Raw genomic sequence first — 62,165 nt, forward strand, 5'->3', positions numbered from 1 at the left:
CTGGTGGCTTAAGGCAGCAATTGCATCTAGTACTTTTTTCATGTCTCCACCCCCCTCAGCCAGTTCTGTAAAAGTTCTTGTTGATTCTCCTTCCTTTTCTTGATCCTTCTTCCCTCTTAAGGCCATTGTAAGCAGTAGAATGTTCAAGATCTTCAAAGAACAACAATTATAATCCAATAGCAACAGCTTTCTTCCAAGTTCTCTAACAACACAGCAGTTATAATCCCAGCTATAGAAAGCTGACTCTTATTGTTCCCAAATATAGATAATAAAATATATAAACATCTCAGTTCTCAAGCTTTTAAGTTCAACGTAGAGAAAAGGGAAAACTCAGCTATAAAAATCCAACAGCAGTTTCATAATCCAATATATGTTTATGAGCCAAAAAAAAGCAAAAAAGAAAAAAAAGAAATTTTTTTAATCCCATAAAAAAGGCAAACCATTAACAATTTATAAAATCCTCTATTTAAAATCCATAAAACATTTCCATATCATAGCAAAGTCCATTTGTCAATTTCCACCCATTACGTTCCATGACAGAGAATAAAAAGATAACTCACCAGCATCTAGAAGTGTAGTCCAGAGATAGATCTTAGATATTAATAGAACAAAAAAGAAAAGAATTTTTTTTTGTTCTATTAATACCCACCCACCATTTTTGATTTCGGGTCCAACTTTTTTTTGGCCCCCCCAGCCCACGCATCTACTGCCGGCATCACAAATTTTCCTCCCGGGGAACCAAAAACGGCCGTTCCACCAAAGTTTCTGCACATCCGTTCCTAAGCATAAAATTCCACCCTGAATCTCGTCCCACCCTCCGTTTTTGATTTCGGGTGGAACTTTATTTCTGCCCCCTGGCCCTACTGCCGGCATCACGAATTTTCCTCCTGGGGAGCCAATATTGGCCATTCCGGAAAAGTCTCTGCAAAACTGTTCCTAAGCATAAAATTCCACCCCAAACCTCATCCCGCCCTCCATTTTTTATTTCGGGTACAACTTTTTTTCTGCCCCCCAGGCCGCTTGCCTACTGCCGGTGTCACAAATTTTCCTCCCGGGGAACCAAAATCGGCCGTTCCGCAAATGTTTCTGCAAAACCGTTCCTAAGCATAAAATTCCACCCAGAATCTCGTCCTGCCCTGTTTTTGATTTTGGGTGCAACTTTTTTTCTGCCCCCCGGCCCGCGCACCTACTTCCGGCATCATGAATTTTCCTCCTGGATAGCCAAAATCGGCCGTTCCGGAAATCTCTATGCAAAACAGTTTCTATGCATAAAATTCGATCTCAAATCCCATTCCGCCCTCCATTTTTGAATTGGGGTGCAACTTTTTTCCAGCCCCCTTGCCCACAGCCGTACTGGCGGCCTTATGCTCCCTATCAACACTGATTGGGGCCAACCCTGGAGGAAGGAAGTGAACCAACACAAAACTGTGCCACCCACCCCCAACTCTCCAAGCTGATCCAAAGTTTACCATGCTCAGTGGTATTGAAAGATGCTGACAGGTCAAGAAAAGCAAGGATGGATGTACCACCCCCATTCTGCTCCCACCAGACATCATCCAAATGTGTGACCAATGCTGTTTCTATCCCATATCCATGCCTGAAGCCTGACTGAAAAGGGTCCAGATAATCTGTTTCCTCCAGGATCCTCTGGAGCTGCAATGCCATCACCTTCTCAACCACATTTCCTAAAAAGGTGAGGTAGGAGACTGGGTTTAAATTGTCCAGTATGGTAGAATCCAGCGATGGGTTCTTGAGGAGGGCATACACTAGTGTCTCCATAAAGGCAACTGGAAACTTTCCTTCCCTCAAGGATACATTTACCATCACCTGGACCCACCCTCTCATCACCTCATGAGCTGCCTTAACCAGCCAGGAGGGACATGGATCTAATTGACAAGTGGTGGTATTTACAGCCTGGAGGATGATGTCCACTTCCTCAGGTTCAACAGGATCAAACTGTTCCCAGATAACAGGGTAAGTATCTACCCCAAGCATCTCCACAGGCCATGCCAGACGCTTGGTATCCAACTGGGAACAGATTTGAGCGATTTTATCCTCCAGATGCCCCGAAAACTCTTCTGCATGGCTTTGCAGGTGGACTACTGGGCCACCTTTCCCAGAAGAGATCAAGTGATCTTAAACAGGGCCACTGGTTGGCAGATGCAATAAGAGTGGAGAAATATTGATTTTTTGCCTCTCTTACTGCTACGAGGTAGGTTTTAATAGTGGCTCTAGCCTGTGTTCAGTCGGGTTCAGTCCTTGTTTTCCTCCACTCTAGACATCTCTTAATCCTTCTCAGGACCCTCAACTCCTCCGTATACCATAGGGAGTATCAGGGTTGCTGCATCAAGAGAGGTTGCATGGGCACGATCTTGCCCAAGGCCTCAGCCACCTTCCAATTCCAAGTGGCGGCCACGGCGTCTGCTGAACCATGCAGCAAATCCTTGGGTATAATCCCCAGCTCCCTTTGGAACCCCACTGGGTGAACCAATTGAATGGGTTGCACCTTCCTGCAGAGGGGGTTAGTATAAGAGAATCTCAATGCCACCAGGGTGTGATCTGACCATGACAAGGGGGACAGATTTAACTCCCCCTTCAGGTCACATTGCCAGTGCTCTGACAAGAAAACCAAGTCCAGTGTGAGGCCACTGTCCCAAGTCAGGTTGTGAATAATCTGGGAAAGGCCCATGGCCACCATGGTGGCCATGAACTCCCAAGCCACCTCTGAGGCATGCCCCAGGGATAGCAGGTTAAAGTCCCCAGAACCATAAGTCTGGGGAATTCCACTGCCAACCCTGAGACAGCTTCCAGTAGCTCAAGCAGGGAGGTTGCTATGCAGCAGGGAGGCTGGTACAGTAGCAACAATCCCAACTGTTCTTGAGAGCCCAACTTCAGGAATAGGGTCTCACAACTGGCCACTTATGGAGCAGTGCCCCTGAAGGCCAGCAGAGATTCCCGGATGACAACTGCTACCCCTCCTCCCCTGCCCTGGGGTCTCAGATGGTGCCATACCATGAACCTTCAGGGCCCAGTCAGGTCTTGGTTAGAAATACTAGGTCTGCCCAGTCCTCAGTGATCAAATCACATATAAGGGGGGCCTTGTTGTTAACTGACCTGGCGTTACAAAGCATCAGCCAAAAGCCAGAGCCTCCATGGGTCTGCTATCCGGGGCCTGGGTCTGAGTACAGAGGGCTGGAACATGCCACCAGTAATCAACACTGTGGCCACCTTCCCTGAGAATTGCCTGCCCTCTGACTCCCATCGTAACATCCCCTCCCCATCACCATCTGAATAGTGTAATCCACCTTAAACTCCCCAGAGCTTCCATTTCCCCCCAATCCTGGGCCTCTGTTTTCCCTTGTTAGGGGATCCCTCCATCCAACCATATGTCAACAAATACACCTAATCAATTGAAGGGTGGTAGCAGGTTCCCCAGCACATCAGCTCTCATTCTCAGTGGTGACTGGAACACTAACCCCCAGCCCCTTCACCACTGTGCCCGCTTTACTGGCCCCTCTCATTAATCAGCAGGAGGCACCTGACCCCTTCTCTTCTCTTCCCTCCCCAATTCCCACTTGGGAAGCAAGTGTCCTCACCACACTCATGCACTCATACACACACACACACACATCTACCCTCAGACTCCCCTACCTGTCTCTCACACTAGGGAGGGAGTCCCAACTCTCACACACTGGAGGGACCCCCACACACTTCTGTCCTCTCTAGACAGGCTAGAGGGCACCAGTTTGGTCACCACCTAGGCTGTTCCTCATGCTGCACTGCCATTGAATTGGCTCCTCAGGTCACTCAGCTGCTCTACTGCCACCCAGCCAGCGATCCAGCCACCTTCCAGGCCCCCTATGCTTCACTCAGGCTGTTGCATTCAGTACTTTGGCCATTGCTGCTGGTCTTCAGGCCTTCATCACTGCCCGGGAACCAAACAGGCCAGTTTTCAGGCCTTTTGGGCCCACTGAGGCCACCACTGCTGCCCGGGCGCCGGCTTACAAGCCAGATTTCAGGCCGATTTCCAATGGTCCTGGTTCTCTGGCTGTCGCCACTGGTCCTGTTTGAGCTGCCACTATCACTCCAGTGGCAGCCCAGCCAATTTTTGGCCATTTGAGTTGCCCAGGCTGCTGCAGCCCAGGCCTCTCTTTGGGCTGCTCGTTGCTCACTGTGCCACCTGACACAGGTACAGTTTGTAAGTATTCTCACAGGGTTAATAAAACACTTTGGATACATTATTTCAATAACTCTTACAATCACCATCATCATTATCCCTAACTTGTAGGGGTGGCTTGCTAAGATGACCTAACAATACCATGTTTAAAGTGATGCTCTCAGGGTAGACAAAACCCCAGCTTTCTCGGGCATTATATGTGCACAGTCTTGCTCACTGGATTTCCTGCCCTAGTATTATTTTCCTCCCTCTCTCAGTCTACTCATGTTGGGCATCTTGAATTCTAGGATAGCCTCTAAGCCGCCTGATGTAGCACAGAATACGGAAGTCCTCCAAGATTGTATCTTCAACTAAAGTGTCTTTTGGTGGTGCCATAACAGAGAAATGACAACCCAGATAGCCTTGCATCAAAACAGAGCCTTAGTTAGCTTGGGTTTTAAGTGCCAAAAAATAATGAGAAGTGGCTCGTAACTGGGGAAAGGGACATGCTGAACTAATTGCTCTCCCCCTGAATCAGCTATATTAGAATCTTGCTGTTCAAACTTGGCTAAAAACTTTGCTGGTTTCACAAAGAAATAAAGGAAAAAAAGGTGTATATGGAAGATTCAAAGAGAGTTGAAGCAGCACCTTCATTCATTAATGAAGAAGAAAGAATGGAGGACAAGGATCTTCAGAGAGGGCAATTGAATATTGTTCTAGCCAAGACCTAGATGTTGATCTTTGTTATTCCATCCAACAACTGATGGAGTAACTCAAGCAAGAATTAAAGTTAGAATTGTACCTTTATACATCAATTATCCAATAGCAGCATACATTGCATCATCTCTCTTTTCAACTTCCTTTCAGCCATAATGACTCAGCACAATTGCTGACTAAATGACAAAGCACTTTTTCTATTGGCTACTATTCTGGTTTGTAAATTTTGATGTGTATTTTACAAACATCAACAAGAATGGGATAAATCAACCACATCCGCCCAGGGTGTAAGTTCAGCTATTTATTTATTTACCTATCACATTTATATAGTTGCCCATCTCGCAATAAAGTGATTCTAGGTGGCTTACAATAAAAACAATCATAACATCCAAATGTTAAAAACTACAATTAAAAGACATCAACAATATTATTAACAACAAGATAGTGGAGAGAACTGATGTCAAAAACAATGCAGCCATCTATCACATCACCATTTCCTTGAGATTCCCCAGGCCTGCTGACACAGCCATGTTCTAAGGGACTTCTGGAAGGATATCAAGGTTGGGGCCAATCTCACCTTAGAGTGGGTGCCATGGCAGAAAAGGCCCACCTCCTGGGTCTCGCCAGACAGTACCAGCAGCATACCACTTCTGCCAGACCTACTGGATGGGCAGATGTAATCAGGTGGGCAGATGTAATCAACTCAAACAACCCAGCCCCGTGCCATGAAGATCTTTAAAGGTCAAAACCAGCACCTTGAATTGGACCCGGAAGCAAACTGGCAACCAGTGCAGCTTGCGGAGCAGAAGTATAATGTGTGCTGTTCTAGGGGCACACAACTTTCATGCCACTGCATTTTGCACCAGCTGAAGCTTCTGGATACTCTTCAAGGGCAGTCTCATGTAAAGCACATTACAGTAGCCTATCTGGGCGGTGACCAGGGCATGAGCGACTGTGAGCAGAGCTTCCCGGTCGAGGAATGTTGGGCATCTGATGCACAACATGAAGTTGTGCGAAAGCCCTCCTCGCCATGACTGCCACCTGCTCTTTGAGTAGGAGTCACGCATCTAGTAGGACCCCCAAGTTGCATACCTGGCCTGTTTGGGGCAGTGCAACCACATCCAGTACCAAAGGTGGCATAGCCCCTGAGTCAGAGGCCCCAAAACCCAGAGCCACTCAATCTAGCAAGGGTTCAGCTGAAGCCTGTTTTCCCCATTCAGGTCCCCAGAACCTCTAGGCACCAGGATCAACAGCACTGCTTAGGTTGCCAGGAGCAGAAAGGTACAGCTGGGTATCATCAGTATACTGGTGATACCTCACCCCATGGTGACGGATGATCTTACCCAGTGACGACATGTAGATGCTGAATAGGAGAAGAGCCTGAACCCTGCGGAACCCCACAGAGCGGGTGCCGAGGGTGGGGTCTCTCCTCTTCAGTCATCACTGATTGGAATCAACCTCAGAGAAAGGAGGAGAACCAGCACAGTACAGCGCTGCCCACCCCCAGTCTCTGGAGCCAGTCCAGAAGAACACCATGGCCTATGGTATTGCAGGCTGCTGACAGGTCAAGCAGAGCAAGGATGGTTGAACAACCCCCATCCCACTCCTGCGAGAGATCATCTAAAAGTGTGACCAATGCCATTTCTGCCCTATACCCAGCCTTGAATCCCGACTGAAGGACGGGAGGACGCTTCATCTAGAGTCCTCTGAAACTGCTGCATGACCACCTTATCAATCCTCTTCCCTAAAAAGGGAAGGTTAGATACTGGATGAAAATTGTCCAGTATGCTGGGATCCAGCAATGGTTTCTTGAGGAGGAGGCAGACCAATACCTCCTTAAGGGGTGGAGAAACAACCCTCTTGCTCAAGGAAGAATTCAGCACCACTAGACCCCACCCACACAATACTTCCCTGGCAGCTTTAGTTAGTTAGGAGGAGCATGGATCTAGAGAGTAGGTGGCTGAGCTCACAGTCATAAGGATCCTCTCCACTTCTTCAGGTCCAACGGATTCAAACCTTTATACACACAAGAGATTTCAAGCTCATACTGAAGAATTTATAAAATGAGGGATAAGATATGAACAGGAAGTTCCATTTATGTTCAGACTTCAAGGAGATTGAGATTATTTCCACTCTCTTCAAAATAACCAGAACTTTGATAGAGTTAAAGAAAACTCCAGGAAAAATTAACAGAAAAATTCTCTATCTTGTCATATGAATTTCAGCGGTAGCATCGCATAACAAAGAAATTAAGAAGATAGGAAAAGAAAGCTATTGGTTAAACTTATTTGCTGATGATTTCATTCTAACTCTCTCAAATCCTGGGGATTCTGCAAAATATATTAAGATGGAGATGAAGGAATTTGCAAAGGTATCAGGTTTAGTAGTGAATTTTCAGAAGTCTTAGCTAATGTTCCTTCACACACCACATTCAATGCAGAAAGAGATATCTAGTAACTTAAATATACCAGTGGCATGTCAATCTTTCATATACTTAGGAATGAATGCTATTAAAGTAATAATAAATTATTTGAAAATAACCATATTCTTATTTGGAAGAAAATTAAAAAAGAAATAAAAGGTGGCATAAGAAATATTTGAATATAGCAGGATGAATTGCAGCTATTAAAATGATGGTATTTTCAAAACTAACTTTTTATTTCAAGTCTTACTGGTCAAAATTCCAGAAAAATGCTTTAAAAATATGGCAGAGAAAAAAAAACAATACTAAAAGATTGAGGGGTAAGAGGAAATTTTTTTATAGATTGTAGAAACAGGGCAGATGGGGGAATCCCATAATTAAAATTATATTATCAATTAGCACATCTGTTTATATTGTAAGATACAACAAAACAATGGATTCAGATTGATGTACAAGAATTGGATAGTTATATAAATCAACTATTCTTTTTTCCGGAGGATCTTAGAAAAATATACAATATAAAGAAAATATTTACTAAAGCTATGTTTCAAGTATGGATGAGGAGACATGCAGAACTGATAAAGGGCAATTCCCCATTTTTACAATTCATCTAAGACAAATCAATTCAAACCATGGAGAGAATGTAGTTATATAGAATAAGAGATTTTTATAACAATGATTTGTTATGTGGAAAAGATAAGATTGAATTTAAAGTTGGCCGCCAGATACCTTGGTTAACATGGATTCAACTTAAATCTTTTTTTTTTTTAATGATAATGTGGTAAAGGAAATGACAAACTTGACCAGTTTCAACAAATTAATAATGAATTATTATTTACAATTGAAAAAAAAATATTTCTAAAATACGTAAGTTACTAATAGAGATGGAACTAGCCAGGAGGTTTGGGACACACAGATTTGGGTAAGTAAACGCGACAAAAGGACTGGCAAAACCTATGGAAGTCAGAGGGGTATTTACCGACCTCCATACAAGAATGGTAGCTGAAGGTAGTTCATATATGGCATTTAGCCCCAATATGAATAGTGTATATATCTATAACAACATATGTATTATTTAGTGAACTGTTGGAGGGGATGTAACCAGATGGCTACATTTCTACATATGTGGTGGATCTGTGAAAATTTGCACTATATTCTGTTGGAAAAAATCTTCCAGAAAGTAAGATCTATGAAGAGGAATAGGGAATGGCCTTGAAGGACAGGAAGAAGAGCTACTACTAAGGCAACAGTCAGATAAGAGGGCTTGAGCCTGGACCAAGAAAATAATGTGAGAAAACATCTCAGACAAGCCCCTCGTTAGTTCACATGAAGATAAAGGGCGGGAGTGCGAAGCACATTCAGACTTGCAAGATTTTATGACGATAGCTGTTACAATAAAAGTAGGCCTGACTTATATGGCGTTAGTTTCTTAGTCTGGTCTACCTTGTGGGGTTGACAATCTATAGCTAGGGTGACCATATATTCCAGTTTCCCTGGGACAGTCCCAATTTATACCTGTTGTCCTGGCCAGTTTACCATTTGTCCTGGATTTATAGCCCCAGTTACCCTCCCCACTATTACATCCCTTGAGAACCCCCAGGCAGCTGCCCCCTTCTTTCTCCCAGTGATGGCCTGGGTGGTGCCACTGTATTCTCCCCCACAGTGCTCTTTTTGTGTGCTACTTGCACCTTCTTCTCCGCAGCACCAGTTTGTATGGTGCCACTGCCTTTTCTCTCCACAGTGCTGGTTTGTTTGCAGAAAGCATACATCACCATGCAAACCAGAGCTGCAGGGGAGAAGGTAATGGCTCTTTGGAGGTCTTGCAATAGAGGTAATAGCAGGGAAATAAATAAATATATATTTGGGAAAGGCATCTTTCACTCAGATTTATATAACGTTAATAATTTTTAGCATCCCCTTTCACTCAGGAATAATCACCAGAAAATGTTAGGGTGGTGATTAATCTGGATTAGAAAAGGCTGGCTTTTGGAAGGCAACCAAAATTTTCCAGGTTACCCAACACCATATGCTTAGAATATTTCTTACCACACCCTCAGCATCAAACAGATTTCTATAAGATAACAGTTGTTATTTTGTGTTACACTTATCCTTGCCTATTAAAGGCTACAGTATACAGTATTGATCCCTATAGCTAAGTAGCTCAGAAAACCCATGTCATAAGGATCCCCTCCATCACACACTCATACTACTATCCTGATTCATGAAGAAATCCACTCCAGATTTCAAAGGCAACTGAGATGATTTAATTTCTTTATTTGCTCATCCCTCATAATAGGAGGAAGGAAGGAAGGAGGGAGGGAAGAAAGAAATGGCTGCATAGTTGGACATTCACCAGGCTGGTGGCAGCCCCAGGGTTACAGTGGTCTCTAAAATGCCCCAAGAAAGCAGGAGATGATGAAAGAAGGCCAATGAGGGGAAATGCATTTTAAAGAAAAACTAACTGCATCTCAACTTCAGGTAGAGACACTACACTCACCTGTAGAGTTGGAACTCTGGTAACAGCCAAGGTCCCAAGGAAGATCATACAACTCCCTATCCTTGCCTTTGGTGTCATAACTATTGAAACCAGAGAAATCCTGGAGGATGAATTTCCAATGAAGGCAACCTCCTTACTCAGCCAGGCTTCAATGATCCATACTAGGTCTGCTTGTTCTTCCAGGCCCAAATAATGGAGGAACACGGTCTTACTGTAATTTGTCATTTATGATGCATCCCCAGACAAATGTTTCTCTCTGATAAAGTGCATACTATCAAAAAACAATTGATATATTAGAGGTAGTTCTGGAATTAAAAAATGTCTATTAAAAGCACCAGTGTTATGTTGTGTTCTCTCTCTCTCTTTCTCTCTCTCATCTTGCAAAGTAAGTGGATAGAATAGTCAGCAGTGCTTTCATAGGCCAGCTGTGGATTTGTTCAGTACATATCTTTACAGAGATCAGTCTTAACCTCATAGGCCTCAGAGAATTTTTCATATTATTCCACTGACGTTTTGGGTGAGAATCTCAAATTTTTCACTAAGTATGCATGCAATTTATGTTTGAAAGCATAAATATCTTTAATATACAGGAAGGGTGGGATAAAAAATGCAGTAGGGAAGACTACACATGGGAATACCAACAAAATATTTATTAGGGCAAGGGAAGACTGTGTAAATACTCATTATTTACCCCACTAAACATTTCTGTCTTAGCCTAAACAGGTGAATGTTATGTGATTGGAAGAAGAGCCTGGGAAATTACTGTCATACAACAGTAAATCCCATGATGTCAGCTTCAATATCCTTCAAGACACAGGACCTACAAGTGTCTCCACCCTTGGTTATCTGGAGCACCTCAGTACGGCACAGCCTTGGAGTGAGTGATAAGAATTTCTTTTAGACTGTTTCTTATTCATATTAAGGATGTTTGTTTTAAGCTAGTTTTATTCTTTTCATGCAGGGATGAGGGGTTTCTGTTGTGTGCCAAAGTCCCCTTTAAATACTATATAACAAAAAATATTTTGTGCCAGATTTAATTGAATTTTGTATGCTTGACTGTTAAAAAATTGTCTGAGTAATTAATATTCAGATGTTCTTCAGTCCTAAGCAGTAAAGAGGAACGTGTGTATGGCAAGTGTGTTTACAAGACGCTCTTCCCCACATAATATTTATTTCATTTATACAAGCTCAGATAATGGCACACATTGATGCACACAAAAATTCCCCTCCCCTCCAAACTCTTGAGTATTAATCAGAATTGCCTGCCTATCAGGTTTCATGATTCACAGTTCCTTTGAAATAGACACTTTGGGGTTTTTTTCTCCTATGTAGTTTTTGCCTTTTTGTAGCTTTTTATTTAATCCTTTTGTCATCTAATTACAAATGTGCCTTTGTCTTTCAATATATGCTTCTAAATAATGGTTGCACTGTTTTCTTTTGTTATTTTTTAAAGACACTGTTTCCAGTATATTTGTGAGATGGTATGATGTTAAGATATTGCATGTTTTTTTACTGTATACAATAAAGTATCTTGTTATTACAGTGTTATCTTCATTTATACAAACAATAATCATTTCAGGATTATGAGGATTAAATGAACAAATGAATTAAGTACTCTTGTATAATGTTTGACTAAGTGGAAAGGTATAAAGGTATATGTAGAAATGTACCTATGTGTGTATATGTATAAAGGTATAAAGGTATATGTAGGAAACAGAACAAATGTGGGAGATGATACAAACCTTCAAGGTTGCATAGTAACATAAGGAACTCGCTTATTATTGTGAGACTTCTGTTAACTTCAAAAACATACATCAGTTTCAGCATCTTATCTCAACCACTTAAAAGCAGCCTTGAAAAACTGCAATAATACTATTAATTACATTGCTATTTTACAGATGCTTAAGATGTTTTTGTTTCTTATGATATCTCTTTTGGTTCTGGGATTTAATGATTCCAAACACTTGTCAAGAAAAAAGAGAGAAGTGGATCCTGAAACGTTCATGAATGTTGTAAGTTTAATGTCGTTACTATACTTAAGTACAATACTTAATACACTATGGGTGAGAACCACTTGGTTTCTGAATCAAGATGAGTACAATGAAATGCTCTGGGATTCCCTTTTTTCTAAGCACATTCCATAGCTTGATGTGATTGACACAGTCAGAGACCTTTCTATAACCAATGAAACACATATTGACTTCTTTTTGGTATTCTTTGGCTTTCTCAATTATCCAGCATGTATCAGCAACAATGTCTCATGTTCCTTGGCTTTTTTAAAAGCCAGATTGAATATCTGGCATCTCTTTTTCCATGTAGGGCTCTAATCTGCACTGGATGATCCTACGCATTATTTTGCTAGTGTGTGAAATAGTACAATAGTTTGCACACTCTGTTAAGTCTCCTTTCTTTGGTATTGGAATGTAGATTGACTTCTTCCAATCTCTTGGCCACTGTGTCATTCTCCAGATTTGCTGGCATAACTTAGAACCTTTACTGATTCTTCTTCTGTTGCTTGCCATATTTTTGTGGGAATCCCATCAGGTATTCCATCAGCCATCTGATTTGGTAATGATCAGAGTGCTGATGTAACTTTCTCTTCTAGCACTAGAGTTTCTTGTTAGCATGGAATTTCTTGTAAGGTATCTTGGATGTTGATATCTCTACTGTATAGTATGTCAGTGTACTCCTTCCATTTTTCTTTGATCCCCTTTGAATTGATTACTATTTGTCCATTGGCATCCGTTAGAATACGGCTTTGGGGTTGGAATGTTCTTTTGAGTTCAGAGATTTTTGATCTACCTGGTACACCTGACATTAATCTTGCAATGGTGCAACCACTGATTGCACCATTGTGGGTGCCATCTTGACTTCTCTGACCATACCTTGTAGAACCTTTTTTTAGGAATACCCCAAAGAACTTTGGGAACTGACTTATTATAATATTTAGTGACATTGCTGTTATTAATATTTTTAAAGACACCTATCAGCTGAAGGACAAGTTAAAAGTTCCTATCAACTTCACAGGCAAGTCTAGATGGCTCACTAGACTATAACCCTAATAACCTGAAGTTCATGCTTCTATATTAGCTTAGGTAAGATTATGATTTGTAAGGGTCAATCTGTGTTTAAAAGATAAACAAGATTGATCAAAACATTTAAACCATTGTGTGTGTGTGTGTTGGGGGAACTATAGGATTTCTCCCATGGTTAAGAATGTAGTGTTGCCTTAATAACACTCATCTCTGTAAAGGTAAATCTCCAACATGCTGGAGATTTAAGGCAAGTTTTTGATTGAAGCATCTTTTTTATATCTGTTTGCAGAGCGAGATCTTACAATATCACGGCTATCCTAATGAGGAATATGAAATCCTGACAAATGATGGTTATTTTCTTACTATCAACAGAATTCTTTATGGAAAGAAGACCTTGGAGAAAACAGGTGTTTTTTAAAATTTTTGCATTTAAAGTTCACAAAAGAAAAGTTTATTAATACTGATTTGCTCTTATGAAATATCCTATTTATATTATTATCCTCTGTAGACATTCAGCAGTGGGAGGACCCTTTCATTTAAAGGGATCAATCATTTGAAATAATTTACTTTTATTTGTTCATGGATCTGGGAAACAGAAATGACACAGAAAACAATTGACAACAGAAAACAAAACACACACAGCACCAAATTTATTTCATTTTCCATGACATTGTATGATGTGATAGGAATGTTTTGGGATCATTCCAGGTCTAGATATCAATCAAGGAATCTCAGGACTGCCTTGACATCTAAGCTACATGTTAGTCATTTCATTGAAATGAACAACTAGCAGGGGAAATAGGAAAGAACATAATTTGAACATTATGTCAAAGCAAATGTTTCTACTGTTCTTTTGGCTTCTAATGTGATGATGGTTTGTATATTTATAGTCCAGTTGTAACGAGCCCAGATTCCTCATTATAAAACTGTGTTTTTTTTCTCCCATAGGCAATTTGACTGAATTACTTTTCTTTTTTTCTTTTTGAAATGTCTTGCTTTCTTGACCATCTTTTTTTCCTTTCCTCCCCCCCACCCCCCAGCTTCAAAACCTTCTGTGTTAGTGATGCCAGGAATTCTTACGAATGGTGGAATATGGGTAGCTAATGTACCCCAAAGTGGTTTAGGCTTTTTTCTGGCAGATGCTGGCTTTGATGTTTGGTTGGCCAATAACCGAGGTAGCAGATGGTGTAAAAGACACCAGCACTTTTCACAGAATGAAGAAGAATTCTGGAATTTCAGGTAGGTTAAAACATGGGTGTTCTGGGGGGTGGGCAAGTGACAAAATATGCCTTGAAATGCAAACTTCACTTAATATGGGCATGCCATGTGACAGAAGTTCAAAAGCTGGAGCTTGCATCGAGCCATCATGCCATGTCTATGGGTTAAAAGGAAAACCCAAAGCCTTGGAGTATGCCATGGGTCTGTTTGTAGGGAAGCATCCATGTTCATCAAGGGCATCAAGAGGAGAGGTCAGGATGGTAACTGTGACTGTGTAATCAAAGCCCTGTCTTCTTTTTAGCATGTCACAATGCACATAAAAAGAAGGCAGGGCTTTGTCATGACCACCAGTCATGGCCACCACCATGACTCCCCCACTCCATAGACATCCCTCCCCCAGCTGGATATGTGACTGTTTTCTTTTACATATCTATTAGATTATGATTTTCAAAATCTCCTCTTCCTATAGTTCTAGTCAAACCAGCAGTTATACACACAATTAAAGGAAATATAGCCAGGAAAGAGAAGTTGAGTAGCCTACCATATATTGTTGTAGTGATAAAAATTTCATCATCCAGTTCTTTGTTTGCCACTTTGTTTTGTTTCAGTTTTCATGAAATGGCAATGGAAGATCTGCCAGCCATTATACATTTTATCCTAGCTAAAACTGGACAGAAACAAATTTTTTATATTGGCTACTCCCAAGGATCCACCATAGGTATGTTCTTGGTTTCTGCAGGGGTGAAGAAAGAAGCGAGTATCATAATGTCATCATGCAGATGATGCAATGAGATCATGAGGCAGGTAACAACATTGTGGCTTGGTACCAGAACATGTTATTGGATCTTATTGATAACACTGTGTAGAACTGTGGTTATTGCTGGCGGAATGCAAACTGGTCAGTGCTATAGGCTTCTAAACATTATTTCTTACAGCATATCTATGATTACATTTTCCACTTTTTTGTTTAGAATCATAGGAGAAGGGCTTGCTTAACCACGCTTACCATGAAGATGTACAGTGGTGCCTCTAGTTATGAACTTAATCCGTTCCGTGACTCTGGTTGCAACTCGAGTTGGTCGCAACTCGAGGTAAATTTTCCCATAAGGTTCAATGTAAATACGGTTAATCCGTTCCGCCCTCCGAATTTGGTCGCACTACGAGGCAAATTTCCCCATAAGGTTCAATGTAAATATGGCTAATCCGCCCTCCGAATTTGGTCGCACTACGAGGCAAATTTCCCCCATAAGGTTCAATGTAAATACATATGGTTAAACAGTTCTGAAACATATGCATTTTATTTTTAAACCACAAAAACATGAAAATAGTCGAGATGGTCAACTTCGCCATCTTGTACTCCAAGGCCAGATTAGTCACACGAATACCACGATCGTGCTTTTCTATAATGTCCTTCTTCAGTTCGATCGTCACTTTTTTCTTCAAAGCCTTATTCTTGTCAAGCCTGCTCTGCATTTTCTTTGGAGCCATGCTGACAAGCACACCAAACACCTTCCAAACGCCACAAAACACAAGCCTCACCGAACGTCTCCTTGCTACCGCGATCTCGCCCACAGGAAGCCGCGACCGCGTGGCAGCAGGGAAAATGGTTGTGGATCTGGTTTGTAACTCGAGGCAGAGTTCGCAAGTCGAGGTAAATTTTGGGGGCCGGAGCTGGTCGTATCTCAAAAAATTTTGTAAGGAGGGGCGTTCGTAACTTGAGGTACCACTGTAATTGAACAATTTGTTGGAGGAAAAAAAATGGAAAGTGTGAATGAAGTGAACTGAGTGCATAAAACAGAAAAGCCTGCCTTAAACCAAGACGTGCTATTGATTCTTCTAGCTAGTATTGACCAGCAATGACTGTTCCACTCCTGCTTGTAAATGCTAGGACTTGATAAGGGGCCTTCTGTAAGCCAAACATACACAGTCTTTACTGACCCATATCCTCAGATAGATTGTGCTATGTGACATTCCAAATGGGCTTGCTATCACTGAAACAAAGCCAAGCACACATTAAATTTGCATTTAAAATAAATAGCCTTTAATTCAATCCTGGGTATCCTTAAAGTATGGAAGTTGGAATACAGTTATGGAACCTTCCCTATACAAGGAAATCCCCAATAACTGGGTAAAATTCCTACGTGTAATGTGACAATATGCCATTATAATTGAATCAATGAGTAGGATGTGAAAAAGGGGAATGGATAGATAAAATCAAATTTGTCATCCAAATACAACATGTAAGAATATAATAAATTACTTCTAAAAGTAAGTGTAAATAAAATATGATGGATATAAAAAATCCCCACCCAAAAGAACATAACAAGAAAACAGTCAATGTGTAATTAAGGAAGTGGGTGGCAAAATTTTGTATGTATGTATGTATGTATGTATATATGTATGTATGTATGTATGTATGTATGTATCTATTTATTTATTTATTTATTTATTTATATTTAAGATTTGTCACTGCCCATCTCACTGTGAAGTGACTCTGGGTGACTTACAGTAAAAATAGAATAAACATTAATTAAGATGTTTTTAAAATGAAAAAAAAATTAATTAAAACATAAATTAAAATAAAATAAAATAAAAATTGATAGGAAATCAGTGAAAATACATTTTGAATTCCTTTGCAAAATAGTTATAGAAGTTCCTTTAAGATACTTTTTTATTCAGGGATCTATCTTCAGCAGGTTGCATGGATATATTATACGTGTACTGCTTTAGCAATTATAGTGTAATTATCATAAATAGACTGACTAGTAATGGTTCTGACTAATCACTAATTTTCTTTATGCTTAGGATTCATTGCATTTTCAGCTATGCCAGCATTAGCTGAGAAAATAAAAATCTTTTTTGCATTTGGTCCAATATATTTGATAAATCATATCAGACCTTGGTATACGAAGCTAATCAGTATGGATGAGGATTTTATAAGGGTATGTATTACTTACTTTAATAAATATGCTAGTTTCGTTATTGCTAATACCTTCTTAAAAAGGCAAGGACAAATCACATGTCAAATGGAATTGCTTTCAATAGGAATTAATCACACTAAAGTTTGTATTGGATTCTTCCCAACAGGTTTACAATATTGTAAATATTTACAAATATGCTGAGAACTCCTGCCAGGGGAAGCTAGGCTAGATACATTTTTGTTATCCTTCTCTTGACAGGAGAGAGCATTTTAGTTAGGAAAGCCTTTTGATGATGATGATGATGATGATGATGATGATGATGATGATGATGATGGTGGTGGTGGTGGTGGTTGGTTGCACAGTCAGCCAGATGCTTAGACTGGATTTGGCATTTTTATCTACCTATCAGGTCCTTCCCAAGGACCTGGGTTTGGCAGACGTTGTTGTCTGATGGTGTTAAAGGTATTGTCACAGGATGTAAGTTGTTCCACGTAAAGCTGCCTTTTGCAATTGACTGATGGTGATTTTGTAAGTGCTGATGCTCCTCAAGTGGTGCTCCAGATGTTTTGGGATTGCCCCCAAGGCACCTATTACTATTGGTACTATCTTTGCTTTCTTTTGCCATAGTCATTCTACTTCTATTTGCAGGTCTTTATATTTTGTGATTTTCTCCAGTTCTTTCTCTTCTATTCTGCCGTCTCCAGGTATTGCAATGTTCATTATCCAGACTTTTTTGTCTTTCTTTTCAACAATTGTTAAGTCTGAGGTGTTGTGTGGCAGGTGCTTGTCTATTTGAATTCTAAAGTCCCAGAGCACTTTAGCTTCTTCATTTTCTATTACTTTGCCTGTTTTGTGGTCCCACCAGTTCTTGGTTGCAGGCCAGTGGTATTTCTTGCAGATATTCCAGTGCACCATTGTTGCCACTTTGTCGTGCTGTTGTCTGTAGTCAGTCAGTGTGATCTTCTTGCAGCAGCTGACTAGGTGGTCCACTATTTCTTCAGTTTCTTTGCAGAGATGGCATTTGCTGTCTGTTGCTGTCTTCTCAATTCTGGCTTTATCTGCATTTGTTCTTAAGGCTTGGTCTTGTGCAGCCAGAATTAGCCCCTCTGTCTCTTTCTTCAACTTTCCTACTCTTAGCCATTGCCAGGTTTTGTTGTTATCTGCTTTGCCTGCTAGTTTTTTTTATTATGTACTGGCCATGTAATACTTTGCCTTGCCATGTCTCTTTTCTATTCTTCATTTGGTCTTTCTTATAGGCCAGCTTGGTCTCTCTGGTATTTAGTAAGCCTTCATGATGTACTGGCTTCAGTGCCTCTTCTTCACTGTCCTTCAGATTTTCTTCCAATGCCCTTTTTTCCTCTTCAGCTGTCTGGTGTATTTGTAACATCCCACACCCACCTATGCTCCTTGGTAAGTAGATTCTGTCAACATCGCTGCATGGATGAAGGGCATGATTCATTGTCATTATTTTTCTGGTCTTCCTATCCAGGGCTTTTAGTTCAGCTTGAGTCCAGTCCACTATTCCAGCTGGGTATCTAATGACTGGAATTTCCCAGGTGTTCATTGCCTTGATGGTATTTCCTCCACTAAGTTTAGACTTTAAGATCTTCTTCACTCTCCTTATGTATTCACTACTAACCTTCTTCTTGACTTCAGTGTGCTTGATGTTGTCAGCCTGAAGGATGCCCTGGTATTTGTAGTGATCTTCTTCATCCAGACTCTTGATGTTATTTACATTGGGCATCTTGATTCCTTAGTTTTCACTATTTTTCCCCTGTTGATGGTCAGGATGGCACATTTGTCCAGTCCAAACTCCATTGCAATATCTTGGCTGTATATTTGGACAGTGTTGAGCAGCGATTCCATTTCAGATGGTGTTTTTCTATACAGCTTCAGATTGTTCATGTAAAGGAGGTGGGATAGCCTGGCAGATGTTTTTGATGTTTGATCGCCATGGCCTGACTTGTTCAGTATTGTTGACAGAGGAATCAATGCAATGACAAACGGTAGTGGTGATAGTGAGTGTCCTTGAAAGATTCCTCTCTTGATGTTAATTCCATTGCCATTGACCAGCAACTATGTCTTCCATTGTGCTACTGATCTTTGCACAAAGCTTCTGATGTTTCTACTGACTCCTCTTTTTTCTAGGCACTTGATTATCCAGTCATGTTGCAGAGAATCGAATGCCTTTTTGTAATCAATCCAAGCTACATTCAATTTGTTCTTCCTTCTCTTACTCCTTTCCCAAAATCATCTTGTCAAATAGGAGCTGATCTTTTGTCCTTCTGCTATTTGGGTGGTTTGCTTTCTGCTCAGATAGAAAGAGCTTGTTTTCGACTAGGCGCTGTTGGACTGCATCAGCTACCACAGCAGTTAGCAATTTGAAAATTGTTGGCAAGCAGGTAATTGGCCTGTGGTTGCCTGGTGCTGCCCCTTTTGCTGGATCTTTCATTATCAGGTAGGTTTTGCCAGATGTTAACCAATCTTCAATTTTACGTCCTTGCAGTATGTTGTTAAACTGCTTGGCAATGAGTGAGTGCAGAGCAGTTAGATGTTTCAACCAAGAACCATGCAGTTCATCTTCAACTGGTGCTGACCAATTCTTGATCTTCCTTGCCCTTTTTTCCACCATTTCTGCTGTTATTACAAATCCTTTCATTTCAGCTTCTTTTTTATTCTTATCTACCCCCTTTATTCAAGCTGCATTCTTGTTGTATTTCTTTGGGTTGTCCGATAGCTGTGCCCAGAACTGCACTGTTTTTTCTTTGTCAGGTATTGACTGGTTCAGTGCAGTCTCTCCATTGATGGACTGGTAGAAATGTTTCTGATTCAACTGACATTGGAGATTCTGCCTATATTGGGCAATTCGGGCTTCATATCTGCTGCTATTTTTGGCTACAGCTGTTATTTGCTGCTTTATTATTTCCAGTGCTTTCTTAATCTTCCTTGTTTCTAGGTGATATTTCTTGATCTATTCTCTGGTCTTTTTGTTCTTCAGCTTCTTTTCTTTCATCTGTTCTAGCTTGCTTGCATCTGATCTTAGCATGCTGATCTTCTTTTTCCAACTTGATCTCCCATTTTGGTGGTGCATTGTTTGGCTTTTTTTCTTGTTTGTTGATTTTGCATCCAAGGTATTCAGTTATAACTGCAGCCATGCTGTACCTCAGTTGGTTGTCGTTATTATTATTATTATTATTTAGATTTTTTATAGTTGCCCACCCAAAAGACTCTGGATGGCTATAATAAATCTAGATGATGATGATGATGATGACGACGACAATTATGATAATACAGTTTATTGCTGAATAGGGTGGATGCTTTTTATTTCATTGATGTGTATTGAAAGTTTCTTTAACTTATTTTATTTATTGTTAGTTGCATGAGAACCTTTTACGGGTAGAAATTTAGGATATAAATCAAATGAATACATGAAAATATTGCTTAGATTCTATGGACAGTTTAAGTATTTATATCTTGTATTATCTGTTATTTAGTCATCATAGCTTATTTTAGTGCGCATGTGTTTCAGGTCTATCTTAGAAGTTTGTCCTATTAGCTGCTATGTTACACAAAGGCAACAGCTGAAACGTCAGTGGACTGGGGCTTACAACTTCCAGCACCATCCCTGAACACTGGCAGAGATGAGATGTTTGGTACTCCATATGACCTCAGGATCCAGCTCCATGACTCATCACTCACCACCCAGGAAAATGTCAGAGAATCTGCCAGGTCTTTCCCCCACCATTGTTCACATTTGCATGCTCACTGTTGCCCTTCCTACTCAAAAGATGGGATGTGATTGGGTAAAGGTAAGGCTGGGAAGAAACTGCTCCACAATTTCAGGCAGGGCACCTTCAGGGAAAGCAAATGCAGGGAGGGGTGTGTATGGAATGGATGAAACATGTAGGAGGACATCATCACACAAGCACTACTTATATACTTGCAACAAACATCAGGATGCAAATTCATAATGATGGCATTTGCATGATGATGTTACCATTCATGGGTCACCATATAGTATTGTTCTCAGTGTAGGTTGGTGCAGATGCTACTGATTTTATAGTCTCATTCACAGAGCATAAGATGGAAGAAGCATTTTAGTAGTTTTCTGGAGAAGGCAGATTGGGGAGAGGGAAAAAGGTGCTATTTTGGGATGTATATAGAGCCAGCTCCTCAACAGGCAAGTTCATGACGACAGGGGTAGAACTTTGCTCTTTGCTCTTGATGAACAAATTGTCCCAATGTCTTTTGTGAGTATGTAAAGTGTATGAATCTGTCTTCTGCAGAAAGGACACTTATGCTCAGGATGAAATGCTAGACCATTTCAACTTTCAAAGACATAGTTTTAGCACAGCATTTTGAAAGCAAATTTGACAATATGCAACTTGGAAAGGACAGAGCAAGTTCAAATGCATTGAAAATTGATTTGGATTGTTATATTTACAGGCTATATTAGGCAGAAAAGAAATTTGTATCCTGCCTAATAATATAACAAGAATACTGGCTACTAAGTTTTGTGACATGGATTTATGGAGAAAAACTTGCTTCAATATTGCATTCTCTGCTGGTGGAATGAATGAAAACAATATAAATATGGTATGTTTATTGTGTGTTTTAAAACAAGCTAGCTTATATCAGAGAGTGTCATAAATGTACCAATTAAATGAAAATGTGTTTTTAAAATATTCTTCCTCAGAGTCGCCTGGATGTCTTTGTATCACATTTACTTGGATGTACATCGACAAAAACTCTCTTACATTGGAAGCAGGTAAAAATTCTGAAATGTTACTCACTAAAACTGTGAATTTTACTGCCCTGGGATAGCAAATGCCCTCTTTGATCTCTGTTTTCATAATAAATGTTTTTTTTCAGGTAAAATTTAAGTATCAATTTCCCATTAACTGAAAATCTAATTCTGCTTCATTCTCCCCATCAACCTTCCTGAATATTTATTTATTTATTCATTTGTATTTGTTATTTATACCATTGTTTATAGAACCCACATTCCCAAAAGGACTAGGAGAGTTTACAGGAGAAACAACAACAATTAATTCTATCGGCAAATCTAATCTAACTGCTGGGGCTGCCCAAGAACCCACAAGCATCCAAATGATCCTTATTTCAGGGATCAGGGTATTTTGAAGGGCAGGGCTTCCTTAATCTTCCTTGTTTCTAGAAATAAAGAAGCAGAAAACATGTGCTCATACCTCCACTGTTGTCCATTGAGTAGGAACACTTCTTCTCCCAGGATCACATGAATTTGGATCTGGAAACAAATCATTTGGCAATTAGCACAGGCGTTACCCTGCTAATTCTGTTATCTCTAGTAAGCAGACAAATTGGGTCACTGACAATTATGCAATGAAATACAGTGTTGTGTTAGATTGTAATGTATTGGGAGAGATAATCCTTCTGTCAAGCATCAAATTGCCAAAAGCTCCAAGCACATGAGATAGAAGAGTTGTAGTGATGCTCTGGATCAGTTGAAACTTCTGAATCATCTTCAAAGGCAAAATGTGTTCTGTAGTCTGTTTGTTAGGTTACAAGGAGGTGAGTCATTATTTCCAGGACATTCCAGTTGATCAAAGGTTGTAACTGGCACAGCAGACAAATTTGCTTACTATTCTAGCAAGAACTCACAAGCTAGGAATGGACTTAGTCCTATGGGGAAATATGACTCTGTCTCATATCCAGGGCTGGAGCTGGGATCAAGCCAATCAATCACCAACAAAGAACAGATGCTTGTTTTGACACATCCAAGCTCTTCCAATCTCTACTCACTGGGCCAGGATGTTGATGGTTCCCTAGTTTGGCCTGGTAATGCACAACTGAATATCACCAGCATATTGAAGATATCATATCCCAAACTGGCAATGGCCAATACCAGTGGCTTCATGGAGATATAAATAACATGAGAGAGAGAACATAGTCCAATGGAACTCCACACTGGGGCAAACATGGGTGTGACTGCTTTTCTCTACCAATGAAATTGCTTTAGAAAGAAAGCAGTGCCTCCAAGTTCTACCCTTGCAGGTGATCTCACAGTATACCATGACAGTAACACTGAAGGCCACCAAGGGCTCTACAAGGACCACAACTCACTCCATTTAAGCCTTGATAAAGGTAATCTATTAAGATAACCAATGTGGTATCCACCCTACATCCAGAGCAAAATCCTGACTGCAAAAGGTACGGATCCCCCCTATCCCTAACTCCAACAACTTCCCCAAAAGGGAAGGTTGGAAATTGGCTGATAGGTGTCTACAGTTGCTGGATTAAAAGATAGCTTCTTCAGATGGGGGTATACCATTCCATTCTTCAAGACAGTTGGCATCACCTCTCCCTTAAATGAAGCATTAATCACCTCCCAAATCTACCTGTATACACCCCTCCCAGCTGCTTGAATGAGCCAGATGGCAGATGGATCAAATTAACAGACATGATACAGCAGCCTGCTGAGGATCTTCACTCCTATTTTTCTCAAGGTATTGGGTAACCTTGAATAGAGTTGCTGAATGTGAGTCCTACATGGAATATGTGGAGAAATACAAGAGCTTCACAATAAGGGTATGACCAAAAATAGACAATCATGATGATTTTAATTTAGTTTCCAGCGTCTTTGCTCTAGGTGTCTCTTCACTTGCTTCATCTCAGTATTCTAAAGAGCTTTCTGGGATCTGTGAAGGAGACTGCTTGGGGGTGATCTCATCAGGTGCATTCACCATCTCCATATTCCAGAGACTGGCAAAACACATGGCAGAACTGCTTACAAGATTTCTGAGAAAGTATCCTGAGGCCCTATGAAAACCCATGGACCCATTAGGTGGTCCATTAGTGGACCACCTTAACACTGTAATTGGGCCACAAGGTCTTTGGTTGCCAATAAACTGTTTTTTGAAAGGCAAGCTTCAATTTCCAAAGAAGACATATTTTTTTCTTGCCTCTCCCTACCCTCACCCTGCCCAAATGTCTGGGGTTAAGCTTCCAAGCCTTTTACTTGGAAGCAAAAGTAGTATGAGCTCAGGATTTCTCCATCCTCCTTTTGCCAGGTCCCCCAGCCACAGTTCTTGCAGCCCACTCCTTCTGCCTCCTTCATTCCAGTTGTGGCCCCAAGAGGCTCTTCCCAGCTTTCACCTTGCAGGAACAACCTGCACATCTGACCATCCACTCCCATGTTTTTTATTAACATGGTCCCTTGGCCACCTTTCATAAGCCCAGGTTGAGGAAAGGCTGTTTTGGATAGTGCCATGAGATACCTCCTCTGTTAGTTCTTTTTTCCCCATCTTTTGAAGATGCCTTTGTTCCACCAAAATCCAAGTGTGAAATATGTGGAGTGTGGAAACTAAACACAGCACTCTAAGCTTCTTCTCCCAGTTTTCCCTCACCTAGAAAGAAGTAGAGGAGGATTAAAGAGAGGCACACAGACTGGGCAACTTGTTCCTCTTTTATGTTGAAAAGTGTGGCTGCCAACCTAGGACTGGGGTAATGTTTCAGTCGTGGCTGCATCATTATGGCTTCACTATGCTCCTCCCCTTGTGATGAGTAGGGAAACTGCCACCAGTGCTTCTGTGTGTCTTGGACAACCAGGCTGTTAGTAGCAGCCATAGCTCCTGCAAGCTAAAGAAACAGAATACAGCAGCATTAGTGTTGACAATAGCAACTGCTTTCTCTCTTTCTTGTCCCCTATTCTTACCGGACATCTGCAGCCAGCCAACAGGAGACACAAGCAAAGCTCCCAGCCAGCCACTGATGCCAGGCAGCCTGACTTGCTTTCCCAATCACCTCCTTAACTGCCCTTTTCTGATGACTTTTCCTGACCAGGCTGGATGATGGTGGTTTAGGAGAGAAAGGAGGCACTGTCCATCTGCTTTTGTGGTCACGATCCCTGGCCACTTGAGCACAGAAGGCCTCCCAACATTCTTGAAGGGCAAGGTTGTGAATGAGGTGTTGAGTACCACATGAAGTATTGCTTGCACTCAATAGATGGAGATGGAGTAATATGAATGGACTGAACATAGCTGGAGCCCTGTCAGTCCACTGTCCAGCTCTGCTAGACAATTATTTGCAGATACAAAGCTAAAAATGGCCGCAACACTCTTAACTTATGACCAGTTTCAGAAGCTTTGGGAAAGCAGACTTTAGCCATGTTGGCTGGTTATTAGGGGACTTATAATTCCAATCTATCAAAAAAAAAAAAAAGGTTAGGGAAGTTTGTTCTGTTCCGGAATGATTTTTTCTATTCTGTGTGCCTTTATTCTAGCTTCTTCTAAAGAATTATATAGATAGATTATTTTAATGGGAAGCTTTAGAAAATTGCATTAAAATTAAAATTTTAAAATATAAAAGAAAAAGAATTTGCAAAAGTGGCTTTAGGTTCTTTTCTCTTGCTCTTTTCAGGTGTATGAAAGTGGGCAGTTTAAAGAATTCGACTACGGTTCTAAGAATATGGAGAAATACAATCAGGTAGACAAAGCTTTTTTTTTTAATGAAAGAAATATTGCAGATAAATAAGGATGAAGATAAAGCTGCTACAAAGTTATTATTTGTTGTCATTTTTAACATGTTACCATTATGTTTAACATGTCATCCTAGATTTATCTGGGTTTTATTTTGATTAAAGGCAGCACTGTCCATCTTTGTGTCAATGAAGTGCTGGGCTACCAAGCACAAGTTATATCTACGCAGGCATAGCTGCCAGGAAATTCAGAAAAGAATGAATAGCTGTGTAGTAGTTCTTTCACACTGGATTCAGACCAGTGATGTTCCCTCCAGGGCACAAGAAATTAGATCTTTCTTAAACTACAAGGAAAAGTTATTTTAGGGTCCATTAGCAGAAACTGGATTAAGAGAATTAGAGATGATGCATAAAGCTTACTCTGCCAATTGTTTAAATAGGTATTTTTTGGATTTTTATGAGGTTATGGGAGAATGGGGGGGGGGGAGAAGGGCACATAGGTAGATTGCTCCAAAGTAAAAGATCTGTTATGATATGGGAACAGTGGTAGTCATGGAGGGTGAGATGGCAACAAAAGGGCACTATCCTATCCTAAGAACATCCTTACAGCTATCCTAGAGCCTGGGAAGTAGCAAAGCTGAATGATTCAAACCACTAGATATTATAGAGCAATATTATAATAATTGTAAAACTTAGTGGTTGTAATTATGAGTTTTTACGTTTTTGTTTTCTTCTCTTTAGACGACCCCTCCCTTATATGACATAAGACGCATGTATACCCCAACCATCATTTGGAGTGGTGGAGAAGATATCATGTCAACACAAGAGGATACTGAACTTTTGCTCCCTCTTCTTAGGAACCTACTCCACTACAGAGTAATTCCTCACTGGATGCATTATGATTTTGTCTTTGGGCTTAATGCGTGTCAAGAATTATATGACGAACTTGTTGAGATAATTCAGAATTTCCCATAAGATGGGGATCATCTAGTGAGTCAGCAGCAAAACGGCATTCCAGAATGTTTCTTTAAGAGAAAAAATGTATGCTACCATTAACGCAAAAGTATCTAATTCTTTTATTTGGTGATTTTTAAAAGGATACCTTTCATATCAAAGTCAATTTACATGCGCTGAGACAATGCAACTAGGGGATTCTAAACATTGGGAAGACTCATATGGCAAAGTGTTGAGTAATATGAGAAAGATGAGAAAGATGATACCAAATTATTAGAGCTGAACCAAGATTCTCAGGATTCAACAGACTCCTCTTTCCCCCTAGATTCAGTTGTAAAAAGCAGCATTGGGGAGGAGGCGTTAAAAAAACAACAACTCAAAATGGTAGCCATGGCAATATGATCTATGTTTTGCCCCCATTATATGTGTGTTGGCCTTGCATACATGTACAAAGGGGTGGGGTTGATCGTGTTGCTATAACCACTTTGATTTTTTAAAATAATAATTTTATTAAAGATTACAATCTACAACAATAAAAACTGATACAAACTGAAAAAAGCCTGTTATTTAAATTTTTCAAATCAGTTTCAATCATGTCAAGTAAAACTTGTTCCTCTTCCATAGCATCTTTTAAACACAGTCTTTCTATAGAGGCAGACACTCTTTAAATTAACTTCTGGGTCTGTTGTTCAAAAGTATCCAATATGTCCAATGTTATAATATTTTGCTTCATTCTGTATTAGTAAGTCAAGTTTGAGTGTTCTTCTCCTTTAATTGTAATCTTTAATTCCTTCTGGTTCCTTCTAGTGTTCAACCTCCAAAATCTCAACCTATCAAGTTTTTTTTTTTTCAAATAATTCAAAACAAAAGCATTTTTCTATGGGAAGTATTCTTTATAATTAATTCCAAAATCTTATTTCAAATTTATCTGGATGCTTAGTCCACTTGTAACTTTATAAAATCAAAGTTTTAATCACTCTTTTGCTGTTCATTCCAGAAAAAAAAAATTAAGTCTTTCAACTTGTATTTAAAACTTCTTTTGCTAAGGATTGAAGGAAACTCACCTGGTGTTTTCAGACTTGTCAGTCCAAAGGTTCCTAATAGCTAAAAAGCAGTTAACAAGCAATTTTTGAAAAGTGATTAGGAAAGGAAGTACGCGAACCCAGTGCCCTTTTAAAGAAACTGACCACAGTTTGAGCAAGACGGCTATTCCTTTGTCTCCCAGAAGTATAAAGCAGCTGGAGACCACTGTCTTGCAGTCTCTTAGTGAGAAGCAGATATCTGGAGCACTTGTGGGTCAGCTTAAGTCTTCTCCTCGTCTGGAGAGGAATTATCAAAGAGCTGGTTTACTTGTTGGCTTTTCATTCCGGCATGGTTGTTGGCTCCACTTTTCACAGAGCCGTCTTCAGTTTGCCATTTCTTCCCCAGAAGTCCCTGCCATCTTGACTTTTTAAACTCCCCTTCTCACATGGATGCCACTGGGTATACTCAGAGGCAGCATACAAGAATCCTGAATAACAGATCTTTTACCAGCAAATTGATCTGGCATTAAAAAGCAGTGGTTCCAGCATTCCTACCTTCTGGACTTCCTTGGGTAGACTACAACCTGAAAGGGTGGGAGGCCAGCCACCAGCTTACCCTCCTTTTCCTGCAGGGCCAAATTTCAGCTTCCCTCAGCCAGTTATTACTTCAATATTTGCTCCCAGGCCAAAGACTGTTCTCTTTTCTTATCTCTCTAGCACATCCCATAATGCCAAGCAACAATGGATCATAATTTTTAAAAACCAGCAAGCAGCATTTCCAAGTTTTCTCTCCATGTTTGTTCAGGAGAACAAAGAGGTTGACAAAGCTTGACCTTTTCTGAAGGTTGTGTCAGGGTTTGTGGTCAGTTTTTGGGGTTAACAAATTAGCAGAAGAAGCAGGAGCAGGTAGTGGCAGTGAGATACAATGCCACAGAGGTAGCAGAGCACAGAGAAAGAGGCTGGCACAAAGAAAGTGGTATTGACAGCATTTGACACACACACATCATTCTTAAATGCTTGTGCCTGTAACAGCCTCACACCTATAATTGACTACTGAGAGATTTAAACTTACTCCAATCACACAAAATGTAAAAATAAGATATGAGTGCTAACTTTCACCTGACCACAATAAGGCTGAAAGATGAGAAAGTAAATGAAGTCCAAAGGAATGTTGTCCTTGCTTACCAATATGTATCTGGAGAGACAGGTCCTGGTCACCTAATCAATAAACCAAAGCATTTGCAGAAAGCAATTCTCTCATTTGCAGATAATGGCCTATCCCCTGTTGTGAGGGGTATATGCTTGGCCATTCACTTAGTGAGATTTAAATTTATTTGAGCACAATATGGGTTAATCTCCTTGAGACCAATGGTTTGTATGGGCAGGCAGGTAGATTTGCAGAGTCTCCTGGGACAAGCTACCTCCTAGGATTTCCAAAACCAAGATTTCAAAGATATCCACCCTCCGATCACTTGCTTTCTTGGCTACCAGGTGAGGTTTTCTTTCAGCTTGGAGCATACAACAGTGGAAACAGCCCAGAAAGGCACCTAGAGAAGTCTCAACATTCTATAAACTAATTTCCCCTGGGTTTGGTTTGAAGGCAATATTCTGTTAGTGATTGAAAGGGTTGGTCTACGAAGAGCATCCTGTCCCTTAGGAACCTCATTGCAAATTGGTTCCAGATTTTCTAATGGTCTAGCAGCCTTTGGCAATGAAGAGCAGTCTGGGAGGTTATGCTGACTGAAGAGCAAGCAAGGCAGCTGAGGCCAGTGATGGAGGGGCAGAGCCAGCAACAGACAGAAAGGTCTGCTCAGGGTTGAGAATGTATCAGGGTTAGCAGAGAAAGACAAAGATAAAACGAAAACACCAACTGAGCAGAGCTGGAAGGCTGTGCTGTGTGGGAGAGGCAGGAGAGTGGGCAGAAGCAGACACTGGAACAGGAACCAAAACCATCATTCTATTAAGAGTGGTCCAGGAGGTGGAACTGGTGAGCTTTAGCAGGCAGCTAATTGGCAGATGACAAAGGTTGCAGAGGTGATTATCTGGTGCAGAACCACTTTTAATGACACACACTGGTTTATTGGACCAGTGAGCTGCCATAGCACATTATTGGAGTCAGAGATGGTGAGATGGGCTGGCAGGAAGACATAGCCATGGCTCCCTATTCAAAGAGGAGGAAACCTGAAGTCTTGGCCTAAGGTAAGCAATGGCTTCCCATTTCCCAAAGGTGCATTTTTTTGCCTTCCTCAAAGCAATATATACTTGACTAAACTATGATTGCACTGCAGCATTAAATGTAGCAGATCTGGAGGGCCAAAGACCACTAGCCTGTCCTTACTTAAAAGAAAGCAAAGCATGAGAAAGCAATCAAGGACCATTACCTTAACAGCAGTAATAAACATCTGGGACCAACCAATTCAGTATTAACATTTATACCTGCTTCAGCCAAAGAAAAAAGAAACAAAAAGGAGTCTCTTTTCTCTTCCTCCTTCTAAAAGCTTAGAACCAACTTCGCTGCAGCCTCTTCCCCATGGCCACACTCATGTGCCTCCTTCCAGTCCCTGAGTTGGTGGAAAGCATGTCAGCACAATCTGTGTTGCCTCAATGACCAAACTCTGATCTAACAAGACTCGCATGTGGTCCTGCCGTACAGTTTTACTGCAGGACTATTTTGGAGCAGTGATTGGAGAATCTTCTTCGTTTTGTTTCTCCTCCCAATCAGCATCACCAGTTGTTGGGAAAAACAATCACCCTTTTTGATCCTTAAAGCATGTGGGGGGCAGTCTTGGGTGAGTGTCTGGGATGGAAGCCTTAGCCATCTTTCAAAGTGCCTGAGTGAGCCCCCCCCCCAGCAAGGAAGTAGTTTGTGGCAGTAAGCTGTCACTCCAATTATTTTGGGACAGGGGTCTATTGGTAGAATGGGCCTGAGTGAAACGAGAGGAAGCTTGCAGGGCACATCAGTTTGCATGGCTGAGAGGGTGGTGGAATAGAGAACATGCCTAGGAGAAAGGTTTCTAGATGCACTATGTGAGATTCCTCCTGATACAACCTGGCCCCATGCTCCATCTCATCAAATGGCAGGAGATGCATGCTACAAAGGAATGTCATCTGATGAGACCCAGGAAGAGAGACTTTTCTGCCTTGGTGCCCACCCTTTGGAACATCATTCCCCTGGAGCTTAGATTGGCCCAACCCTTCTAGTTTTTAGGAAGGTTCTGAAGATGCTGGGCCACTGCACTTGGGGGTCTGGTGGTAGTGATTTAAGCCTCTCCAATGATTGCACTGAATCTGATGTACTGATAGTAGTTATCCACTGATTATGATTATGTTTTGTGTTTTAATTAGGCGTCAATGTGGTTTTAGTATGGCTGTATGTTTGTAAATGTTTTTTATTTACATTTTTATTGTTCTTCTTGTTGTTTTAGCTGTTGTGAGCTACCCAGAGTCACATATATGAAATAGGCAGTTATACAAATTGAATGAATGAGCGAACAAATACATACATACATACATACATACATACATACATACATACATACAGTACATGCAGACATACTATCAGCTAGGCTGGCTCTATCAGGGCCAGCTCTGACTCTGAGGCATCTGAAGAGGAGGAGGTCACTTCAGAGGACCCTGTGGAACAGCAGCCTGACTCAGGGAGCATCAGGGAGACACCTGGGGCTGATTTGATTGCAGAACCTGTGGAGCAGCTAGAAGTAGCAGATAATACCGGGTCTAATCTAGGACCTCTTTCCAGTCCTAAGGCACTGTCAGCCCTTCAAGTAAACCAGATTCCTCCTAAGAATTAACACAGTTTCCCTTTTGGACTGTAATAGTATATGGGAATGATTTTAGGAGACAGGAGAAAGAGCTTCAGACTAGGTAATGGTCAGATAAGAGGCATCTAAGCCTGCATAAGGAATGGGGGGGGGGGGCGGGTAAATGTCTCAGAAGGGACTCTCCCTAGTTTCTTGGACTGTAAAGGTGGGGGGGGGAGAAGATGTACTTTCAGACTTGTAATATTCTATTAATGTAATCTTACAATAGAGTTAGTACTCCTAGGGGTGCTTCTTGTCTGGACTACCTCAAAAGGCTGACACAGACTGGTGGGCATCTAGAGCAGAGTAAGGCCAGATGTCAAGCCAATGAGCCTGTTGTCAAACCTGCAGTCCATGCCAATGTCTATTCATGAACCGACGTCTTCAGAAGAGCCCATACAAATTCAAATACATATAGCAATACAAAGAATTTTAAAGATTGATATTAAACTAAAACCCGAACTTTTCTTGCTGGGTCTAATGGACAGGCAATTAGAAAAGACTTATGGAAGCTTGTTTTTGTACGTGGTAATTGCAGCGAGATTATTATATGCACAAAGACAGAAAGACTGAAATACCCACAATGGAGGAATGGTTAGTGAAGATGACAGAATTTGCGGAGATGGCAAAACTGACTTGTTTGATTAGAGAAAAAACAATAACTACATTTGCTAGTGCCCTGGAAACCCTTTTTGGACTTTTTACTGAAAACAGAAAAAAATGAAATTGTGATTTATCATTTCAACAAGACGGGCAGTGACAAATTTGATATATAAATAGAAATAAATTTCTGGGTTTAATGATGAGAAAAGATAGAATATGGAAAGAAGGGAGCCACAATGCAAACAGAGAGAGAGAGAGAGAGAGAGAGAGAGAGAGAGAGAGAGGGGATAAAATATAAATGCATTTATAACTGCTGTAAAGAAGATTGGAAGCTGCTCCTTTATATTCTTTTTCTTCTTTTTTTCTGTCTCTTTTCTTTCCTTTCTCATTAACTTATCACTTTTCTTTTAAATGTGCATTGTTTTTATTCTGTAAACAATTTTTCAATAAAATTAATTTAAAAAAGAATAAAATACAATAAATAGAATAAATAAATAAAATCTACAAGGCACTCATGCAGGATAGTGTCAGGTTCGGTCAGCACGGGGCTTCGGGGAAGCTCGCAGCCAGACCACGCGAACTCCACCGGCGGCAGCTAGCGAGGGAAAGAGGAACTGAAAGCGCCGCTAATTAATGGGCCACCTGCACCCAGCCAAACAGGAAAACCGCAGCGGAAGTTTCAACTCTACACTGATAACGGCACGAGCCAACAATGAACGGGACGCAGGCAGCGAAACAAGATCGCCGCGCAGCACAGAACCCGCGGGCTTGCACGTAACGGGGGGGGCCAACCCAAGCCGGAGGGGACTGCCAATCAAGGACAATGGACCCTGACCGAACCTGCCATCATGGACAATCAAGAGGGATTATTGGGGGGCCGATAATCCGCAGCGGTAACGCGATCGCGGGGCGGAAAAAAGCGCGGGAAGGGGGGAATATAACGAGTGATGCAATTGTACCAAGCCAGTCCTGGCTTTGCTTGTGACTGCTACGTTACGCATGAGTAAACCTCTTTTGTGAACCACACGTGTCACGGGAGTTTCTCTGTCGAACGGGGCAAACCTTACAGGATAGAACCTGCAATACACAGCTAGCTGAATGTGGCTCTTCAGTTGACATTGACACTGTCTCCAACAACCCCAGAAGCAGCAGAAAAATCCACTAATCTACAAAGTGCTTCACAGCCATCTGGTTTTGTTACGTTGAAAGGATTCCTGGCTTCACTTCACAAATTTCTTCAGCGGTTGGTACAAGTGAATCTTCATCAAATCAAATCACCTTGTTAAAGATTTGCACAGCGGATGCCATCATAGTATGTCAGGGCTTTTCCATCTGCACGGACTGACGTTTTGTTTATTGGCCCAGTGCTAAGCACTGGTGTAAACTATAAAATGCTAAACAGCTCAGCTCTCAGTTACTTGAAAGAGGGCTTTTCTCCTTAGTTGTCAAAATACTTTGTCCGGAGGCCTTTTTATGGAGTATTTTTTATTAGATAAGGTATGCACGGATCACCATTTTGTTGCTTTAATTGTTTCATTAGTGTTTGTTGGTGTATGTATTGAGGTTTTGTATTCTTTCTGTTAGGTTTTGAAGCATTTTCTTTTCGTAAGCTGCCCAGAGTCAACTTGGTTGAGCTGGGCGGCCATGTAAATGTTTTAAATAAATAAGTGGAATCTATTTGGCAGCGAGGCATCATTTTAGCCACTGCTGCTCACTGAATGTTGCAGAAATCTGAAATATAGTGGTACCTCAGTTCACGAACGCTTCTGTTCACGAACAATTCGGTTCACGAACAGCTCCGTTCGCAAAATTTTGCCTCCGTTCACGAACGCCGGATCGGGTGACGAACAGGATCCGCGGCCATTTTCCCTCCCGTGACACGTGGTCGTGGCTTCCTGTAGGGAGGGGGACTCTCCCTCCAAGCAGTAACCGCCTCCCCACCCGCCTTCCTGTCCTCCACACCAGAAGTCGCGTTGAGCAAGGTTAGCTTTCTCTCTCTTCGTACTGTACTTTGTGTCATATTTTTGCGGTTAAAAAAAAAAAAACATACGGTTCAGAACGGATTAACCGTAATTACATTGAACCTTATGGGGAAATTTGATTCGGGACGCGATCAAAAATCGGGTCGCGACCAAATTTGGAGGGGTCAGAACGGATTAACCGTATTTACATTGAACCTTATGGGAAAATTTGATTCGGTTCACGACCAGAGTCACGGAACGAATTAAGTTCGTGAACCGAGGTACCACTGTACTATTCTAGGCTGTCATTGGTTTTTCCAGATTGTTGGGTGTAGTGGTTGAGACACTGGACTGGAAACCAGGAGACCGTGAATCTGAGTCTTCCCTTAGGCACAGAAGCCAGCTGGGTGACTTTGGATCAGCCATTCCCTCTCAGCTCAAAGCTCCTCACAGGGTTGTTGTGGTGGGGAAAATAAGAGTAGGGAGCATTGTGTATGCCACCTTGGATCATATAACATAAATCTAAGAAATAAAATAAGAATGGATTTCCATACGTTATTCACAACTTTTCTAAGTTGTGCACCAAATTGCTAATTGCATTTTTGTGAGCGTACAGACTTGTAAGATTCTGTCATTATAGCTCTATAATAAAAGTGGTACTGACCTACCTGGCATCGGTTTCCTAGTCTGATCTACCTGAAGGGTTGACAATGGCCTTTTGCTGTTGAAACGTCTTACTGCTTTTTCAGGAGCTTATTAAGTCCATTCAGCTACAATTTTCTCAAGCTTCCCCTTCCTTTTGACCCGCACACTCTTCCTTTATATATTTGTTTTGCATATTCTATTCTGATCCTAGCCACTGAAATGGAAATTGGATTAAGCCAGTTACTCAGCATGATAAAATGTATTTTATAGCATAGTCTTATTAACCAACTAGATTGCTAGCATCACCAAAAAGGTGGCACCATATTTTGCAACTCACTATACGATGATGATCACAAATCAAGTATTTGGCCATGATTCCTTTCCTCATTGCTGACTGTGCAGGATGCTCTTTGCTAAGTTCTTTTCCTAATAGTTGCTATTGTATTGCTTTCATACTTTTAAGGATTCTGTTACACACTGAATCTCATTGGACTCTCCATTAAGAGAGCCATGAAAAAAACAAACTCTTACAATGTTATTGGAAAATGGAATCCATCATTTATTTAAGGAGTTGGGTTGAAGAGAACGTCTCTGCTCTTCCATATAGTACTTGGTTGTTCCATAGAGACTTCGAACAGATGCTACAGAAACACTAGAATGTAATAAACTGTGAATGTGTTAGGAGTTTCTCATGGGAAGAAGTTCATCTCGTTATCTTCACAACACTGTTTAGTCTAGAGAAATCGTGTGACTTATGTGTTTGCACGTATACTGCTATTTACTGCCACCTATTGGCGTGTTTATGCTAGTTACTCAGTGGGGGTACATATTGGCAATATAACGGGAGGATTATATGTCCAGCCTCTCAGTAGAGTTTTAGCCACCATGTAGTCAGTTTTTATAGGTTATGTAGTTGTAACTAATAACCAAGTAGTGTACCTCTTCTCTGAGAGTTTTTTGCTAGAGGCTTTGTTAAGCTTGTGTAGTAGATAAGTCTTGGATGCTAAAATACATGAGAAGAAGTGTTTTTTCCTATATTTTGTATGAAACTTGTATTTTATGGAGTTTTGCATTTTTTATCAATAAACACCAGATAGTATATATTTTCTGGCTGGATTTCTTTGGAAAACAAGATATGGACATTGCATTTGTAAATCTCTCATGCTGATGTGTATTTTTTCCTGGACAAACTTTCCTGGGAGTATTGCTGCATGCTGCACAACAGAATGAGACAGTGAATTGAAGAGCACAGTATTTTATTATGTGTCAGATATATAATTATGCTATTAGAAATTATGAAAGAAAAACAGGTGAGTAAAATTTTGATAGGATTGCTCATAGTACAGTCAATGCAGCAGTTAACTTAGGGAGGGGGAAAAAGGGCAATATAGATTACTTGAATGCTATTTTGAGATTCTAATGAGAGAGAAACAAACTGTTAAGGTACAAGGTCCTACTAGAAGGGGGGCAGCTAAACCTCAGTAGGGTTTTAGGTTAACCCTAAACAACCTACATTTCTTACCCATATCCACTCAGATAACTTATTCATTCTTTAAACACACAGGTCTTCCCTTTGCCCTATTCTTTCTACACCTCTTCAGAATTATAGCCCTAGGCCCATGGAAGGGGAAGAAGGTATGAGAATTTGATCTTTACCTCCTCCATCCTTATTTGTGTCACCCTCCATTAGTAGAAGATAACTCCATGTGTATTGGAGATCCTTCCCTGTCTGTGGGGATTTTTCACATATGCCAAACAGAGACAGATTGCGGGGGGGGGGGGGGAAAGCAAATAGGATAAGGACAAAATCCACCCTCAGTGCTTTCAATTAAAGAAAAGTCAAACTTTCCTTATTTAGGAATAAGCTATTTGGATTTCAGAGACTTATTTTTCATCAGAAAGTATGTTAGGCTGTAAGGATACCATTGCTCCTAGTTGTAGGATTAAGAGATGATCTCAATGTTATAAGCAAAAGGTTCAATGTGTGAGGAGGGGTTGCATGAAGATGTCCTATATATTTCTGGCAGTCCTTTGGATTTGAATCTGCACCCAGGAGATAAAATATGGCCAGTGACAAGGACTAGAGGGACCGAGACCAAGCCTGGGACTTTTTAACAATTTTCTTCAGAGGCATCCGCAGGATGGGAGACTTTTGTCAAAATGATGAAATAGCAGGATTGTGCCTTCACAACCCAAGCTCCAGCTCTTTCATATGTGTGGGTGGTTTCAAATGCATATAGAAATGCATGTACAACAGTCCAACAGGACACTCAGTACAGAAATAGAAACAAAGCGATACTGTTGAAAACGTTAGAGTATAATATACAATGGGTCAGAATTAATCCTGAAAATATATAGTCATGGATTACAAGACACACAATATTAGCAAAGCATCTAATGCAGAGAATTTGAATTTTAAAAATGCCTACTGTTGTCCAGCATCAATATTGGCAGAACCAAATTTTACCCTTCTTAATGAAATACAGTAAAGCAGTCTAAAGCACCCATCTTACAGTTATTATCTGTGCTTAAACTGCCCAATTTAACTGGAATAATGAAAGAAAAGAAACCTAGTTTATAAAACTCTTTTCCTACAACAAATAGTTTGGCTCAGCCACATTGAGTACAGCAGAATAAATCATTTGAGGAAAAAAATCAGATATAATCTGAGATCTCTTCAAAGCAACCGTGGAATAACAATCTATATACATTCAGAGAACGTCAATAGTGTACCAGCTAACCTACTCAGAAAACGTTATTTTACATGGATTTCTGTATAAATAAGCTATCAGGCAAAGTAGGGAACTAGACAAATAATAGAAAACCTGAATTATTTATTTTAATGTTGGAAATTATGTAAAGGGTGTGTATAATTGTGTTTTCTAATAATCTCACTTAATTTAAAAAGCTAGATACTAGGATTTCAAGGTACAGGCAAGTGGCTGAGATGTTGTTTTTTCCAGAGACTCCAACCCTGATATTAACCCTTATACTTCTGCATCAGTTCAAGCAGATCAGGATACAAGTGTTGGGGAGCATCCAGACCAAAGACAGGATCAAAATGTACCCAATCTGGAATATCCTTATAGAAAACCAAATGAGTGATTCGAGGAACCAATGATTCAACATTAATTCTAGTTGTACTAGTATCTTTTCCTGAACTCCACAAGGCTACTGGCACATTAACATCTTCTATTATATAAAATGGAGGTGTTGTCTGTGGATGAAAAGAGGAGAAAATAAAAGAATGTGATTTGGGAATCAACCCCATTGTGCAGTGAAGTTGTCTAATGGGTTCATGGAATTTTGACACCTGGTTAAACCCATAGTGTAGTTGCCTGTCAAAGTTATCTGCCAATCACAGCAGGGCTATGATGGGTTGGTGACTCACTGCCAACTAGTGGCATCCAGAAAGGGGAAGGGCAGCAATGCCAAGCGGATTTAACTAATAGCTTTGCTTAATAGTTAATAGCTATTAATACAAATAGCTTTCCATCTCTTTCCTCTATAGTCTTGCGTCCAGATGATGGTGTCTTAATTTCATAGGCTGAGGGAAAGCTAACATCCAAAATTAATGCAGCCATCATCTGGCTGCAGGACTATAGAGGAAGGAGGGCGATCATCAAATGAGACAATAAATGTTATGCTGATATTTACTGAGCCATGGGAAAGTGTCTAGTTCTCTCTGAGGGCATTGAAGTTTAACCAGACTGGAAAATCATTTACTAGGGAAGACCTGAGGGCTGTCCTAGAGAAACATGGCATCATTATTTTTTTCTTTGAGTGAGTGTAGATTGATTGATTGATTTGTTGATGGATTATTGAGGGCTTACCTCAGTCTTAACAGGGGAGTTAAGACTGTAGTTAACTGCCTAGTTAACTGTAACTAGGCAGTTTACAATAAATATACTACAAACAGAATCAGTTAGATAATGGAAGTACCATTCTAAATCCAATTGTTACAAATGCCCACAATAGCTCAACATTCATCATGTTAGCATTTTACTGTCAATTCCTAGGAAAAAATAGCAATTTAAAAACATTGTCAAATCCCTATCACTGTCATACTTTTTCTTACCATGTTGTATATGACTATGTTCTTATAACCATAGTCAAAATATTTAAATTCCACAGAACGAATGACCTAAAAGGAAACAAAAACATTATTTACAATTTAAAAATTAGTTTAGAAATCTTAATTTTACTAAACATTAACAGGATAGATGTACAGGTGTATGCACAATTTTTTCATCTGGAATTTTATAGAAAGATTACAAAGTTCTTTGAAAGAGTAAAAACAGTAATCATAGTAAAAAATAGTAAAAAAATATTCACTATTTTTTATTTTATTTTACTAAATCAGCAACACAGAGGACACATTTTAAAATATTAAATATATAATATTCATAAAAGGAACTAACCCAAATGTAATGTGAAATCTTACAATCAAAAAGAAAACTCCTCGGAAGATGAGGAATACCCTAGACTGGTAGTGAATAGTTTCATATGGGTGCTAGATATAGTGAAAGAATGGTTTCAGGAAATGAGTTGCTCCTAGATTTTGGAAATTTATTTTTATTGTAAAAATGAGAAGATGGAGCTATATATTTCTATATGGTCTAGATTTAATAATATTTATTTTTATTTATTTTTAATAGTGACAAAAATGTGGTCAGCGAACAAGAGTTCCTTGATGCTGGTATGGAAATCATGCTAACACATTTATTTTCTGCAAAAACCATTTGAAAAGAGCTAATAGGAAAACCACTTCCATAATAATGAGGTGGTCATTCTATAATCTTAATTGGATTTCCCAGGAAAGCATTAGAATTGGATTTCCCTTCAGCATCAACCTGAGTGGAGGCTCATTGGTATTAATTTTGTTTTGTTTTTAAGTCAAACATCCAACAGAAGAGAATATACGTAGCTCAGGGTTGAACTGTGGAGTCCTTGGGTTGAACTCTGGAGTCCTCAGTAGCCCAGGAAGAAAAAACAGGAGTCATCTACAATATACAGTGTAAGGACTATAACAGCCACTGTGTAGGACTGACAGGCAGAAAGCTAGCCGAGCGCATCCATGAACACCAACTAGCAGTAAGAAGACATGATCTCCTTAATCTCACAACCCATGAACAGACTTAACCATAGTTTAAGCTGGGAAACCGTCAGCATCTTAGGCCAAGCTAAATCCAAAAACGTGAGGGAATTCCTGGAAGCTTGCTATTCAGACACGTCAGGCATCAACAGGTACATAGAGATAAACACCTCCTTGCCAGCAATCAACACCCAGATAAGCAGAGACTGACACCAGGATTCACACCAGACAAACAATGAAGCAGTAAACAATACCCTAATCAAGGAACTACCAACTCAGACAGACAATCAAGCAGTAAGCAACACCCTAATCAAGGAACTACCAAGGAGAAAACCACACCCCCACCATCACTGACAGGGCAAGCTACTGAATATAAACAGAGAGCAAACCCCACTCCCTTCTAGCACTGAAGATGTTACCTAGCTGGGTAATGAAACATCTGCAAGAAACAGCTAAGATCAGAGAGTCCCAGGGACTCCACCAATATCAAACAATTTGATATTTGATATTATGTTTAGGAGCTGCAAGGAGCTGGACTCTTAGATAGCCATTTTCCTGGGCCAAAAAAACCCCACAGTGTGGTAAGGGGGACTCTATACTGCAAGACATTTAAAAAAAAAAAAAATTCAGACAGGTCAAAAATAATGTTAAAACTGTATGACCAACAAACAAACAAATAAACAACCCCCCCCCCTGGTTATCATGTCTTTTTCACTCATACCAACCATTTAGTTAAACATAAAACATTAACATCTCAATCTCGATTTGCTGAGAAAATAGCTAACAAACTAAAATCACACTCTACCTGGCTCCAGTGATCCAAGGTTTTTGTAGATGTATAATCAGGAAAGATTGCAGTATATACATCCGCCCGACTCTGAAAAACAAAAGGAATTTACATTTTTAGAATGAGGGAATATATGAAAGGATTGTTTATTGTTACATTGTTGTAAAAAACAAACAAGTGGAGAAAACCTGCCCCCCACACACACTTCCCCATACCTCAATTTCAAGAAATAAGTTCCACACAACCACAGAAAATAGGAAAACACTATTGGAGTAATATGTGAGTTAGTGATTTCCTTTAAAAATGCCTTAATTACATTAAAATTATTATACTCATGGGAGATTGTAGATCAGGTGCAGGGAAACTTTCTGCATCCAGGAGTCAGCAGACTTCCTTCTTTTCATTTTTTGGGAAGGTTGGAGAGGGTTTGCATACTTGGTGCATTAAGCCTATGTAAGTGGTTATCCATTTTAAAAGTAGAGGATCAACCAAAAACAAAAATAACATCCTATAATTGATCGGTCTTACAATATCATGAAATGTTGTCTGTAGAAGAACATGTGTGGTATAATTATTTAGGCTTTGGACCAGACAAAGAGAGACTCTGCTCAAGTTGCTCTCAGCTGACAGATAAATTTGGGTTAATGATGATGTCTCCCTTCTATCTCACAGTACTGCAGGCAGGGCCATTAGCAGGGGGCCGGGGGGCCAAGATGGAGAGGTGACTGTATCTGTGCTGGTGTGGTAAGTACATGTTTTAAGTATACTTACAAAGGGTAGGACTTTGATTGCAGTATATGGAATAGAAGTTGCAATGGCCGATAGCCGAAAAGCTATAGCATTTCTGAATCCATTCAGCGCCATTTATATTTGATGTAGTGATCCAGATCAGGTCCTTGGCCTTGAATGGTTGGTTTGAACAACTCTTCATACAATTGAATCTCTGAATCTACCCTTGGCACAGCCCCATTAATTTTCCTTTATCCCAAGAGAATATTCAATGAAGTTTCCCATTTCTACATGTAAACAGGTTGGTAACTTTCAGACACTGAACCCAATGCAATATATTTTACTACTGTTGAAGGAGGCAACTGATTTTGCTCCTTTGCTGCCTATTACTTCATTGCTCCCTTTAACCAACACCATCATTTTTGGTCTATGACATCAACATAGTCCACACATCTGAAAGCCATCAAGGTTGAGAAACACTGCTGTTAAGCTATAGTTCTAATCTTCCTGTGGACTGTGGTTTCCTGATCTGGTCTACCTTGTATGGGTGACATGTACCTCCTTTGTAGAAAGTATAAATAAAAATAGAGCTTACTTACTACATTTATGTTTTTCTTATTCCATCCTCCTACAAGGAAAAGATTTTGGAGGCAAAGCTGGTCAATCACTGGATAGCTGCATGCATAGGTCAGGGCGGTCTTTTGTCTCTGACTCACAAAGGAAAGTTCTTTAGTGCCCCATATTAGCTGTAAAATAAAAATGGTCCATGAATATCGATAAATCACACTTACATAATTGTGCCTAACATGATCAGAAGGAAACCCTGCAACTCCAAGCACGTTCTTCCTTTTCCAACACATACTACTTTACCTTCCCCGTCTTAAAGTTAACATTGGAAGTTCTTCTCCAGATTCCCCCACCTGATCATTTTTCACACATCTCTACAAATTCACACTGTAGAATTCACAAATTTACACATTTCAGTCAGTAGAATTTGGCACTTCAGTGCAAACAATTTGGGAATGACTACTTCTAAACATGGACTGCTAGGAGGTCAAACCAGTCAATCTTAAAGGAATTGGACTGCTAGGAGGTCAAACCAGTCAATCTTAAAGGAAATTAACCCTGATTGTTCATTGGAAGGACTGATAATGAAGCTCAAGCTCAGATACTTTGGTCACCTAATGCGAAGAGAGATCTCTTTGGAGAAGACCCTGATGCTGGGAAAGATTGAAGGCAAAAGGAGAAGAGGACGGCAGAGGATGAGATGGTTAGATAGCATCACTGAAGCAATGAGCATGAAACTGAGCAAACTCAGGGAGGCAGTGAAGGACAGGAAGGCCTGGCGCAATATGGTTCATGGGGTCACGAAGAGTCGGACACGACTTAACGACTAAACAACAACAACAACTTCTAAACAGGAAGAAAACATTTATGTTATTTTTGCTGTTTTTAATTCTGGTTGCTTTTTACTGTTTTTAGTCTGTTTTAATAGCAAGCTTCCTGGGGTCACATACAGGTAGTTCTCACTTAATTATCCTAATTGGGACCAGCAACTCTGCCACTAAGCAAAGCAGTCCCTAAGTGGGAAATCATGTGACTGAGACTGTGCTTTCTGGCTGGAAAGAGACAAGAGCACTCAGTTTCAGACCGTTGGCTTTTGTTTGCTTCCTAACCACTCTCCCGCCCTTTGGAAAGCTCGAGTGACTGCTTACGGTCTTGTACACATTGAAAGCAAAGCGACTGCATCGGCAGATCGGTGCTGGGAGCCCCGGGTGTGCTATGCCAACAGCTTATAGTACTCTCTTGAAATCCCTTCTCCAATCTCTCTGCTCTGCAAGGAGCTCCTTGCAGGGGGAGAGAAAAAAGCAGTCAAATTCTGTAGGCAATCACTTCTTTGCCTGACCCTTCCCCCCTCCCCACAAAGCAGAGAGATTCTGCAAGATTGAAGATTCTGTCAATGTAGCCTTACAATAAAGTAGAATTAGGTCATCTGGCTGTGATTCCTATCTGGTTTGCCCCACAAAGCTGACATTAATCTTGCATGTCTGAAAGTACAATCCTCCCCTTCCCCTATCCCCTTTACAACCCAAGAAATTAAGGAGTGTCTCTTCTGAGCCTCTTGCCTTCCCATTATTCAGTTGTGGGCTATGCTGTCTCTTATCTGATGGTTCCCTTGGCAATGTCTCTTTGCCCAGTCTCCCAAGGTCTTTCCCACATACCATTACAATCAAGAGACCAATGCAATTTTTAAAAAACCCCTTGCAAAATACAATGCCTTTGTCTTTTCATGATTGATCTGTAAAGAATGTTCTTTGCAAAAATGGGCCAGAGGTCCCATGGCCCTTTTGAGGCCTGTCAGCATTTCTGATAATAGAACTGAACTGTCTGCAAAAAACATACAGGTACAGGTTTACAGATAGTAGATACAGGTCTACTATCCAGTTTTGGGGGATGAAAATGTCCTTTGTTAAGGGTACCTAACTCCAAAAGTTTCCAGTAAATATGTCTGTCATATATCTTACTGATTATTCTCAGAAAAAAAAATATTGTCATCTGTGATGCTGAAGGTGTACAGAACTTGTGGGCAACCTGTTTTCCAGTTGACAAGAACTCTTCCATCACATGCTTCCCAAATATTTAGTAAGTTTTATTACTGTTAATAATCAGTATTGTTTAATAAGAATAAGCCTGACATAGAGCATGACATACAGGTACTGTAGTCCCCGGGTTAAGAACACCTGGTTTAAGGACAACCCGTAGTTAAGAACGGAGCCTGTTGTAGCAAAATTTGAATTAAATACACAATGATTTGAATTCAACACATAATGGTTTGAGTTCATTGCACAATACTACTTATATAGGATTATACAAGAATGCTGTTCCGGCTTATATAACAATTTGACTGAAAGGCTGGCCTTGGGAATGGAACTCATTCTTAAACTGGGGACTACGTGTACAGGGTGTGGGGGGTTAAAATCATGCACTGTTAGACACCTAGGCTAGTCATGGAGATGGAGAGCATGCAAGTAGAACAAATGAATAAATACCTACTCTTCTGAGTCCCTTAGGAATTCTTGCAATTACACCAAACATCCCCCTAATACCTTCCAGGTTGTAGGCAGGTGAGAAACCTATAAAGAGCTTTACTCTGAAGGAGAGGTAGGGCAGGATCGAAAAAGCAATGAAACCTGCAAAAAGGAAAGGAAGGAAGGAAGGAAGGAAGGAAGGAAGGAAGGAAGGAAGGAAGGAAGGAAGGAAGGAAGGAAGGAAGGAGTTAAAACTGTAGGATTGCATGATTGCTATAACTTTAACTTCTGCTTACTTTTAGTGCTGGCCTGAATCTTATCCCTCCTTCTGAGAAATTCTCCCCCATCTCGCCCATATGAAATCTTAAGGAATTTCTCCTTTTCTCTCTCCTTCACTCCCCCTTTTAATTTAATGCCTCTACCTGACATACTTGATAAGGGGGAGAAACAGAAGAAAATGAATTTTCAATCTGCTGAATGAAGTACTCTTGAATATGCTCTTTTTTCCTCAGAAAGGCCTCACCAATTGATTCCACCAATTCTACATCCATAGAGAGCATCTGTTCTCCCCATCTTCCAAGGTCATTCTCACATCACAACCAGCTTCAGACAAGCAGAGTCAAAGGAGAAGCCAGCAGTGAAATCGCAAGTTGTGGTCATCTGATGTCTCACTTAATGTCCATGGAAATACATTTCATTACTGCAGGGAAAAGTTACATAGTAAATCCATCGCAGTCACATGATGTCCTGCTTAAAGACTGCATTGTTTAGAAATTGAGTTGCTGGTCCCAGTTGTGGTTGTTAAGTGAGGACTATCTGTACTAAATATCTCAGCAAACAGAGGCAATTGTTGGCTGCCCTTATATGCCTTAGTGCAGCATTTGACAAAATTAGCAGAGAAAGAGTATGGAGGAAATTGATGGACGTGAATGTGTAAATATCCAATAATATAAATACCTGCTTAAGGGTCCAGTTTGGGGTCAAAAGAACCATGACAAGTAGGATCAATACTTACAAAGGAGTAAGACGGGGTTCATACTTACAAGCCTGATGTTTAATCAATACCTAAATGACTTACCAGGACCAAAAAAGGATCCTGAAGCACATCTGCTTAAGGAACTCAATACGCATTGCAACACTTTGCTTATGATATGATTTGATTAACATATTGCAAGTTGGGTTGCACAGGTTGTTAAGGAGGCTTGGCTCCTACTGTCATGATAATGATCTCATTATTAATAAATGGAACTCAAAAGTTGTGGAATTTGGAAAAAGACATAACAGTCACAGATGGCTATTACAGGGAGAGCTTATAGAGCAAGTTAACACATTTCCTTATTTAGGAATAGTCTTCTCCGAGACTTGGTCTTGGAATCCTCATCATCAAAGGAGCTTATTCAGAGTGAGGACACATATTAATTCATTGTTAAAATGAGTAACTTACTCTTATTCAGGTTCCTTAGCCCTAATTATCAAGGTATGTACAGCCAAAGTTAACACTATTCTCTTACATGGAGCTGAATTTTGGGGCTGAAAAGAAGTGCCATTACTAGAGCAAACAATCACAGCTGCTGATGAGAATTTTGGGTGTGGATAATAGGACCTCAGCTGCTGCAGTTAGAGCTGAGCTGGGAATTTATACACTTTGTTCCTTGTCAATAATTATGGCATATAATTACTGGTAGAGAATTAACTCTGGAAACTGAGAGACTCCCCAAATTGTGTTTGATAGAACAGACTAAATCTCAATAAGAAACCTCTTCAACTGTACAACGAACAAATTATATTGGGGGTGTGGCCTCTCAGTTTCTTGTCCAAGTGTCCCTGGACACATTAAAAAGATGGCCTCATTAAGAATTTTGAATATAGAAGCTGAAAGAGATATAGCTGCACTCAGTACAGCCCGCATATTGAAATGGAAGCTATAAGTGCACCTTTCAAATTGGAAAAGATTTAAATGGAGAAATGCCCAAGCATCTCAGGAGGGTATTTACCTGAGTGTGATTTGAGCAGCTAGATACAATAGTTAAACATCGAAGGTTTAGCCAAGTTCCTTGCCATGAATGTACATGTATTTGTCATACTCCAGAGACAGAGGACATAGAACATATATTATTTGACTGCCAGTTGTACATAAAAGGTATTGTCGCAGGGTAGAAACTTCCCAAGTTGTTGTTGTTATTATTACAGCATATGAGATCAGTGGATTTCAGGGAAACAGATTACTCAGGATGAATAGTGAAAGCTTGGAATGCCTCTGGAATCCAATCATACCTACCTGGTAAAGAACCTGGTGAGAAAAAGAGCCAGACTGCAGCAACCAGAGAAGCTGCCAATGCAAGAGCAGTGGCAGGCGGTGGTGACTGAAGTTGCCTAATTGCTCTGTCGGCTGGGTGACTGCTTGATAGCTAATCTAGCATCTAATCTAGGCATCAGATTGGTTCTGATGAAGATCCACTTGATTCTTATCTGACAATACAGTGTTGGTGACATGTTCAGTTGTCAATGGTGTTTCAAGGGGGTCAGTCACTATGGTCTGGCTTTAAGGATTCAGAGCAAGTTTCTTCCCTAGTAGGAGTAATGATCTGCGAGAATTAATGTCAGAAACTTCTCCAGTAGTTGTCAAGACTGGAAACAGTTAATTCTAAGAAGAAGTCTCTCAGCTCACAACTCAGCAAGATTTATTAGAAGTAGATTATACTAGTATGCAAGAATTCTGATGGGTATTCACCTTTCAAATAAGAAGTCTAAATATAATTAAATTATGGGGGCAATGTTATGACACTCCCTTCCTTTGGATACAAGGGAGAACATTCTTATTGATTTTGGGAAGGACACCACTTGCTGCCAGAAATTATTTCCAACCTTACCACCACTGTCTGAACCAGCTCCTAGACCTGAGAGATGTAGAGGAGAAGAGTTAAAAACAGTGGTGATCCAGGATGGAGAATGGTAGAAAAGCAAAGGCCATAAGAAGTTTTAGGACTGGAAAAAGATATGTGGAGAAAAAGAGGCAAAGGGACCAGGTAAATGCTCTGGAAAGGTCCCCCCTTAGAGCCCTCTCTGATGGTGAAAGACTTGCTAGCGAGCTTGTAATACTGCAAATTGCAAATCCCCAAAGGAGATATTCTTACTTAGTATCTGATGGGAGGTAGCTCTTCAAACTGAAAACTGGCCGCTGTGTTGAACTTGCTGCAATTGGCTTCAGCAAATATATAGAAAGTGAAGTAGCCATTTGAAGCTGATTGTCCTCAGCAGAAGCAAAGGGACCACCTCAGCAAAGTGTTTTGTTGCATTCAGGCAAAATGGTACATCTCCATGAAATCAAGCCCCGCTTTGTATTGGCTGAAATGGCATTTATAAATCATTGACCAACATCCTCATAGAGGATATCTGTTAATGGCTCTTAACCTTGATAGATGTTGTAGACATCTATCATAGATCTCTACAACAGAGATGTAGAATGCTGGGTGTAAGATGATGTGGGCAAAAACATGCAAAAGTACATACTGTAGTCATTTTCTTGCATTTGCTCATCCCAGTTGGAAAAGGAGTGCTGGATCCTTGGTTGGTAGAGAGAGAAAACAGTTTTCTTATAAAGTTATGCTGAGACTACATTCTTCACTTACCTAATGATGCTCCTTGGGAATGGCCAATAACATATAAACAGTCTTGTTCTGTTTTGTGTAGGATGAAGTTTATTGTTGCTGGTATATCATAAATTGCCATTTCATGAAAACTGTAACACAAAAATACATGCCTATGTTATTATCTCTGGACATTAGCGTCGAAGCACTTGATCAAGGACCACTGATCAAGGCCTCAGCAGTACTTCAAACCCGACTACCACATAGGGGCTGTACTTTTCCCCATTTAAAAAATAATAACTCAAAGTAGATTTGCTGAGAAAAATGTCTGCCTAGTATTGTGACGGTGATGGTGATTTACAGTGAGGCATTTTAGAAATAGGAAATTGCAACAGGAATTTATAGCTGAACCCCGGTTGCAGGGATAGTATGGCTTTGAATTATTCACAGAAGGGAACTTGTAAGCTTCCTGGTGTAATGTAATAAGGTGAACAGAAGAGCAAAGCACAGCTAGGGTGATCACATTTCTAACTTTCCTTTTGGCCCACAAGCTGAAGCTTTTTTTGTGAGAAGCTGTCACTTACAGTTCAGTGATCTACAACATGGGAATCAGCACACCTACCTGACTCCTTGTTTAAAATGAATGTTCCTTCCGCCCATCCCTGTTTTCTAAGTCCACCATTCCATGTTGTTCAGGGACACCTTATTTGACTTTAATTCTACTTCTTGTTACGTAGCATATGACTGATTGCAGGAGGAATATTAGAAGATTATTTTATTCGTGTGGTAATGTCATAACATGGCCATGTACACAAAATATGTAAAATAATTTTTTTCTGTATCCTATATGACTTGATTATCAAAGGACCCTAGTCTAACCTTAATTTCATATTCAAAAGCTTCAGTAACCCATGATAAATGATAAACTCTTAAACAGATTGAAATTGGCATATCTTTTTTCTCTCTACATTCTGTATTCAAAATTCATATTTTTTGCCAAGAAAACCCAAAGATTTTTAATGAAGAAAACTAGAATGGAAATATTTTGTTTAAAAAAAAAAATTTACAACAGAGAACGTGATGCCTCACCAATTAACATATTTCAATATTGTTATTGCAACTGGTAACCTATTTTCTATTTTTATGTATTTCTATTTTGTGACATTAGTTTTTTAATAAATGTTTATTGTATCCATTTCAAAATTGTTTTATAAAATATGGAAATATTTATTCTTAAATTACATATACCCTTAAAACACTCTTTCCTAACAAATTGGTAAACTTTGACCAAGCATATTCACTATAAAAACTCCTTGGAATTTACCTGAATTCCCAGAATTCTTGCTGGTCAATCGAAAACTCTTGGTGTCTTCTAGACCAAGTGGTTCCTCTGATATTTATTATCCAGACATCATAGCCAGCATCTGCCAGAAAAAAACCCAGGCTGTTGCTAGGAAGATTTGCAATCCAACATCTCCCTTCCATCATAAAACCATGTACCAATAAAACGATTGGTCTAGGCCCTGCAAAAGAAACCAAGAAGACATCATTTATTGTATTATCTGTAAGTACAATCCCATGCTCCTCCAGAAACAGTAAACAGTAAACAGAAACATTTGAGTAAATGCACTCTGCCTTGTTCAGTCACTTTACAGCCTCACACTTACATTAGGGTTGTGCAAAGACCTGGATTCAAAGGGCAAAATATAACCTGGACACATGTGGCATTTGTCAAGGGCACTCTATACCAAATGCTAATCTCCCCAGGATCTGCAAGGGCAGCCACAGGAACCCAGGAACAGATGCAGCTGCTTTAAGGTATTCTGAGCAGGTGCTATGTGCATGGCCACACACACTGCAAGCCAGTTTGCCCTTCAAATCCAGATGTCTGCACAACGTTAACTGTGCTACTAAACAACCTCTGATACTTCTTTAACAATATTTGTCAACTACCCCAACTGAAAGAACTCTGGTCAATGAACAGCAATAAAATTGCATAACAATCCAGCAGATTAAAAATAAAGTAACATAAGAGGATTGATAGAACTATAATGTACTTGTGTAATTGCCTAAAATCACTCTAGGAGCCAAAATCACTCGGGTAGCCTGTGCAACAACTTTATCATCAGTGTAATCTTACTGTAGCAGGTCGCGCTAACTAGCAGTCTGGCTATCCCATTCTGCACCAATTTCAGCTTCCAACTGTGTTCAGAGGTACACCACACAGTGTTCAGTTTGTCCAGTGAACACGATCCCGGTCGCAAAGGTTTCCCAGTCCATGTAGTGCTGGGACTGCTGGGCTAACTGCTGCTGAAGACACTCCTTGGCCAGGGCTTACACCTGCTTTTCCTACCCATGTGAGGTAGAAGCAGGAAGATGCAGAAGGCATGGACCAGCTCTTCAGGGGGAGCTTGGCCCCATCAAGACCGACTACCAGGCTCAAAGTGGATGGATGGCCATAAGCTAGCCACAAGACAGCAGTTCTGATTATTGGTAGGGTTTAATCTGAGCTTGAGTTTTAATCTAGTCCCCCACAGCCGCCAGGTACCAATTCAAAACCTCACCAACTCTAACCCTGGGGTAACAATGTACACCTGGGCTTCATCAGCAAAGTGAAACACATGACTCCAAACTGACAGAAAATCTCTCGCTTTTTCCAAAAGCTATTAAATAATATGTTTCAAGTCAGTTTTTATTTAGAGCCTAAAGGCCCAAAAGCAAGTAACAAATATAATTTAGACTTGGCATTAGATAAAAGAGTTTAAGAAATAAAATATTTAATACATATTACATGATAGATTTAAAGCCCCAACTCACTGATTTGTTACTAAAAACCTTGTTTTTATAGCCATAGTTAAAAATCTGGCAGTTGCCACTGTAATCTCCAGATTTTCATCTGCAAGTAAGTTTTTTACATACTCAGAAATATCTCCTCCTAGTTTAGATTTTAAAATCAGCCAGATAATGTCCTGCCAAAGACTCTTATAAAATTCATAATACAGTAAAATGGGAGCCACCGTTTCAGGATCAGTACCAGTATTAAATATTTTATTTGTTAAAATTTTTATCTAATACCAAGTCTAGAATATATTTGTAAATTACTTTTGGTTCTTTGGGCTATAAATAAAAACTGACTATTAAATAATATAGGAGAGAAATCAAACCTTGCAATATTAAATGCCACCAAGGAGTCTAAGAGGACCAGGACAGATGCATTACTCCGATCCCATTCATTAGAATGATCGATGCTGTTTCTGTCCCATGACCAAGATTGAAAGTAATGAAGATAATTCACTTCCCCTAGGATCCTCTGTAACGGAACCCCTATCACTCTCTTAACAACGTTTCCTACACTTGGAGACTAGGCTAAGGTTGGAGACTAAGTGAAAGTTATCAAGTACAGCTGGATTAAGGAATGGCCCCTTTAAAAGAGAGATCACCAAGCTTTTTTCAAGGCAAGGGGCAAAACTCTCTCCCTCAGATAGGCATTAATTACCTCCTGAATGCAGCCACACAGGAACCTGTGGGAGCCAGAAGGGCATCGGTCTCCCCACCCGAGGCAGAGCTCCCATTACAGAGAAACCTATTGCTTCTTCGGCTGAACAAGTTCAAGGGAACCCTGGACTGAAACACCCATCTTAATACACCATTAATAGCCGCATAATTATTTGTAGAAAGGTAATATATTATATAAGCCAAGCATCTATGGCTTAAAAAACAAATCCTGCAGAAGCTCTTTTCCAGTCAAAACTGAAAAGGGGAACACATTTATACTTCCCTCCCCATAAGGCACAGTGAGATTTTCATGATCACTTGAAAGACTATATGTATAGTATGTAAGCTATCCAAGGGTGAAAATGTTACACTACAGACCTACCTGCATTCCCCGGACAGTGTTTTCCATAAGGAATTCTGTTTAGCTGGAGGTAATAGCCATCATCAGTCAGAACTTCATACTCTTCACTGGGATATCCCCAATATTCGATGATTTCAGACTGCAAATGAAATAATAAACTCTTGCTCAACATCTAAGGTGTATACCTATGGGATATGTCATCTGTTCAGTCAGCTGAATAGATATCTAGTTCATATACCTTTGTGGCTTCATCTTCACATTTAGTGAGATAGTAGTTCTGGAAAAACTAATCAGGAGGGAACATGCAGAAATTATAAATACAGAACAGTTGAAAGCTATGCCTGGTCTACAGGTTTGATCCTCCAGAAACAGGCTGATTAGATTACCTCTCTCAGCACAGATGACTGGGATTTGGTGGGTGTAGTAGCTGATCTGTTGATAATTTGCTGATGTTTAAGGCACACTACCAAAATTTGTGTGATAAATCACTGCTCAGGAATGAGTCATCCTGAGAAAGATCTCAGGGTGGAATGGGAGCTCTGCTCACTTGTATTACTCCTAGGATAGCTCTGCTTCTTGTAATTACATGTTGTCATCCCTATTGGGCAGTGAAGCTGAACATGTTCTGGCTCTGTTGTGTTATGATGAATGTGAATGGCAGAGCTTCAGGACAAATGAGTTTCTACCTTAGAGGTTCTCCCCACTCCCAGTGAAAGTTAAGATGCCTTTACCCCAGGCTCTCCTTTGGCTTTCCCAGCAGAAGACCAGGTGGTAGCTTCCCCTCCCAGTGACTGCTACAGTTATTTAGAAATTGCCCATTAAATGACCACAACATGAAGCAACAACATGGATAAAGGCATGATGCTGTTTGGATGCCCACTTTTCTGTTCTTCACATGATGCTCTTGGCATGCCTAAGTCAGACAATCACCAAACAGTTTAAAACTGGGAATCTTGGAGCTAAAACAGTGTGGGTTGGAAGCGATAGCCTCCCAATAAGTCTCTAACTGATGCCTGGAAGCTATGAGAATTTGGACAGGGTGAAACCAACTTAGAATATCCACCAAATGGCAAATGGTAAACCACCAGGATTGGATGGATTCTCTGTAGAGTGGTATAAAACATTTACAGACCTTCTAGTGCCAAAACTTTGTCAATTGTATAGTGAGATATTTGATTAGGGAATTTTATCTGTGGCATTCAATCAGTCTTATATTATAGTTGTACCAAAACAGGTAAAAATCACACTCAGTGTGCTAATTATCATCCATACTCATTGATTATTGTTGATACAATGATCTTAACAGCAGTGTTACCAAATAGATTACAGTAAGTGATATTGTTCATTATTAAGAATGATCAAGCAGGTTTTATAAAAACTAGGCAAGTAACAGATATTAGGAGAGTTGTGTATATAATAAATTTGAATAAAAACAAAGATCAGTTTGTAACTTCTATAGCAAGAGTGTCAATGGACTTCAAGTTATGACTTAAACAACAAAAACAATAATTAGAATTTATTGGACTCCACTTTGTATAAAATAGGACTAACTAAGATAGCATTCTGTTGAAGATGTAATAAGGATAATGCTTCTTTAAAAGACATGTTTTTACAATGTTTAGGAGAAAGTTTTGGGAGAAAGTAGTGGACTACCATACAAATATGACTTTGAGACAAAAGCTGAAATTTTCAGAGGATAATATTAATACATTGGATTTGACAACTGGACAGTGTAAATGGATTCTCTGTGCCCTTACTGTGGCCAAAAGACTAATATTACAGCATTGGAAAGATAAATCTATGGTGCCATTTACTCAATGGATTGAAGACCTGATTACATTTGCCACCTATGAGCAGATTGTCTATAGACGTAGACTTTGTATGGACAAGTATAATGAAAGGTGGGACTCGTTTATACAAAATACAGTAGATTAAAAAAAGAATAATAGTTATATAAGTGTATTAGAAATAAATATATACGCACTTAAATAATTGTTACATTGGCGATCGATTTGTTTAGAAACAGAGGGTGTAGTACATATATTGTTGTGGGAGAAGGAGAAGGATTAGAATTCAATCTACTTGTTTCATGTAAACAACTTACGATTGTCATGAATCCTTCAGGATTCAGATGCCTTCTGTTGAAAGGTTCTTCTGTAGTCTGCTGGATTAAGCATACCATTACCAGAAACAGCCACATTCTGCCTGTGTGTAAAATGGTTATGTTTTAAAGTCATAATTTTAGTGTCTCAAAATCTTCAGGAATCTTTTTAGACAGGCATTAGAATACATTCCCCAAAAGCCTAGCTGTATTTTCTTAACAACTAGAACAATTTGGACCTATTTGCTAGTTGGTATTTCCTAGATATATGCTTTTCAGGTGAATTGGTCCACAATTCTCACTAAGAATAACGATAATAAAAAACAATCTAATCCTGTTTTTTTAAAAAAAAACACTATTTACAGTAAAACATAATTTAAAGGTATTTAAGAAAATGTTATTAAAATAAATGGTAAGGAAGCCATTGGTTTTGATAACAACATCAAGTCTCCTATGTTTGATATTCTTCAAACTCTTCAATATATCAGAATGTGGAAAATGTAACACACGTCCCAATCCACACATACACTTGTATTGTGGAAAAAAGAAGACAGGTGTTTGGCTGTCCTTTGGAAGGATTGTGTTGTTATCATTCTGAAACCTGGCCCTCTAAATGACTTAAACTCCAGAATCCCCAGTCAGAATTATTAATCAGCCGTGTTCTTGTAACAACAGTAACTTAAATTCAGTTGTAAAAGCCTAAAGCCTACCTGTTAGTTTATCGTCCAGGAGATCTTGAGCACTGCACAGATGCTGCATAAAGTGTAAGAGACTGTAGTAAAGTCCAAGTAAGATTGTGAATCTAGCAATTTATGCTAGTGTAAATGATGATGTAGGGGCTGAGCTGAGCTGAACAAAATTTATTAGATGCTATGAATGTCCTCAGGTAAATCTGCACCAAGTTTAATTTCTTACATGCTGTGTTTTGCCTGACTCAGCTTTAAATTAATGTTGAAAGTAGACACGTTCTGACTGATGTTACTTAAGGTAGACCTGTATTATGAACAAAGAATTTTTTTTAATGAAATATGCATTTGTGAGAAGATTTTTTTGCTTGGCCTACATGTTGTTTTGGATTCAGACTCAGTCTAACTCATAAAAGATCCTCTGAAATGAAAAGGTGATCTATTAGTTATATTTAAATTAAATCCTATTGATGGCAATAGGTTTATTGAAATACAATTAAGGCTGGATCCAACCTGTTTCTCATGGTAAACCAATTGTGCAGAATGGTTTGCCCCACAATTTGGGCAGATTTCCCCCCACCCCCAACTTGGCAACTTTAAGATGTATGAATTTCAATTCCCAGAATTCCCCAGCCAGCATGCTGGGAATTGGTCCGCATATCTTAAAGTTGCAAGGTTGAGAAACACAGTTCTAAAACATTCAAAAACACATAAATGGGCTTCCTTGGATGTGCATGGAGGTATCTTGTTCCTGGTGGCCTTAGTTTCTTTCTTAGTCATATTTTGATTTTGTTTCTGTCACTGAAGTTCATTTATTTTATTGTCGTGTTCTTGTATTTTGACTCCTTCAATGTATGAATCAAAAGGAAAATGCTCAGAATCCTGCTGGATTCGAGTGGCATATAGACACCAGTAAATAAGTACTTTTTTTGCCCCACTCAGTGCTTTACTCAGTGAAGAAAATCCAGATGCAATATTCTGAAGAAATGTTAGGTTTAGAATTATCTCAGTATTACTGTGCAGCATGATGATGAATTCTCAAAGTATTTAGAATACAGATTATACAGCAGTTTGCAAGTTTTAAACAGCAAATTGCTTTTACTTGATGTAAAGCAGCATAAACTAAAAGCAAGAAAACAAAGGTCTTCAAAAGCAAGTGGTGAATTTAAGAAACATATCAACACTAAAGGCAGATGAAACACAAAGGATTTATCAATCTGTCCTGCACCTGCTTTATATGTTCCTGCAGGAAAAACCACAATTCCTCAGGACAGATTCCAGTCTTTAGCTGCTGTTGTTAATAAAAAGCCTCTTTGGTTTTTAATTAAAATCTATGTTCCAATTATATCTAATCTTTCCCTCTAATTCAGGAAAGAATGAATGTTTACTCTCTTATTTGTAACCACCCCTCACAGTTTTTTAGTTTCCAAAGCATTTGATATATGCATTTTCAACAAATTAAAATGGCTCTTGGAAACAAATATTTATTATATGATTAGTGGCACTGGAGGCTTGATGATGAGAGATTCCCTGAAGCTCCTTTTGATCCTACAGAAATTAGGTAAAACAAAGGCAAGCTAGTACATAAAATTATCCTCCTGCTACAAATCAAAACCAAGTTGTAAAATATGCATCAAAGTAAATAATTTTCAGGACAACGTGCTGTTTGAAAATGTTTTGAAAGATATGCTTCAGTTCTCTCATGAATGCAGTACTTTTCAGTTATTCATGAAAGCAGCCCAACTTTTTTCAAGCTTTTCTATCAGTTTGAAAAACTAAGCTGCTTTAAGAGTTGGGTTAACTAGTGAGTTGAGTTGAATCATGAAAGCAGCTGCATCCTGTGCGAGCCTGAAAAACTGTTTGGCTGCTTTAATAAACAGCAGAGAAGTGCTGTGCTTATCTGAGTTTTAAAGTAGGCATAACCCAACTAGGATTTAAAAAAAAAAAAGAGTATGAATTTGCATCAAGAGATGGTAACTTTCTCTTATCAAAGGGTGCATTCTTTTGGAGGGAATACGTCCGCATTCTGTGTAGAGGTGAAAAGGGCAACACCACCAGAAAAGTAGTAGCTGTGTTTACACAATAAACTGAACCACAAATTAGCTGACCACATTTTAGCCTACTATGCTAAAATTGTTCAGTATCTCATTTGAACCGAGAAAATTGAGTAAACCATGGCTAAATTAACCATAGATAATCATTGTTTGCAAATGTATCCTATCTCTCTGTTAAAATCATGGCCATTCCTTCGTATCATATTTGTTTCCCATGAGTATTTTAAGATCACAGAATTGCATGGTTCAGTAAAAGTATTTGACAATCAGAATGTGAGCGAAGAGTTAACATCCCTTAACAAATATATAAAATGTATCAGTATGATCCTGAAATTTGGAAATAATTGCGGAGGGTAAATCATGTCTTAGAATATTATACAAGGGACACCATAAGAAGATGTGGGCAAGGGTTTCTACCTCCCTAGAGCCATCAGGGCAAAGTTTCAGGGAATAAGGAATCTTATAAAATCTACCCACCAACAGTGAGGAAAGAAGAACAATAAAATGGGCTCTGCAGAAAGCCCATCTATATTTACCCAGGGTTAGATTGTGTAAATACCCCTCTATAGAGGGTTGTGGCAGTCTAACATTTGATGACAAAATTCAGGAGCACTGAGCATTGTGATGATCAAGGTCCCCAATTCATTGTTTTACTAGTCATTTGGCCTTCATGAGCGTTAATTGCCCTATATATTCAGGAGAAAGACCGAGACTACATGATTCCTCCATAGAAGTTTGATACCAACAAGATTCGTAGCTGTCTGTCAACAGCAGAGGCAACAGCCCAGTAGGAAGCATGATTCTTAATACTGTATTCTTAGATTTTGAGTATGAGATGGCATTCATGAGAACTCTCAGATCCCAAGGAACCAGTATAGATGCAACAGGCATCCTTAGGTAGCAGGAATGTATCAGCAAGAACAATTAGCTCTCACTCTTAGCTGTTTTCAGTTTCCAAACTAGATCACATATGCATGATTAGATGCTCTCAAGCCATTAATTCATCTACCATGAAAGTAGCGGAATTGCCTGGTATCTGTGAAGGAGAAGTTGAAACAATAGCTAATCAAATGTTGAAAAGAAGAGCTTCCATGACAAAGAAACCTGAGAAGTGATTAATATGCCCGTGTAGAAGAGAGACAGATCAAGCACTTTTATTTCACTCAGCTCTGGCACTGTGACAATCTTTATGCAAGTACTCACAAACCAATTGAGGGCAACACATTCTTTCTTAATGCACACATATGCCAAGGTGGGAAGAACTAGAGGAAATCTTGATTCTCATGTACATGCTGTTAACATCTTAGGGACATAGGACTCCCCTGAGACATTAAAAAGGCAAGGAGGATCCTAGCACCTGGCTCACAGGATCAACTGAAATCCTGAAGAAGTCCTGAATGACCGTCTCTGTAGATGTTTCTTGACCAAAAGAGGAAAGATGAATAAAGAATAAAAAAGTAATTAGCAAATAGTATCGGTTGTGTGAATGGGAGAAGGAAAAAGATTTCAGGCTTGCATAGCAAGAGGAGACAGTACATAATCCATTCTTGCTGGGAAATTTGAAGCACTACTGAAATTTCTTGCAGTTGAAACGACTGGGGAAGTATGAAAAGTAAGCCATTCTGAGAGGTGATTGTCTTTTCCCCAGGGAGGCATAAACCCAGGAGACATAAATGGGAAGCAGCAAATTTAAGAACATTCAAACATTTCAGCTGGCATTGACACAGAGGCATAAGGAGGGAGCAGGTGTGCAAAGAGTTGTAAATTGGAACTGCAACTCCACCTCTACCCCCAGCAAGGTGAGGGTCAATGCAAACAGTGATAATCTGCCACTGAAGCCAATACCATTTTACAGAGGAGAATCACTTTTCAGAAATAATACAGAAGAATATATTTTTAATCTAAAAGATATGATCACAAGGCATCTCTTTTAATTTAGAAGTACTTAGGTGGAAATACCATTGATGAAGCTGAAAAAGTCAGACTATAATCTTAAAGTGACTTCTGGGAGACCATCAAGGGTTGGTCTCAAGAGGCCTCCTGATATGAGGAAGAGGACCAGTCTTTAGATGGTGTCATCTTTCAGCCTGCTATCTGCTTCTGACAGGAGTGGAGGGAGCCAATTTGGAATTCAGACAATGTGTCCTGGTCTTCAAAAGCATTGAAGATCAGACGACCCTCATTTTATGCTAGCTGTCTAACATCTTGTACTTACAGAACCAGCAAGCTTTCTCTCTGGTGAAATTCAGTTGCTTGCCTTCAGTGTTTTTGGAAGGGAGACACTACAGCATGCATCAACATTTACATGCCCCTACCAAATGATAGACACTGAGAAGAACCCATGTGTGTTATTATGCTGCCCCTTCTATTTAGGCTGGTGTTCAGGCCTGCTAAATGGGTCTGAGAAGAACACATTATTTTTTTTGGCAGCAAGCATGCAGAAACCTCTAGAAAGGTGATTAAATTCTGCGCTGTTGCTAATGCTGTATGGAGATGTAGCAATTTAGGGTCCTCACTATCCAAAATACACACACACACACACACACAAATTTCTTCCCTGCTATGGAAAACCCAATCCATTCAGCATTTACTGTATTTGTGAATTTTTATCTCTCTTACTCCTTTTTTGCTTTATATTATGTATGAATATATTCATTTTGGTTATGCTTATTCATTGTATGGTGCTTATCTGGGATGGTAGAGAACTTCAGTTAACTAACTGGCTGGATACTGCAGGAAAAAGCATAATTTCACAGGACAACTTCCAGCCGTCAGCTGCTGCTTTTAATAAAAAGCCTCTTCTATTTTTTTTTTTTAATTAAAAGCTATGTTCCAATTAGATCTCATTTTCTCTTCTAGCCTAAGGGAATAGAGGGCTTGTGGAGGTTCTAATTTTGTGGAGTCCTTGGGGTTCTCTGAGCTTAGTTGTTTTCTTGCAAACATTTCATTACCCGGCTAGGTAACATCTTCAGTGCTAGAGTGGGATGGGGTTTGCTGTCTGTTTATATATAGTGGCATGCCCTGCCAGTGGTAGTGGTGGTGGGGGGTTTGTTTTGTTTTATTCTTTTCCCCTTCTAGTTTCAACTGGGAAACTGTCAGCATCTTAGACCAAGCTAAATCCAAAAATCCAAGGGAATTTCTGGAAGCTTGCTATTCAGATACGTCAGGCATCAACAGGCACATAAACAACATCTACCCACTATTCAAAAGAGGCAATTAAAAGGAAAAAAAAGACCAGAACAGCCTCTCACCAGCAACCATCACCCAGATAAGCAGAGATGAACACCAAGATCATCACCAGCATACAATCAAGCAGTAAACAATACCCTAATCAAGAAACCTTTTTTCATGCTGCTCTTTCATCAGGAAGATTAAGACCACTTCACAAGTTCACCAGGGAGGCAGCACTTAACGACTCACTTGGGGATGAGTGAGGAATTAGGAGTAAGACATCCACATCCCAAAGACTCTACTAATCACATCTCCTATTGTCCCTTCAACAAGCCCATCATGTTAGTGAGAAACGCAGCCACCCTGGAAGACACTTATGGGGTCCCCCCAACCAACTTTCTAGACTGAAAAAGCTGCTTGGACAAGCACTGAAACGTATCTAACCAAAAAGAAAAGAAATCCAGTTGCCATAACTCAACCTCCAGATACTTCCACCTGGATGACTGAGAATCTTCATCAACATATTTCAAGGGCATCATTATGAATGGTGCATAATTACTGTATATACAGTAGAGAGCTGAATGCTGTTTATTACATTTTAGATCTTGTACAACCTCAGGACCTTTTTCAGTACTAAGCTCAACTGGACAGCTAAACACAGGTTAGCAAAGTCTCTTCCTTTACCTTATCTTTTTAACAAACATGATAGTGAAATAATCTTGCAATAGCATCAATATCATTTTAAGAGCCGATACTTTAACTTACTCTTCTATTATTAGCAAGATCTTGTATGATCCAATAATTTTAAACTTTCTTTTAAAATATTTGAACATTTGTATCAAACAACCCTGATAGTATGGCATCTGGGTTAGATATTTTAGACCATGATATTTTGATATTTTGAAGCGGCTTAACACAAACATAGGGTACCAGATCTGGGGTGCAAACATTCGGAAAACTACTATAGAATTTTCTATTATTTATTTGTCATCCAATGTTTTGCTACCCTGACCCAACAGCCTGGGAGAATACAAATAGATTTATAATGCTTTTAATGGTCTCAGGTTTGCTTTCTCCATCATCATCATCATCATCATCATCATCATCATCATCTTCCTCTTCCTCTTCCTCTTCATCATGAAAATTATTAAAATAACTAAATGAAATTCTCACCTACCCCTATTTCATTTTATTCTGTTTCACAGTGTATTTTCTCCTTACCATTTTCTGAGGAATGAGTATTCTCTCAGATAAGGATGGGTCCCTTAAACTGGTTTGCTTAACTCTATTTTCCATTCCACCAGATGCAAAATCAGATTGGTCATATTTCCTCAACAGTTTACTAATTCAGCAAAAACAAACCCAAATCAGAATATTTCGTGTTCCTCTTGTAATATAAGCATATTGTATGTACTTTTCCTATTACTGTATGCACTTTTGGGCAAGTGATTTTTTTTTCCTTATTACATCAGTTTTATGTGTTTTATTTTAATATAGTATTTAATATACACATTTACACATTTCTGTGGATAGTTTGAAGTTTGAAGTTACACCACAACATTCTGAAATGTAATATTTTCCATACACACCTAAATTCCAACTAACCTATACATTGTAACAGAATACATTTGTTTCTTAGCACTTTTAATATGTTGCCCAAAATAAACATTTTGCTCCATAATGAACTTGGCCAGTCTGATGTTATTGCACGTTCTTTGGATATCTGATTTTGATATTGATAATTTTTAAAAAGTCCCAAAGAGTTTGAAACATGGAGAATTCAATTATTTAGGACATTTAGTATTCTTTTACAGATCTTCTAATCCAGAGCCATGATGTGGCTGTTGCTGGCAATAATATGTTTAATCCAATAAACTGTTGCTTCAGAACAATTCAGAAGTGGAAGACATTTGAATTCTCAAGCATTTATGACTATTCTAAGTTATTTATTCAGATATGCATGGAAACAGCAGACTGCATTTTTTGCTAAAGCAATTCTTACCCTGTTTTTTAAATCGGCCCGTAGGGACAAATGGTTTTGCAGTGGAAATCTCCACAAATCTCCTTGCCTGCTTACCAAATGAACTGGCTATTAATGCCCTGGTCTCTGGTCTCCTTCATTAGATACTGGGCTTGACAAACTCAGCCAGCTTATGCCCATAGTGGAATTGAGGGGGTTAACACTGTAAACACTGACATTAACCAAACTTGCAAAAACTTAATCTGTATGAGTGGATGCTGGTGATCAGGAACAACTCCTTGAACAGAAATAGAATTCCTACTGGACAACACACTTTTGAAATGCTGTAGGTGTCAGGATCTGCCGTTATCTACAAGTACGCTGGGCCCAATTTTTCAGTCGATTTAACTTCACTTTAAAATTCATACTGGGAGGAAAAAAATTTTAGCCAATGCATTATCAAGGTTGCCTCAGCATAACAGCCCAAGGGAACAGGTGGTTGCCCCGGTAATCCCTAAAGCACCACCTCAGACAGAACCTGGCTCGGTGGCCCTAACCAGAACCCAAGCAAAACTACAAAAACAGAAACCTACCAATGAACTGCTCCAAAAAATAAATGCTGCCTTAGATTCTGATGAATGGTTCCAGAATAATAAAAATACCCTAACCCATGAGAGCCAAGCTTG

The 62,165-nt window shown here is 39.7% G+C and overlaps 3 protein-coding genes across 3 annotated transcripts in view; 1 reads left to right on the forward strand and 2 right to left on the reverse strand.

The window, feature by feature from the left end:
• Window positions 1-126, reverse strand: part of LOC148213669 (uncharacterized) — a 942-nt gene extending 816 nt beyond the window's left edge. The window contains exon 1 of the mRNA XM_088131090.1: window positions 1-126. This exon is cut by the window's left edge and continues 816 nt beyond it. Within this exon, the coding sequence (XP_087987216.1) occupies window positions 1-126 (126 nt within the window).
• Window positions 127-11,690: 11,564 nt separating this feature from the next.
• Window positions 11,691-26,826, forward strand: LOC112543123 (lipase member M-like). Its single transcript, XM_088131089.1, has 9 exons — window positions 11,691-11,804; window positions 13,117-13,234; window positions 13,868-14,066; window positions 14,654-14,763; window positions 16,851-16,987; window positions 21,413-21,562; window positions 21,663-21,734; window positions 25,364-25,429; window positions 26,163-26,826. Exons 1-9 carry the CDS (start codon window positions 11,691-11,693, stop codon window positions 26,394-26,396), a joined length of 1,200 nt encoding a protein of 399 aa, XP_087987215.1. The 3' UTR covers window positions 26,397-26,826.
• Window positions 26,827-37,404: 10,578 nt separating this feature from the next.
• On the reverse strand, window positions 37,405-53,707 carry LOC148213670 (putative lysosomal acid lipase/cholesteryl ester hydrolase). Its single transcript, XM_088131091.1, has 9 exons — window positions 53,612-53,707; window positions 51,529-51,646; window positions 48,976-49,174; window positions 47,694-47,803; window positions 44,090-44,226; window positions 41,635-41,781; window positions 40,325-40,396; window positions 38,503-38,568; window positions 37,405-37,641 (listed from the first exon to the last, which is right to left on the reverse strand). The coding sequence occupies exons 1-9, from the start codon at window positions 53,705-53,707 to the stop codon at window positions 37,405-37,407; spliced, it is 1,182 nt and encodes a 393-aa protein (XP_087987217.1).
• Between the last annotated feature and the right edge of the window lie 8,458 nt (window positions 53,708-62,165).

This window comes from Python bivittatus, unplaced genomic scaffold (assembly GCF_059951505.1).
Source record: "Python bivittatus isolate LINGU-HERP-01145 unplaced genomic scaffold, Pbiv_v1 ctg000870_np1212, whole genome shotgun sequence".
NCBI classification, from domain to species: domain Eukaryota; kingdom Metazoa; phylum Chordata; class Lepidosauria; order Squamata; family Pythonidae; genus Python; species Python bivittatus.

Bases quoted from the DNA above. Each gene is read 5' to 3' on its own strand.
- LOC148213670 (XM_088131091.1), bottom strand. From the start codon at position 53,707: ATGTGGCTGTTTCTGGTAATGGTATGCTTAATCCAGCAGACTACAGAA. The intron at 49,175-51,528 runs GTAGGTCTGTAG...TTTCTTTTGCAG, and splicing joins ACACTGTCCGGGGAATGCAG to GGCCTAGACCAATCGTTTTA. The intron at 41,782-44,089 runs GTAGGTATTTAT...TTTATTTTACAG, and splicing joins TTCCTAAGGGACTCAGAAGA to CTAATATGGGGCACTAAAGA.
- LOC112543123 (XM_088131089.1), top strand. From the start codon at position 11,691: ATGCTTAAGATGTTTTTGTTTCTTATGATATCTCTTTTGGTTCTGGGA. The intron at 14,764-16,850 runs GTATGTTCTTGG...CTTTATGCTTAG, and splicing joins CTCCCAAGGATCCACCATAG to GATTCATTGCATTTTCAGCT. The intron at 16,988-21,412 runs GTATGTATTACT...TTATATTTACAG, and splicing joins TGGATGAGGATTTTATAAGG to GCTATATTAGGCAGAAAAGA.